Source organism: Camelus bactrianus, chromosome 14 (genome assembly GCF_048773025.1).
Source record: "Camelus bactrianus isolate YW-2024 breed Bactrian camel chromosome 14, ASM4877302v1, whole genome shotgun sequence".
Classification (NCBI taxonomy): Eukaryota; Metazoa; Chordata; class Mammalia; order Artiodactyla; family Camelidae; genus Camelus; species Camelus bactrianus.
Genome location: NC_133552.1, coordinates 17,357,793 through 17,415,583, shown reverse-complemented (window position 1 = coordinate 17,415,583; position 57,791 = coordinate 17,357,793). Strand labels below are relative to the sequence as shown.

Here is a 57,791-nt window from a genome sequence, read left to right as displayed (position 1 = left end):
AAACGAACAAAAAAATCTTCTTAGGTTATATTGTATGGGAAAATGTTAGTAATATAGATATTCTAAAAATTATATAGAACTTGGTTAGTTGCTTTCTGAGTTGTTATCCAGGGAGGTCATGGAACCCGTAACCTTACAAAATAGCCTGAATTACCAAGAAGACCATGCCTTGGGTGCTTATGAGATAAAGAGATCGACAAAGTGACAACCACTAGCCTCTATAGAATTGGTCGCCTGGAGACATCATGACACCACTCTAAGTCTTCTGACAAGAAAATGATTCTGTTGATTGTTATTGATGTTTTACTGTTTGAGCTATGGCTATATAATCACCCTGCCCCATCCCCAAGGTGGGCTCACAGTTTTGAAGGCACCAGCCTGCTGTAAGTCCCCTTTGTCTGGCAAAGTAATAAAGCTGTCTCTTTTCTTCTATGCTCTAAGATCCTGTCTCTGAGTTTCAATTTGGCTCATCAGGGATCGGGGCTGATCTTTCGGCAATAAGATCACCGTGGTCTCCCTAACTGTGAAGCATCCCTGTGGCTTCAGGATGGAATGGAGGTGTAGAAGTAACACTTCATAAAGAGGAACAGAGACTCATTTCATTTACCTGGGAGGAGAGCAGCAGCATTCTGCATCTACTGGTATCTGGTCATCCGAGATCTGAGGAATCTAAAAGAGGAGCAAAATATACTTGTGCTTGGGTTCGACAAGTGTTGGAGTGCCTGTCTGGAGGCATCAGTGATTCAGAAATGAATAAGATGTAATTGCTGCTCTCAAGCAGAATGTAGTCTGTAGAGGAGTAAAAACATGTGAGTAGATAAATGCCGTTGACTAGAAAAGAGGTGAAAAAGGCAGTGGGACGTTAAGGCAGGTGCAGATGTGAGCAGAGCTGATGTTTCAAGAGGGTGAAACACGTGTGGTTATGCCTAACAGCTGGTTCAAGTCAAAAAAAGGACATTGGATTCCAGGCAACACCTAGATTCTGGGACATGAAAGCCGCTGAGTTGTGCTGCTTGCAACCACCCTCTTGCAGGAACCCTCTCCTCCAGCACCAGCTTTGGCTCCACCTCAGCCACCCCACCACCTCACCCACATCCTGAACCAATACTTCAATCTTTATCCTTTTATCTGCCTCATGGTGGCATAAGTCTACCCAGTGGCAGGCAATTGTTTAGGTCTTAGACCAAGGTTTTTTGGGGGAGGAATATTTTATCACTGTTGATGTTTAGAATTGCCTGTGCATCATGATCATAAACAGCAGGCTGATTTTGGTTTTATTATTTTTACGTTCTCTGCAGACCTTGCGCCCAGAGAGGATCTCTCCCACCTCCTACCCCACTATCCACATGCCTCTCCTGCCACCTCTGCCACCTCACCAGCCTGTGCTTTGCCTTCCCTCTCTCTCTGCTGCCCTCCTTGCTCTGTCACTCCCCAGGCTGCCCTGGAGCCCACTGCCTCCGTCCCCAAAACCGCCTCAGCTGCTCCTCTCCGGCCACTACATGCTGCTGAAGACAGTCACAGAAACAGACTTGAAATGCTATCAAGCTGCTGGCCTTCAGAGCACCATTTAGAAATACTTTTGCTCAATTTTATTCATTCCTGAGGGCAGGCCTTCTCAGCCTGGGGTCCATGGGCTCCTAAGATTGTACGCGTAATTGTGTGTGTGTGTGTGTGTGTGTGTGTGTGTATATATATATATGCTTTTTTTCCGGGTCCACCCATCATACTATTCATCACAGTATTCAAGAGATCACAGAACCCAGAAGTTAAGATATTTATTCCAAATTCTCTCCTCTTGCCTCAATCTCCCATTCTCCCCTTCTGCATCTTTCCTGACCTCAGATTCCTCCCCTTTGTTTACTGAGATGATCTGAGTCATCCAGTATGAGCTTCTATCTCTCACCTCCTCAATTCTCACAAGATCCACTTCTCCCTTTCTTTCATTCTTAAAGGAGGAGATGTTTTCCTATCTACCCAAAGTCAATAGTTCCTCATTTTAATCTTTATCTTTTATTTTCTACTTAGATATCTTGCCCCATCAATTATCTCATGTTTTCCCAGTATCTTTAATCTCTTATACTCTCTCCACTTCCCTCTTCCTGCACTGTGGGGTTTGGACAAAGGGAAAGACATCTCTACTTCACTCTGCTGCCCATCCCCTCCCCCTGATATTTGATGGGCAGGGAATAAGAGGGATTAAGATGAGCACAATCTCCGCCTTTGTAGACTCTCCACTGAGGTCAAGGATGCAGACAAGTGATAAGCCAGTGGTCCTCAGAACCATGACAGAAGAAGAGCTGAGTGACTGCAGGAATACACAGCATCCAAACCCCTGGCCACTACTGTATTTTCTGTCCCTAGAGATTTTGCTGTTATGGACAGTTCACATAAATGGAATCATGCAACATGTGGTCTTTACTGACTAGCTTCTTTGACTTAGCAGAATGTGTTTAAGGTGTCTCCATGTTGGGACCTGTATCAGTACCTCATTCCTTCCCATAGGAGAACAGCCACTGAATGAGTGTACCTACCACATTTAATTTATCCAGTCATTAAAGGACAGACATTGAATTGTTTCTACCTTTTGGGTAATGTTGCTATGGACATTTGTGTACATGTCTTTCTGTGGATATATGTTTTAATTTTTAATAAAGTAATACATATATACAATTTTAGAAGTCAAGTGTTACTCAGGGTTTATAAGGAAACACCAGTCTGTGGACACATGGCTTCTTCATCACCAATTCCAATTCTCCAGAAACTACTATTTTCAACAGTTTTAGCTATTTCTTCTGCTGCTCCATATTTCTAGATGCTTATACTATGTCTTGACTGTTCAGATTCAACTTTTTTTTTAACTTCTTACTGGGGGAGGTGAAGATTTGACCCTCTCACTCTCTCAGAGAGATCACACCAGCCCTCCCACCATCCTCTAAAACAGGTTATAACACCTTTAAACCAACGTTCAGTTTTGACAATGATTATGCAAATATTCATAGCTGAGTTATGTAGAGCAAGATGTTTATATTTCCTTTTTGCATTTTTTTTTATTTGTTAGGTTTCTATTTGCATATTACTAATTCTGTACCAAATTCTCCAATAGGGCTAAAATGCAATTCGAAACACCAGGAAATGAATCCATTCCTCCTTTCTTTCCCCTGGAGAGGTCCTTCCTAGAGTCCTCTGTCCTGTGTCTGGTCCTGCCACCTAGCTTCCATCTAGAAGCTTCCCTTCCCCACCACCCTGGGAATCCCCATCTCCCTCGGGGTTGGATTTTCTGTTTCTGGACCACATACCTTCCACTTTCGTGGTCTACTTCCTTGTTTTAATAAGCACATCCTCTAGTAGATTCCTGAGAAAGATTGTGTGGGACATAAACTTCTCAAGACATTTTATAGCTGAAAACACGTAGAGTCTACCCTTATTCTTAGAAGTCCACACATTTTCTTTCAAAATGCTGAAGGAATCGTTCCAGTGTTCTTGAGAGGTCTGCTCACTTGTGGTCCTGACTTATGGTCCCTTGCATGTCATTCTTTTCTTTTTCATTTCTGGAAGTATTTAGGGTTTTAACTGTATGCCTGACATTCTGAAATTTTATGGTCTGTCTTAGAGTGGGCCTGTTTCCATCCACTGTGCAAGGGACTCAGTGGGTCTCCTAATTCAGAAATTAAAATATTTCAGTTCTGGGACTTTCTCTCTCTCTCTTTTTCTCTCTTATTTCCTTTCCTCTGTCTTCTATGTTCTCTTTCCTTAGGATTAGATTTATTTGGATGTGGGACTTCCTGAATTGAGCCTCTAATTTTCTGCCTCTTGGCCTTCTTGTTCTACTGTCAGGGAAGTTTTTAACCCTTTCTTCAAAACTTCTATTGAACATTTTATTTCCTCTATCATTTTTTTAAACAGTCAAAAGCTCTTTTTCTCTGAATCTTCCCTTTTTTAGAGCAAGATAGGGCTCAGGATGGGGTGAAGAATGTCTTGCTGCTTCTTATATAAGCTTTCTACCAACGCTCCTGTCTTTCAGCTCCATCCTGTACCCCTGCCTTCAAAGGTACGTGGTGCCTCAGACTTCTGAGCTTTGCTGAGAGTCTGTGGTGGGATTTCGTTGCTTCTTGTTGTCTCCTTACAGGCTTTGGGTTCAGCTTTGCTGTGTGTGCTCAGGCACTTCCCACACTCCATCGATTCTATAGCCTCCAACATCCTGCTGACATTGTTTGTCCACTGCTGCCCCATTTGACAGTTTCTCCTACTAGACTGAGAATCCCGTGAGGCCAAGGGCTGTGTTTGTTTTCTCAGCTTCTAAACACTATACCTGGCATTTCAAAAATACCTGTTGAATAAATAAATGAAGAGGACTAAGCTGAGACTCAAAGGAGGAGATGGAAAGAAAGGCAGAAATACACTCTCACCACAAGGGCATGGCATGTGCAGAAGATCGCAGGTGATGGAAAGCAAGGAGCATCTAGAACCTGACAAAGCAGAGCACCCCTGCAGGGAAGAGTGCAAGGCAGCAAGGTGGGAGTGGTGGAGAGCGCAAAGCCAGAGGAAAGGCTGGAGAAGGGAGCAGAGACCAGACGGCAGTGGGTCTTTTAGCTGTGTTAAGGTGTTTGGGCTTCACCCAGCAAGCAGTGGGGAGATCTTTTAGGGTCTGTATTCATGTGCTAGGGCTGCTGTGACAAAGGGCCACAAATTGGGTTGTTTAAAATAACAGAAATGCATTGTCTCATGGTCCTGGAGACTAGAAGTCTGAAACCAAGATGGCAGCTGGGTTGGTTCCTTCTGAGGCTGTGAGGGTGAATCTGCCCATGCCCCTTCCCCAGCTTCTGGTGATTGCTGGAAACCTTTGGTGTCCATGGTTTGTAGAGGCATCAGATCTCAGCTGTGTCTAAATTTCCCCTTTTTATAAGGAGACAGTCATATTGGATCAGGGCCCACCCTAATGACCTCATCTTAATGTGATCATCTGCAAATAGCCTGTTTCTAAAGAAGGTCACATTCACAGGCACTGGGGGTTAGGACAGGACTTCATATCTTTTCTGTGTGTGTGTGTGTGTGTGGTGGGAGGCACAACTCATAACAGGATCTTAAGCAGAAAGGGACACAATCAGACCTGTATTTTAGAAAAATCTCCCTACATCCAGTGAGAAGAATGAGATGGTGGGGGCTAGGGTTGGGGAGGGGAGGATAAAGATCAGACCATTCCAGAGGCCCTTGCCTTCAACGTGGTATAAGGTGGTGACGAGTGGTGGCGGGACAGATAGAGGTGGGTAGATTCAAGGGACACTTGGTCAGCAGAAAGGACGAGAAAGGACCAGATTCAGAGGAAGAAAGAGACTGAAAGGGGGAAAGAAGGAGTTAAAGATGACCCCGTTTCTGGATGGGAAGCTGGGTAGAGGGTGAATGGTACCATTCAAAGAGACAGGGAGCCGGGGAGGAGCGGGTTTGCAAAAGAGGATTATGAATTTAGTAAATGCTACCTTATTCCCTCAATTCCCTCACAGTTGTTTTTGTTTTTTTTTTCAATCAGGCTGCTCCTTTAAAACTGTGATCTGAAGGACTTTACTTAGTCTTAAGGTCTTCGACCTAATGCAACATTTAACCGCCCTTTGTCCAGACTGTCTTCTCCATGAACAATTATTTATATTTCATTGCAAAATGAACAATTCTACTCTGAAATCCTGCTATGATCTCAAATACCTAAAACTGACATCATCATTCTTCTGACAAACAAGCCACTCCCTACCCTATTCCGTACTTCCTTAGTCCAGCCAGAAGTGCATCACTGGTCCAGGATAGTCTGGAGTACTCCTTGACTCCTACTTTTTCTCTCATTCCCACATGAGGTCAAAGTTGCATCTGTTTGACCACTCAGAGTCTTTCCCAATTTTGTGCATCTGTGTCTCTTCCATCTTACTCAAGCCCTTGTTACCATACCCTTGGGCTTGTGATCAGCTTCCTGATTCACTGTTTCGTGCCTTGCCGCTCCTTACCCTCTCCTGCATCTCACCACGTTACTCTTTATAAAGCTACACCCTCCTCCCGCCGCTCTCCCTCTCATCCACCATCTGAGAGTACTCATCACTTCCAGGAGTGTCCAAATGTTGCCTTGATCCATCTTTTAAGCCTGATACTAACAACACAAGCTCTCTGGTGCTCGAGTGGGTCTGTTAACCCTGCGACACGTCTGGCACAATTCACTAAGCCTGTGAGATTCCTGTCTCTCTTCCCGCCTGCCCTCCCCATTCCCCATTCCAATCAATCTCAATCATTCTGGAACCAAGAACAAGACTGGCTACATAATTTGTGAACCCTAGTGCTAAAGAAAAACAAGGGGCTCTTTGTTCAAAAATGATTAAGAATTTTCAGACATTGACAACAGAGCATAAAACCAAGTGTGGAGGCCTTCTGAGCACAGGGCCCCATGTAGCATGGTCTGCATGCCCATAGAGTGGCCCCGGATCAAGAATCCTTCCTTGACCACCAATCTATTCTTCTTCTCCTAAATCTGAAGTGCTTGTTTATATGCCATTCTTGACATTGACTGCATGCTACCTTTCTTTGTCAATTAATGTCTGTGACTACATCTCTGTGTTTGCAGCATCTCTGTTCATTCATCAAGCTCTTATTAGGAATATACTGCATGCCCGGCCCTCAGAAAACAAAACCAAAAGACTCAGTCTCCTACACTCAAGGAGTTCGAAATTTAGAAGGTTACCAAATATACTAACAATTATAATACTCTGTGATAAACATTGTAATAGAGAAGCCCAGGGTACCAACGATATGGGGAGGAATGAGAATGCAGGCAGGAAGGCATCTAGAAGACGTATAGCTGAGTCTCCAAAAGTGTGTAGAAGCTGGTCAGGCAAAGAAGGGGAAAGAGAGCAATAAAGACAGAGGGACTAGTTTATGCAACCAGCGTGGGCATGTTCTGTGCAGCTCCCACCCAAAATGTCAGCTTCCAGAGGACAGGAAGTGCACCCTCTCCTGGCACCTAACACGAGTCATTGCTCATAGGACAAATTCAATAAATATTTGGTTAGTTGAGAAGGCAAATTGATTCTATAAATAATATGGCATTTAAAAGTTAAACCAAAGAGCAAATGTAATTAGATATTTTAAGTATACATCTAAAATTCACTCTCTAAGCATGATAGTATGTCTAGAGAATTTATATATACAGATGCCATATAAGGACTGACTTTCACAGCTGTTTAATGCTTTCTGATAACAAGGCAATGAAAGCTGATGATAACTATTATTATCAGGTAGATTATAGAAGGATGAGGGCTGTTTACAGCTGCAAATTTTATGTTCACAAAATGTCAAGTACATAAAAATGTTATCTCTGCAATATTTCTAAGTATTGGAAAGTTGAATGCAGCACACTATTAGGGCTTTGACCATCTCAAGAGTAGAGACTTTGCATACCTTTAATTTATCACAACACCCTAGATATTCACTGATATTTATAACCCATCGGCACTAACAGAGTCATTAAAACAGATGCAGGCTGAACCGAATGTCTGCTACTTACATTCAGCTTCCCACACTGGAAATACAGTATTTTACCAACTTTTGTAAACAGATATGCTGCCGCTGTGGCTGAGACCACGTTTGAGACGTTCCCAACTACCAAGAATGCAAATACAAGGACAAAGGTTTTAAAATAAGCACTGGAAAACAACAAAAGAAAAAGAGTGCGGATCAAGTATTAAAATGGAAAGCCATGAGCCCTTCAACAATGCAAACCTAAAAATAACAAACATTTTAAAAACTAGTGAGAAAAACATTTGAGGGCAGTACACAGGAAAAGCTAAAGACTTGAAATTAGAAATCTTAGGGACAAATCCTGATGTCAGCATATGCTGACAGAGCCTGAGTAAGGCATTGCCCCCTTCCTTGGCTAAACTTACGTGTACACTGGAGAAAATACCACCTATATCACAGGGTTAATCTGAAAAATAAGTGAGATAATATATGCTAACACACCCAACACAGTGGTCCTAAATAGTGCTGGATTTTAGCTGAATCTGAATTTCTCAACTGTGATTTATTTAACATACTTACATATTTCACTATATCGATTCAATTTCATTCATCCAATCCATCTTTTTTTTTTTTTTTTTAAGATTCAACTGGAATTTGTTTTGCATCTGCAAGTGCCCTGTGCCGGGGACCATAGCACATCATATTTAATACCTCCAGCAAACCCACGATATAAGTGGTATTTACTCTATTTTAAAGCAAAGAAACTGAGGCCCAGATGAAGAGGTTTTGTTTTTTTCTATTTATCTGCAGCTGCAATATGAAAATACTTCTACTCAAGTTCTCCATTCTTTAAATAGAGATATGAATCAGCCGCTAATTCTCTGCACACTAGGCCAGAGGATAGTCAGAATACAACAGAGTTCCCGGATTTCAGTCTTACTGACTGAGCAAGTATTTACTGGGTACAATGGAGTTCCCAGGAAGACACAGAACAAACCCAGGTAAAGAGGATCTTAGAGAACTCAGGCAACAGAGTGTAAAACAATGAAACTGATGATGTAGACTAGTCTGGGGGCAGAGAGTGGAAAGTGACTGGAAGCAGGGAGGAGCATTTGGAAGACACGACTATTGACAAGGTAGGAGGCAATAGTGGCCTGGCCTGGATGGGGGCAGTGGGCAACCGAAGCAAGAGACAAACGTGAGAGACGTCTCTGAGGCTGACTGTCTCTAGAGGATTAACTGAGATGATGAGTCAAGGGTGACTTTGAGGTCAGTCTGCTCAGGGAAGAGCGACATCCTGGATGGAAGTGTGGCACTGAGGGAAGACAAGGATGAGATCCACTGGACCACAGTGAGGTTAGGGCCAGGCTGAAAAGGCTCGGGAGAGCTCACCTGTGCAAAATGCAAGCTCTGTAACTGGAGTGTGGGCTAGGTCAAGGCAGAAGATACAGACTTGAGCCTCATCAGCAGGGAGACAGCTAAAATCATGGGCTGGCGTCAGCCCTCTAGGAGGAAGCACTTAGAAACACATGCACGGAAGTTCAAGGGCTGACCTCTAACACTAAGAGAAGGAGAAAGAAGAGCCAATGTGACCCAATTTGGGGGCATGTACTGGAAAGTATTTAGACAATATTATCTTAGCTTTCAGATTATTTTCAACTAAATTAGATAATAAAGGACTATGTTTTATTCTTGTTTTTCTGTGCCCAGCAAAGTTTAAGTATCAATAAAAGAGAAGGCACGTACACTTTAAATTCTGGCCATTTTTAAGAAGACTCATATTCAGAGAAAGGGAATCATGGCTGAAAATGTAGCCCCATGAACCAAACAGGAATATTCTCATCCATTTCCATTTCCACCAACGTGGAAGATCTGCTCCCATCAGCAAGCCCCTGCGAGTGTGCCCAGCAAGTCTGAAAACTGGTTTCTGCCTGCACTGATCCCAGCCTCCAAATTCATTCACTGCTTTCCTCATCCATCCTACTTTCTGCACGGCACTCACAGCCAGACGTTGAGAGTACGGTGGTGGATAAGATGGACACACTCTCTGTTCTTGAGGAGTTCATAATCCAGTCTGTGATGGCTTATATCCTTTCTCCTTGCTTCCAATCTGAAGTAAGCAGGACTGAGCCTCAGTGACATTTCCCATTGTCCTTTGGCCACGTAATTTTTATAGACGGAGGCTGAGTGCTTGTTAACCAGCAGGTGGAAGTCTTCTTTCAGATGAATCATAAAGGAGCCAGAAAATGTGACAAATACCTGCCCCAGTGGTCACACATCTTAACCTGAGTAGTGTGTGGTCCCTGTTACCACTCCAGACGGCTGTGTCGGTTGTCCACACTGTGAGGCTTGTGGCTTTACAGAGGCCTCCTTGTCCTTTATGACTCCAGCCAGAGGAACGAGAACATGGGAGGGAGAAGCCTTCATCACCTCATCTCCTTCCTCACTGCATTGCCCTTTCTTATGTAAATCAAGAGAAATGAAGGGTAAATGAAAGATAAATATATATTTTTAAATTAAGAATAAAAAAAAGGAACAAGCACCAGAATGAATGGGCTTCTCCAAAACGACTCTTGGTGGTAGGTTTACTGAAGCTACTGAATTTCTACATTTTCATTTTGTAAGTGTTCAGAAATAGAAAGCAAAGCTTCAGAGGAAGGGCACCAACTTGGCCAACTCTAGTAGGTGGCATTGGTGGGCATCAGTGAGCACACAGACTTGTTTTAACCTCTAAGCCATTTTCCTACCTAAGGTTTGAGTCAATCTCAAGTACCTACAAGGACCAGGCAGGTAACTAAACTGAGGGAAATGGGCCAAGTGCTAAGTGGCAGGGACTGACACACACTGGAGAATATGTGTCTTGTCTTAAAGGTAGTAACAAAAGGAATGCAAATTTGATTGTTCAAGAGAAACTGGAAATCTGGATTTTTATGTGAAATCATCTAATTTTTTAAAAAATACTGGCAATGAATTAAAACAATTAAATGTCATGTTGGTTTATCTGTAACTGATTCATCCCGAGGTCATTAACTTACAAACTCTGGTCAATGGCAAGTTTGCTGTTTGTACCAACATGGAAGCCACAGCAGGTTTACAAACATGATTAAGCTTAGCATGAGCAGTCAATGCAAAAGACTCAAGAATGTTGAAATAACCTAAAGGAAGAGGCATGCAGTTACAGTGGAAATGAAAAGAGAGACAAACCTAAGAGTGGTGAGAAAATAATGACCACTGCTGGCGCTTATGGGAGGAAGTTTCAACAGTAAAAATGATACTGAAATGTTGATAACAAATCATGCAAAATGTTGAAATGGGCTTGACCTATGTAATCATCATCATTATCAGTCAGAAACTAGGGGAAAATCTTTGGTGTGATAAATATTAGACACCTAATATTAATTCAGAGGGAGAAGGCTAGGAATTTCAGTAATAACATACCATGGAAAACTGCATAGAAACTTGTTGCAAGGCATGAATAAGACTATTGGTTCAAAGCTTGTTTCGTTAAAGTTTATGTTGAGGTTTTGGTGCAGATTCCTGCATCCATCGATTCATTCAACAAATTGAGCACTTACGACGTGCCAGGTACCACCAGAGGCACTGGACATACAATAGTACATGAAACAGACAAAAGTACTTGACTTTTTGGAGTTGACATTTCAGTTAGGAGAGACAGACAAAAGTCAAGGTAATGAAGTATCTAATGTATCAGACAGTGATAAGTCTTAGGAAGAGAAAAATTAAGTCAGGGAAGGGGAAAAGAAGTTTGCATTCTTTTGTGGGGAGAAGGGCTAAACGGAATTGAAATTCTAAAAGAGGTCCACACTGTAGGTTTAAATTTGAAGTCATCAGCATACAGATGGTATTTCAAGCTGTGAGACTGGATGAGATCACCTAGAGGGTGATGATAAAGAAGAGAAGTGGGCCAGGCTCTGCGCTTTGGGGCACTCCAGCATAAAGGCTCAGGAAATGAAGAGGGGCCAGCAAAGTATACCAAGAAGAAACTCTCAGAGAGGTGGGATATAAATCAGGTGATTGTGATGCAGTGGAGGCCTGGGGAAGATAGATCGCAAGTTGGGAGAAGGCTCAACCTCTGAAAAGCTGCCGGTGGTCATATAAGGACAGACAACTACTGAGCACTCTATACAGAAACCTGGAGGCCATTCGGAATCATGTGAGAGCAGTCTGGTGGAGGAGTGGGACGGAAGTCCCACTGAAGAGCTTTCCCAAAGCAATGAGAGGGAAGAAATTGGAGACAGCAACTATGAACAAATTTCAAAAGATTTATTGTAAGGGGAAGAAGAGAACTGTTGCGGAAGCTCGTTCAAGGGGGAAGTGGACTCAAGAGATTTTTTTTTTAAGGCAGGAGAAATAACAGTATGTTTCTATGATTCCAGGAATTATCCAGTGGAGAGAAAGAAAAAAATAATACTGCAAGAGACAGAGGGACGATTTGCGGAAGCAATTTTCTTGACTCGATAAGAGAGGGTGAGCTCTAGGGAAAAGCAGAGGGCTCAACCTTGGCTGGGAGCAGGGGCAGCTTATCCACAAAGACAGGAGAGCAGAGGAAACGGTCACAGGTGCTGGAAGGTGGGCCTGTGGAGATTCTCCTGACTGCCTCTGTTTTCACACTGAAGGATCTGGGGGAAGGAGCTACGCAAGGGTTGCGGAGAAAGAAGAGTGTATGAAATAGCTGCCTAGGAGTTAGGAAGAGTGGATGCTTTGGGGCATATGGATGATGGCTGAGCAACATTCAAGGCTAGTGATCACATTTAAAACATTTTTTTTCTTTTAATTTCTTACCTTTTCATTTTGAAATCATTTCAGAATTGCAAAAAAAAAGGTGCAAAAATAGTTCAGAGAATTCCTATATGTCCTTCACCCAACTTCCCCAAATGTTAACACCTTATACGACCACAGTATAACTGTCAACATCAGAAAGTTATCACTGATCCACCACTCTTTACTGAACTACAGGCCTTTTTCACATTTAGTAGTCTGTCCTATGAATGTTATTTTCCTAGACTAGGATCCAATCCATGGTCCCATATACTATTTACTTGTGATGTCTTCTAGTCTCCTGTCATCTGGGACAGCTCTTCAGCCCATATTTCATCACCTTGACACTTCTGAAAGGGTTAGCCATAGAATGCCCCTCAGTTTGGGCTTATCTGTTTCCTCACAATTTAAATCAGGTATGTATTTTTGGCAAGGATTCCAAAAGTGACGTGCCCTTTTTAGTGCATCGTATCACGGGGCACACGATGCCTGCCAGGGTCCTCCATTGTAAGCTACTATTTCCTTTGTAATTAATAATTAGGTGATCATGGATTTAAACTACGAGCATGTCACATGGTTTTTCTCCCACTATTCATCTCCACTGGTGCAGGTCCTAAGTACCTAGAGGGATGATTTTATATTGTGGTTTATCAAGTGAGGACCTTGGCCAAAGTATAAGCTAAAACAGTTGCTGACATCATCAAAAAGAAGGGTTAACTGCCTCAATAGATTTTCAATGTAGACCAAGACAATCAATTATAGAAAAGGATGCTTCATAGATTGTATATCAAAAGAGATAAACAGGGGGTATAGCTCAGGGGCAGAGCATTTGACTGTAAAAGAGATAAACAGACCCAATTTTAAAGTTTTCCAGGGCTGATTGATTTATACTCATCTTTATTGGAAATACTTCTAGGGACTTCTGGGAAATACTTCTTAAATCCATTTTTGTCATTATAGACTTATGTACAAGTGTACTTGAAAATAGCCTTCAGAAATCAAACCTGTTCCTAAGTAGAAAAGAGTTTCTAGATTTTCATTCATCCATCCAACAAATACTTATTGGACCAATACCTGGTCCAAAACCATCTGAACAGCTCGTTTGTGCCACAGGCGATAGAGAAAATAAAAGATGTGTCAGATATCTAATTAAAACATTCCAGGGGCTCCATGAAAAAGCAAAGGTTTTCCCAAATGAAATTGAAACTATGATTGAATATTCTGAACTTCTAGTATAGTAGATGTGCCTAATTAAACATTTTTCTTGCAATAGGATCTTGAACTCCTCTGTGGCTTCAGCTATCTACTTTCAGAGGTGGACAATATATCAGACCACAAGTCAAGAGATCCTGGATCTAAATTTGGCTGTGTTTCAACCTGTGTGGTTAGATCACATCCGGACAGCAAGGTGGTGAAGAGCACATGCTTTGGGGCTGCAAAGGCTTGGGTTCCTAACCTGGTTCCTAGGTTTATGGTCTCTGTGCCTTCGGACCAGCTTCTTAATCCCTCTAAGCCTGTTTCTTCATCAAAAGAGGAAAAGGAAACAGCAGTCGCATCCTAGCATAGTTACAAGAAGAGATACTTGGAGAGCACTGAGCATAATGACCAGTACACAGCATATGCACCAAAAGTAAGTCATATTTAATCATTTTTATTATAATTACTATTATTCTTAGTCACCTTTCTGTGTTTCATTTTACATAACTGTAAAATGCAGGGAATCATCAAGACCAGAATCTCTCCAACATGAATAAATATCTGGAAAAATTATCCCAGACTTCCAGAGCTGTCTTTTACTATTTCTATCACATGTGCAAATATAAAACTTGGCATAAACTGCTAAAGCCGTTAGATCCTAACCATAAATCCAAAATCAGCTTAAAATTAAGTTCAAAACAACAATACCGACAAAACCAAATTAAACCCTTAAGGAGGGTAGTGGTGATTTTCCGGAGTTAAGTCACCCGGTGAGCATGGCGCCATGCCCCCGGGATGCAGGCTCTGTGTTCACTGCCCACGTGTCTGCTGTGTTCTGCAGTAGCTCATTTCTCCCACTCGGCTTTCTTTGAACTACAGCAACCTTCAGTGACATCACTGCATGAACTCATGATTTATTTGGAGCTGGTTCTTTTCTCATTAGCTCTTGAATTTTGAAGGAGGAATGTGGCCTCAGTTTCAGATGCAACTCTGGAATCCCACAGATTCCAAGTTCCAAATCTTTCAGTAGCTCACTACTGCCTGTCAAAACCCTGACATTTTAAAGTCTCTCCCAGGCTTACATTTGCAGCCTCGTCTACCCAGATTCTTCTCTAGTCAAACTAGGATACCTTCTGCCACAGACTGAATTTCAGTGTCCCCTCCAAACTCAGATGTTAAAGCCTAGTCTTCAGCGTGATTTGGAGGTGGGGCCTTTGGGAGGTGATCAGGAAGTAGGGCCTTTGGGTGGAGCCCTCATGAACGGGATTAGTGCCCTTATAAAAGAAACTGCAGAGAGCTCCCTTGCCCCTTCTGTCACGTGAGGACACAGCAAGAAGAAAGCCATCTGTGGAACAGGAGGTGGGCCTCACCAGGCATCTAACCTGCTGGTGCCTTGGTCTCAGATGCCCCAGCCTCCAGAACTGTGAGAAATAAATGTTTACTAGACACCCAATCTACAGTAGTTTTATTATAGCAGCCAGAATAGACTAAGACACTTGCTAAATATCCTTTTAGAATCTGCTGAGATTTTCCTTATGGCCAAGTTTTGGCATCAATCTTGGTCAGTATTTCTTGTTTACTGAAAAGAATGTGTGTTCTCCGTTTATTGAGAACAGGTATCTACAGATGTCTATCAGATCAAACGTATCAATTGGGTTTATCAGATCAAACGTATCAATTGGGTTATTCAGATCTTCCATACCCTTAGTAATCTTTTTGTTTGCTCAGTCTCCCAGTTACTCAGAGACATGTGTTTTTAAAAATCCTCATTTTAGAAGTGGATTTATCAATAACGTTCTCCTTGTAATTTTGCTAATTTTTGTTTCATGTATTTAGAAGTTATGTTTTTAGGTGCAGACAGTCTCAAGTTGGCATATTACCTTGATGAATCATTTCCTTGCATCCTTGAAATACAAGTCCAAGCCCACTTTGTCCCATACTCATATATTTCTTCCTCAGCCTGATGCTTCACTGGCCAAGGTGTAGATTTTTTAGCTCCAGAGAAAGAGTCTCAGTTTTGAGGCTCTTCACTTCATGCAGGGTGTTCTGATTCAGTTCTCTGCCCGCTGCAGACTACAGAGCTCATCTCTGCTTCCTGTGTAGGTGGTACAATCCCAGTGTCCAGCCCCTAAAAGCCCATGTTCAAGTCAGATACCCCTGTGGAAGACCATGGCTTCATCTCAACCTTACTTCACTGCCATTAATTTCTTTTTGTTTCCAACACCTGGGATTTCCCTCTCTGTTCATCTTAACTACATATTTTATTTGGCATGTCTATGTATTTGGGGTGGGTAGGAAGCTGTCCACATCAGCACTGGTAGCCACAGGGACTGAAAGTCCTAGCATCGATTTCTAACCAATGAAACAAACTACACATTCTCAAGCAAAAAACAAATTTATGACTGTTCCTATATATACGTGTGTGTGTATCTACAAGTTCCATTTTAGTGTAAGTTAGCAACAATAATCAAATATTAATTAAAATAAGATGCTATTTTCTACCTATTGGAGTAGCAAAGATTAAAAAATTAGCTCCCAGGATCCATTGGAATGATGGGAAATAAGCACTCTTACACACAGCTGGTGGGAGCTTAAATCTGGATTTCTAGAATAGGGAATATTTAACCAAAAAGCTTTAAAATACTTATGCCACATGGAAAAAAATTCTCATATTTTTGAGAGAATAATAGGGTTATAAAATAGTAATGGAATAGAATACTTTACAATTATAATATATCTATATGTGTATATGTGTGTATCTGTATGTATATAAAATGCTTTTAATTATATACAGTATATCAAAATGTTGACAATAGTTATCTTTATATGAAAGGATTACAGGAAATTTTTTCCTCTTCTTTAGGGGGTTATCTATATAATTTATTTTTCTACAATAAATATGTACTAATTTCATGACTCCTAGTTCAGTATTTTTTAACAATACCTGGACAGACTGAAAAAGCCAGCTTCTGAGCCTGCAAAATCAAAGGCTGGGATTGGAAAAAGTAAGGTGGATCTGTACTGTCCTGTAGGATGTCCAAGATAAAATGTCAGATGGGAAAAATTAAGTCACTGAATAATATAATGTAACCTCTTTACATCAAAATTGTATATATGATTATATATCATATGTATTATATAGAATTATAAATACACATAAATTCTGGAATGTTACACACCAAGACATTTAGGATTGGGGAGAAGACATAGATGACATTTACTTTCTATCCTTCTGAATTATTTCCCACCGCCCTAATAAGCATTAATTACTTTGTAATTAAAATACTCAGTTAAAAATACAAAAGTCAGAGGAGGAGCTGATCAAAACCTATAAAGCAGACACCTGATTTTGTTCATTAAACCACGGAAATACCAAACTCAAGTGCTTCCATCCACCAAAGCTTAACAGATATTATTTAAGGGCAAAGAAAATTATTCAGTCTAATACTTGAAAATCAAATAGTTTTATAGACATTTTTACTCCAAGAGGGGTATAGGTGAAAAATATCAACATATTCAATAATAATTTAAGCTACACTTATGGCTAATCGATCAATAATAGTTCACGAAGGTAAATTAGTACTAGAACCACTAGCTTGAATATGGAAGAAGGCTTACAGGTGAGGAAACTGAGGCTGGCAGAGGTTAGCTAACTGAGGCTCTAACAGTGCGCTGAGTCCCAGTTTTAGAAGCTTTCTAGATTGATAACAGATGACAACAGTCCCAACAGCTCTCAGGGCTCTTCTCTTGGAGACTCAGGATGGAGCTATCCTGGAGTAAGTGACTTGGTAATGATACTTCTTATGTACATTTCATGATCACACAATTCGACAAATATACCCATTGTTTAAAAACAATGTAAAACCATTATAAAGGGTAGTTTCCTGTTTCAGGAGACAGGGTCTTGATCTTATCTCTGATTAGGGCTGTGTGACCTCCAACTTCCTGTGCTTCACCCAGACCCCATCAAAAGTCTGTCCCTTCTATACTGGAGGGGTACTCTGAGGTACCTGGAAGAAAGGTGCCTGTTAATCTTTGTACAGAGGAAAGGGCAGAGGTCATTTGGGGGAGGTCTAGAGTCAAGCAGGAGATCAAGTCCTCACTTCCATTTCAGCCAAAGCCCTTCTCCTCTGTGGTTCCTTTATCCTCCAGTCAGAACAGGTAAGTAACATATGGAAAAATTCCAACCTCTTACTATCCACACCTCCACTGCTGTAAGAACTTCTTGAAGCATTTGTTGTTCTAATTCTTCCAACACCCTACAGAAAACACTTCCCTTTGAAAATGACTTTTTCCCCTTGAAAATAACAAGTAAGTGAAATGCATGTATTATAAACACTCTGGGCCAAGTCGAGCCCTCAGGTGTGGGTCTGAAAATCACAGCTACTCTAATTCATCACAGCTCGTCTTACAGCTCACGGTACAAGATGAGAAAAACCGGCCCTTCTGGTTCCTAACTAAATAATTCCCACTAAAGAAATGGTGGCGAGCCAGATTTGTTACACCTGTGGTTCCACTTTCACTCACTCTGGTCTGTCAGTTCAGCTCCTCACTGACCCCATTAGTGCCATCTCCCTTTTCCCTTCACTGGGGGCATCAAGTGACTCACAACTATGTACTCAGAAGAAGCAGAGAGTGAGTGTGAAGATGAAATGCTTTTCCTCCTCCCAAGAAGAATCACCAGGGCAAAGTGATGCACGAAGGTACAAATCCTCTGGAAGGAATCCTTTCAATGTTGCGAGTCTGGGTTTGGGAAGTGGGGCTTGAAGAAGAAGGGGACGGTCTGGTTTCCTTAGCTCCTGCTGAAAGAAGTGGTGACTAGAGACACCTCCTTATGGGTCTGGTTTGGGTGGGCTGGGGAGTGATGGGGTGTGCAGGGTTCCAGGTACAATGAAGGGACCCCACCAGCAATGGCATCCAAGATGCAAGGTCCCCAGGACACAGGGCAAGGTACCACCCAACAAGAAGCAGTACAGACTTAATCTCATGTTGTTTGGTGGTTTGCATGCAAATCTCTTGTAGTTAATGAACCTTTTCTTTAAAGCAAGTCTTAAACAGAGCCATGTTAATATGTCAAACAGATTAAAGAATAGTGCTCTGCTTGGAACTGCAGTGGAGGGAAGCGTAAAGCCTGTAATCTGTCCTCCCCATGGCTCCTGAACAGAGCGGGACACCGTATCTTTTCCCCTGGAGGTATTACTCCACCCGGAATAACTGGCAAAGGAAATGAAGGCACAGTCTCCACATCAAGGCCGGGACCAGGTGAGGAAAGAAACAATGTCCTGGGATCTCCAACATCAAAACAAAACGGTAGGAGACTGAGATTGTTGTAAATCTTGAAGAACTGTCAAAAGCATGCTAAACTCACCGTGTGATATTGAAACAAAAGTTACGGCTCTATTAGTCCAGTGGTGGTATGAGAAATGCACCATGACATGTCCAGGCAATGTGTGCTCTTCCCTACCTGCCATCCCCACATACACTTTTAGCCTCACTACACTTAGGACTGTGAGCATAAAGCAGAATGACAGGTTTGAAAAGCAAATCCATTGTATTTACTGTTTAAGATCATGAATTGCTATTTGCCTTAGAATGAAGATGTCATTACAAAGCATTTCTGCTCACCTATGGTGCTAAGTGCTAGAGGTCTCTTTTGAGGACTGAACAGAGGGCATACAGCTCAGACACCTCATGGGCATGACACATGCTCCTTGTAAGTTTAGGACTAAATTCCAGCCGGTCCCAAGGACTCTGTAGATTACACTCCCAAATTCTGGTGTGCACATTAGAAAAAAACCCAAGAAAGATTATATGCTTTCAGAACATCTTTCCCACTGGCCATTCCAAAGAGGGTCACGCTGCAGCCCTTTGGCCTTTTCCACCTTTGTGGCTCACAGCTGGCCTGGAGGACACCGAGAACAAGACAGCTTTCATCCTTGGGTCACGGGTTGACATCACCATGGATTCAGTCTAGCTCAATCAATGCTGACGGCACCTCGTGGACTCAACTCATGTGAGCAAAATGAGTCAAGGCCTTCTTACTTACATCACTGCATTTGGACTCTCAGGCATGAGCTGCCCCACAGTTCCTTTGCCGTCCAGAGGAGGGTAAGGACCAGTGACAGGATGCGGCGACCTGCCTGGAGAATGCACAGCATTCGTTCACAATCTGAGAGCTGCAGACCTGGTTCTCCAACATACCGGAGACCTTAGCAAACCAAGTGTGATATTTTACGGATAAATGCCCAGGATTTAACCCTCCAGACACTTTGGTTAACATCAACTATCATCACCTAATGCAGGAACAATACGGATAGGAAATCAGAGCCGTTTGTCTTTAACAACTAGCATCTCATGAGGACTCATCTGTACCCGGCACAAGCCTAAGTCCTTGACACAAGTTCTCTCTTTAGCCCTAGAAATATCCTGAGTTAGTTACCATTTCACCCCGTTTTACAGGCAAAGAAACCACAGGGGCTTAGAGAGGCTGAGCAGCTGTTCCAAGGGCACAGAGCTAGCAAGTGGCTGCCAGGAATTCGAACCCAGCTGAGCGGAGCTATGCGGCCTCTGACTGACATTTGATGCAGACAGTAGACTTCAATTAACGTGGTAACTGTGGAGTAAGATAAAACATAACATCAACACTTAGACCACTGCTTTCCATTAACATTTTACCGCTCACAGCACCAAAGGCAATGTTGCTCAGTCATTCTAACAGTAAGAAAACAAATACTATTTACCTTTTTCCGGTGAAGGACACAAACACACAATATACACAGATATCTAATATCAGGTGGGCACAGACAGTCTAAGACAATCACGAAGCTAAGGAAATACAGATCTGTTTCTGAGTATTCGGGGTAGTGTGAATAAATAACACTATTCTACTCCAGGAACATAATAAAACAATGTTAAAAAAATTTAAACCTCAAGTAGTTATAATTTCAGATAAATAAAGCCTTTGAAAATGTTTTAAAATTCCATTTTGCTGTCTAAAATTATAAAGCCTCAAATGAATCATTATATGTTGTTTAAAAAAACTTTAAAGTTTAGCACCTAGCAAAGAGCCTTACACATAGGTTCCAATAAATCAGTGGAATGAATGGCTGAATTCATGAATACACTTTTAAAAACAGATAGACATTGTTCTTCCGTTATGCTTGGGAACTTTTTTTTAAATGCGTGACATTTCCTTATTAGGAACTTTTTTTTTTTTGAAAGGAATCCCAGGATCAATCTCTAGTTCAATAAAGGAAACGAAATAACTATCATCCTGAGAGACAAATAGAAAAAAACTAAATAACTGGCCAAAAAATTAAGAAAAGAAATGGCAGATTTTGCCTTTGCAGTGAGATAGGAGAGGTAAAAAGAAAAGCAACATCTTCAAAATATTTTTATTAACATTTAAGAAAATATAAAATTGTTCTCTTTGCAGCAGCATGAAAACACACAAAATAAATGTATGCATTTAAGCCACTGTAACTGGTATAAAGACATTTCCCAGTATATAAATAAGAAAATGGTTGGGTAAGCTCAGATCAAGAAAATATCTCTTTCTCAAAGGCATTTTCATGAGTTGGGTTACCCTCGGGATTCAACAGTTTATCCAATGTGCTCTCAAAAATAACTATTCATTTTAAACAGAACTTCTAAAAACTAATATGAGCAGAAAAATACAAATTACTCCAGTTATTTCCACACAGTCAAATGTTAGGTTAAATCTACACTGACCAAATGATTCAGTAGACCTCTGTCCTGTAAAAGGAAAACAAATAAACAGAGAGGTACACAGAAAATAGTGTTGATTTCTAGCAACAGTTTCTACACCATCCCAACAGAGCTGTGTCTTTTCCCCAACCACAAATCTGAGATTCCCCAAGTATTCTCCACTCATTAGGAAAATCAATAGCATTACCTGTGGGGTGTGCAGGGTTGCTTTTGCAGGAGGCTTTTATCTCAGTTTAGCAACATAAAAAAAAAAAAAGAAAGAAAGAAAAACACAGGATGTATACAACCTTGGCACTCACCACGACGGTGACCTCCTTAATACAATTTGCTAAAGGTGTTGCAGTTCAGTTTGACAAAGCTGATCTCATGGTTCTGCCAAACTGCAAAGCTAATGGGACAAACAAAGTGGCTGATTGGACTGTACATCAGGTAAAGGAGACCCTTCAAATCAAAGAGTTACATTATTTAAAGAGACATGGTTATTTTTAAAAAGGAAACTGAGGTAGCAATATTTTCAAAAATAATTAAAAATAAATTTTAAAAGATGATAATCCAAATTGAATATGATTTGTACTAACTCCAGCCTGCACTTGTACATCATTTCTGTAGATGAAGCATGAATAATTTGTGTTAGAAAAACTAATATATACATATAAAACACACCAAGCCATGGATGGGTAAATGTTTGGTGCTAAATAACAGAAATAGTTCAGCAGCAGAAAGCAAGATATTCACCCTTAAGGAGGTTACATATTAAACAGCCCTGGGTTCTGCCTGGTACTTGCTAGAAGGAATCTGCAGGGAAAGAAGGCTGATGCCTGATTCGATGTGTGACAAAGCATTTAAAAAAATAAAACAAAACAAAAACTATTGGTAGGCTCATTGCCTTGATTTTGACTATGGAATATAAGCATAAATGTTAATGGCCAAGCATTGGTTAGTACAACTGAATCCCAGTAGTTTTCATGGTTCAAACAACTATTAAGAGGATAGGAACCCGACTCAATTTATCTATTGGAACATAAACATATTTTTTAGGGTTAAAAATACAAACATTTTTCACGCTTTCAAAATATGCACAACAACTATTATTTGAGACAAAACCTAGCAATCCGATCTGTCTGTTGTTGTCAACTGTCGTGTTTTTCTGAGGAGCTAATCACTCTATGCGGTAGACACAGGACAGACAAAAGTGGAATAAATTCATGATCTGGGGCAGCAGTATAACTGGGACGCACTAATCTTACAAGGAAAAGAAACTACATGACAATAATCTACAAAGAAGAACAAGATGCATAATATTTCCCAGAGTCTGATGAAATAGTTTTTTACTTTTCCACTTTTTCCATTGACTGTTTTAAAATATATGCTTGTTCCTAAGGACAAAAAGGAAGACTTGCTTAGGGAGTAAATCCTGAAAGATGCCAGAGCTACAAATATTTACACAGAAGTCTCTCATCTTCCAACAACTGTTACTAAAGTTCCTACATTTGTATTTATAAAATAAAGCAAAACAAAACAAAAAACAAGACTGGAACCACGCTCCACCTACTTTATTGAATTGGGATTTACACACCTACCTAATGTGCTCGCACTCTTACCCTCAACTCTCCAGAGAAACATATGTACATACATGCAAACACACACGATGTATCAATCACTGTACGCACAGGTTCATCCAACCATGACACAGGACACAAGCCACAATAGGACAGTCAGAACACATAACTAGGACAGTTTGAAATGGGTATCCTTTAAAGCCCGCCTGGACCCTTAATGCCCTGATTCCTACACATTTCTTCTTCATTCAGGAAATTTAAAGGATCAGAAAGACAAAATACGTTGCATTAAAGGAAGAGAAAGAAAACAGCATGTTCGCCTTTTGGGAGGCACTGCAAAATCAGCCACGCGACCCAGCTGCGCAGAAGTGCAGCATTAAAGAATGCCAGCCGGGACCCTAAAGACCCAAGTTAAGCACCTTGCAAGCGAGAAAAGTAAAGTAAATAAGTAATAGTGGTCATTGTCATTAAGAAGAAAAACAGTAATAACGATTGTCACCACGGGGTTCCGTACAGCAGTTGCACGTGGAGCGGGCTTCTCCTGCAGCCCCACGCGGCGGCTGAGAAAGGCCAGTGGGCTCGGCGCGCGCCGCCCGCTGGGACTGGACCTGCTGCGCGGGCTCCGCGGGCGCGCGCCCCGCCCGGCCCCGCCCTCCCCTCCCGCGCCTGCGCATCCCGCGGGCGGGACGGGTGTGTTGGCTTCGGGTTGCTAGGGCCTGTCTGCGTGGCTTCAGGCCGCACCTGGCCAGAGGGTGAGGGCGGCCTGAGTGTTTCCTTTCCGGATAGCATCCCGCGGGAAGACCCGCGACTTCCCTTCAGCTTCACCTTGCTGCCTATATTCCCAGGAAAAATAAATACAAGAGGAAAAGCCGATTGTTTTGAGAAGCAGCTGATTGCCCTATAGGATATCATAGGAGTCCAAAGTTTCCAAGCACTTTTTCCCATAATACGAAAGGAAAATGACCGGCATCAAGTGCGAAGCACACCTTGAACGCTTGTGCGCAGTTATCTTTGGGGGATTAAACGGCCCATTGGTACAGCTCCAGAACGTAGCCTTCTAGACTGTCAACGGAATAGTGATGTGCCCAGCACTTTGAGAATTAAGCGCATATTTCTGGTTCTATCTTCTGGCATCATTTCTAAACAGCATTAACTGGCACTGCGATCCTGTGAAATCTCATTAGATTGAAGACCATTTTATTTTTGGATTAAATAGTTATGGCCCAACTATAGTGGTTGAAATTTAAAATAAGTAATTATGACAGAAAGAAAACAACTTATTTGTGAATAGTTAGATATTGTGGTCCTTCAGAGGCCATGGAGGGACTTCCTCACCTTTTTGATCAAAAATTCTTTCCAAATTTATAATTTGGAAAATGTCAATTTCCAATTTTTCTTTAGAGAAAAAAATGATTGTCATTTCTATTTTGGGGGGAAATCAGTATTTACTAGCTGAAATTACACTGACAGATTGAACTTTTTGCTAACATGTGAAATTTTAGAATGATCTTGATATATGTATGTATTTTTAAATTGTGTATTAGTTATAAACCTGAATTTTATCCAGATTCTTTCTAGAAGTTTTAAGAAATTTCATTACCCTCTTTTTCTTTTATAGGAATTCTGCTTGGACTCAGTATTAGGGCAGAATGATTTTCATTAGGACATAGTCTGGATTCTAATAAATTATTTTTCAGCAACAATTCAAACATATTCAAAGACTTTCCAATTCTCAACCAACAGCTGTGAAAAACAGTGCTTATTATTAAAATGCAAAGCCACCCACAACTTCTTCGAAGACCTTTACCTCCCAAACTCCCTAAGCTGTCTTTATGTAAGAAGAAACCCCGCACAGGTATGTATATTAATCAGATATATTATTAACTTTATTTTCATAGAAGTTTCTCAACCTGCACAGCTCAGAATCATAATAAAGACACTGACTAATAACCAGCAACTTACAAATGTTTGTTGTAAGATAACATCCAATTCATTTCTACAAGTACAGTTTATCCTCATTGTTTGTGGCATCTGTAGGAGTGAATTTACCCAACTGCTAGAATCTATTTGTAACCCCCAAATCAGTACATTATACTATATTTTGTCTTTTTAAGTCAAAAATACATCACAGAGAACACTTTGAAGCATTATACAGAGCTCGAAAGAAGTGAGAAAATCACTCCTTTTATAATAGTGAAACTGTACAGGAAGAGGATGTCAATGGTAAATCTTGTTCATTCGTGGATGTGTGCAGGGCAGTGAGAACACACGCATTCCCAGCTGAGGTCAAAGAAGGCTACAGCTCTGCCTTCTTGTTTTAGCTCTCATATTGTAAACAACTGCCCCTTCCCCGGTCTAATCAGTGCCATGCTTCCTGAATTATGTACTTTTGTTGGTGATTTCACTGTCTAAAATAGCCCCCAAGCACAGTATTGAAGTGCTGTCTAGTGTTCATTAGCACAAGCAGGCTGTGATGTGTCTTATGGAGAAAAATTCATGTGTTAGATAAATGTATGTGTTAGAAAAATGCACCTTCCTTCAGGCATGCATTACAGTGTTGGCTGAGAGTTCAGTGTTAATGAATCAACAACACATATTAAATAAGGTATCTTTAAATAGAAACATATATAAAGCAAGGTTATGTATTGATTGGTTGCTGATAATGTTCAGACCAGAGGCTTGCAGGAACCTAACCCTGTATTTTTCCCAAGAAGCAATGGTTCACTGTTGGATAACTCAATGCTCACTGGGACTGTGGAACAGAGCTGCCGTGAATAAGCAAATAATGAGAATTGACTGTATTTATGAGCACATTGCTAAAACCTGGGGGTAGAGTAGTGAGCAGAACAGACACTGCCAGTCCTCTTTATTAGTTACCTTTTGGTGGGATCAAATAATCATATAACTGAATGTCAGATTACCCTGTGATAAGTGCTGTGAAGTAAAGATAAGCCACTTTTGTGATTATAACTTGATATAATACTCTTAATCCTCTATCTCTATATATGGTTATCTATTGACTCCTAACTTATAAACAGTGATAAAATTAGCATATTTCCTCTTCTTTCCCCTTTCAGTCTCCTCTACCATCTGATTTTAGTTGATTATATTAATTATTTTAGTGTCAACATTCATACTGTTAAAATATGCCTCATCTATAACTTGATTTACAAGGTTAAATTATTACCTTTTGATCCATTGCTATTCAAGATGTGTGAATCAACCTACTTATGCTACCTCCACTTTCTCTCCCACCTCCCTACCAACTTTTGTTATAGCATTTCTACATTTCTGTAATGTTCCACACTTTCACATTTCCAATGTGTTCTGTAATAGTAATAGTCACAGTTCTATAGATATACTGCTCACTACCAGTTCTTTTGTCATAGTGTTTACATTCATCTTTTGGTTGAAGTTTATCCTCTAGTACAGAGTTTCTCATTATTGCCATTTTGGGCTGGATAATTCTTTGGTGGGGGGAGCTCTCCTGCTTTTGGTACCTTTGAGATTCTATGACTTAACTCTTGTTAATCCTGTGTCTCCAAAGGCTCTTGGCAGAGTGTTCTGCTTATAGCAGATGTTCAAAATATTTATTGAGTAAATGAACTAACACTTAAAATGACTGAAGTACAATTTATAAAAATGAATATTCAAACACTGAAATCACACCTTGAAATAAATATCTATAATTCACATACAATGCTAAATGCTGTAGGGAATTAATGACACGACCGATCTTGTCCCACCCTGTCAGGACCTTTCAAGACCTTTAATGAAGCTCTAAAGATGAGATACACATACAGTAAAAACCTTAAATAACAGTACAAAGCAGCACAGAAATTATGTCCAATTAATAGTACAGACAGGAGTAGTTCATAAATGTGAGGAACTCTGGGGGCAGGAATGGGGTGTAAACTAAGACTTGAGGAAAAGTGAAATGAAAGATGTTTAATTATAGAGGAGACGTGTGTAGTTTTTGATGGTAGAGGAGACTATTGGAAACATAGAATTTTAACACACTAGAAAAAAAAAAAAAGAAAAATCATGGGGAAATGTTCACAACGTAGGGGAAGTATGAATGGAGAAGACAGAAGTCATCTTCATTGGGAAGGTTTCCCTAAGCACCTCTTCTCCCTCCACCCAGTCAGAGGCACTCCTTTATGCTCCCATGGTACCCCACCCTCACCCCCTACTGAGCATGTATCGTTCTCTGGTATAACTGTTTACCTGCCTAGTTTCTGCACTACATTGTGAGATCTTTGATGGTAATAAGGTTTGTGCTGTGTGATTGTACTCTCAGCTAGCAGATGGTAGGTGTTAAATGCTTGTTGAATTAATTAATGAGAACAGTAAGTTGGTTTCTCTGAAGAAAGATAAATATTGTATAAGGTTTAAGATACATAAATTGAGAAAGAGAGGAGCATTTGCCAAGACAGGAAAGATACATTGCCTGAGTGGTGGGAATGGAGAAATGACAGAGTGTTTTCATTGGAGCCAAGGGAAGAGTGAATTTTCATGGAGAACAGAGTGGGTTAAAATATCAAATGCTAAAAAGAGGTCAAATAAAGATAAATAATGATGTATATCCATTGGATTTAGTAATAAGATGTCAATAATAACTTTGTGATGGGTTTTGATAGTAGTAGAAGTGGCAAATTCCAGGTCATAATGTTCTGAAAAGTAAACGAGAGAATTCCAGTTTCAGGTTCAAAACGTAAGGAGATTAAAAGTAATCACTCCCATCCTCACAAGAAAAAAATGAACAAACTGATAATCAGTGAGTTTCTTAGACCCATCAGAGAATCAGGTCACAGAGCAAATCACCATCCTGAAATCTGGAGAGACAGACAAATAGAGAGACTCACAGCGATCAGCTTATTAGGATCAGAAGATGTTCAAGCCAGTAACTGGTAGGAACACGTAAGTGCTAATTTTGACAAATTACTGGAGGTTGAGTGTGGACTAGTTCTGAGAGTTAAAAACTCCTGAGATCCTAGTCTTTGGCTGGGGCCTCTATGCTGCCATGGGTTTTACCTCAAAGAATCCCACAAGGTTCTCATGAGGATCAGAGAAAAAAATTTTCCTGTTTCCTCCAGGAAGGACAAAGTAACCTTTTTTTTTTTTTTTTTTTAACACTCCCAGAGTATTCTCCATTACAAATACCTGCCCTGTAAGGGAAACTAGGTTCCAGAGCCTTGCCTGACCTGAGGGAAGGGCAAATTAGATAACGCTAACCCCCAGGAGCCTGACTTCTGTAAGGGGAGGAAAAGACTAAGAAACACTTCTGAAAGCCACAGCCCAGGGACTTCGGTACACTAAAAAACTCAGATTTAAACATAAGAATATAGAATGATTCCTTTCTCCAGTACCTTTCCACCATATCAGCAGGGCTCCAATATAGTAACAGTGGATTACACCTGAGAGAGCTGTAAGATGCAGAATTTAAGAAGGAATTTGTAGGGAAGCCCAAAGGCAACAAAGGAGGAAAAAAACAAAACAAAACAAGGAAACTCAAGTCTCTGACACCACAGCCACAGTTATCTCAGTTCCTATTACCTGATACATCAGTCCCAGCTTTCAATTAAAAAAAATTTACAAAGCAGGCTTAAAGGCTAGGAGAAACATGGTTGAAGAGAAAAAGCAAGCACCAGAACCATACTGAGATATTGCACAGATTCTGGCATTATCAGACAGCCAATTGAAAATATCTATGATTGTTATATTAAGAGTCTTGATTGAAACAGTGGATAATATGCAATAGCAGGTGAGTAGTGTACACAGAGATATGGGAACTGTAAGGAAAAATCAAAAGGAAATGCCAGAAATTTAAAAAAAACTAATAAAAATGTAAAATGCCTTTGATGGGCTCATCAGTAGCCAGGATATGACTGAGGAAAGGGTCTGTGAGCTTGAAGATAGGTCTACTGAAAATTCTCAAACTAAAGTGCAAAGAATAAAAAGAGTAGTAACAAAAGAACGGGATAACCAAGGCCTGTGGGAAAATTACAGAAGGTGTAACATACATGCAAGGGGGAATACTAGAGGGGATGAAAGGGTGAAGACAGCCGAAGGACTACTCAAAGTAATAATGGCTGAGAATTTTCTAAAATTAACGACAGATCAAAAAAACCACAGATCATCCAGGGAGCTCAGGCAACACCTACTGGAATAAATTAAAAAAAACAAACACACTTTGGTGCATTATATTCAAACTGCAGAAAACTAAAACCTTTGTTTTTAAACAAAGAGAAATTCCTGAAAGAAGCCAAAGGAAAGGGAGAAAAAGTATCTACCTGTAGTGGAAAAAAGATAAGAATTACATTGAATTTCTTATCAGAAACCATGCAAAGCAAGAAAAGAGTAGAGTGAAATATTTAAAGTGTTGAAAGGGGAAAAAAAAAATAAAGCTCACTAAACTAGATTCTGTATGCAGTGAAACGGGCCAGAAACTCAGATCTACTTAGAAGAAGAGTGTCAGAGAAGGAATAAGTGATCCTATTTGGTCTAACGGAGAACTGTTTGTTCTAAGCAATAATAGCAACGATGTAGCAGGTGATTATAGCACAGGGACAAATGGAATGAATGACAGTGATGCTCTATGCAGTGGGAGGGAAGAATGGGGAATACTATGTTAAAAGATGCTTGCCATACCTAGTAAGTGGTGGAGTGTTAACTGAAAGTAGACTTAGATTCGCTGTAAATATAGATTACAAACTCTAGGGCAATCACTTTTAAAACATTTTTACAAGTCTAACTGGTATGCTAAGAGAGGAACGAAACTGAGAAACTGAAGGAGAGAAACTGAATAGTAAAATTCTCAATTAAAACCAGAAAAGACAGAAAAAGAAGGGAAGGTTTTGAAAAAGAAGCAAAACAACTGCAATGAATAGAAAAGTTTCCAAATGTGGCAGATGTTAAGCCAACAATGTCAGTAATTTATTAAAATGTGAATGGTCTAAGTGTACCAGTTAAATGACAGAAACTGTCAGAGTAGATAAAACACAAGCGCTAACCATATATTGTCTGCAAGAAACTTGCTTTAAATATAAAAACACAGAAAGACTGAATGTAAAAGGATAGAGAAGTATACCATACTAACACTAATCAAAAGGAAGCTGGAGGAGCTGTGTTAACTGGGTTGTTTTCTTATTGTTGAGTTTAAGAGCTCTTTATTTTGGATGCAAGTCCTTTATCAGATGTGTGTTTTGCAAATATTTTCTCCCAGTGCATGGCTTGTCTTTTTATCCTTTTAACAATGTCTCTCATAGAGTACAAGTTTTAAATTTTAAGTCCAACTGAACCAATTTTTTCTTTCATGGATTGTTGTTTTGGTGTTAAACCCAGCATCACCTAGATTTTGCTCATGTTATCTTTTTTTTTTTTTTAATATAGGAGAGAAAATAAAATTGAAGATAGTAGTAGTAACCCTTTTATTGAATGAGCTGGCTTTGATTAGTTCCTTATAAGGAAGGAAGCATTAAACTCACGTGGCACACATAGCTCTCCCAAGGCTCTTCCAGTCACGCTCATCCATTAGCCTCATCTCCTTTTTAGATATTAAACAGCTAGTCCAACCTAAATCAGTGCTTTCATCTCGCATGCAATTAAACCTTGCCCTTTCTCCCAGCTCAGGCGAGGTCTGCTCATTTTTAGACAAGCCAAGGGAAACAGGGGCCTGATAAGTTCTCCCTCCTTGTTCTTTTACTTCTCTTCCCTAAGTCAGAGTTTCTGGTATCTTCGTAGGTGGGGCTCGGAGTGGGGAAGAGTTAAGGAGTTCAGAGTGAAGGTGAGAGTCAGTCATCAGCTTCTGCACCCCACTGAAATGCCCGCAGATAGAGGTCCAGTAGTTGTAAGGATGCTCTCGCCTCGCCACAGCTGTGCCACAGCACTGGGGGGGGGGGGCAATCCATTTTTGCTATCACATAGGTTTATGGAGGGGAGGGGAATGCCGGTGGGAACGGTGAGATGTTCTCTTCTCCTTGTGGCTACACTCCTGTTCTCTAGAGATGGGTCTCTAAGAGTGGGACTCTCACTTGGCTTGAGGTGGGGGTCAACCCTCCTCCTGCACCCACTGTGAGGAGGGGAGGGTCAGGGAAACACACAGCACTCCAATGGCTGGATTCTCTCTCAACGCAGATCGTCCTCTAGCCACCTCTCCTATACAGACAATGGGTGAGAGTTGGATTTGCTTTGACCATCTCTTTGCAAATCTTGCCTTAATGAATCTATTATTTCCTCACTAGAATGTTGACGTCCTCACCATTTATTGTACTCAACGGAGACAACACACGAAAATGTCACGGAACATTCTGAGACCCAGGAAAGAGAAGGCAACCCTTGATGTAGTGCCGCTCCCCACGCCCCCCAACTCCCCGCGCTCACAGACTGCTGTTGAACAGAACTGCTGGGGCAATTTTATCTTTTCTAGGCTTCTCTTTTTAGCAGGCCCTTGGCGTTTCCACCCTGTGCGGGCACATTTTTTTTTTAAAGGCACGTTTGTATAAATAGCTAAATGGCAGCCAGCACACTGTGAATATTAGACTGCTGGGTTCAGAGTCGTAGTTGAGCATCCTTCATCCAGAGCAGCTGAGTGAAATGTGCTTCTATAGCCATAACCAGTGTTTCTTTACATAAATGTGACACCTGTTCTCATGAAAAAGACTTCTTTACAACAATAATAAATGTTTAAGAAAAAAAAATAATGCAGGCACAGTGCATTTTCTGGACCTAAGAGAGAAAGGAACACTTACTATTGTAACATGAATGAACCTGTGGTTCCTTGTAGCCTGTATCAGAATGTTATCATGTTCAAAAGACACCTGGGTCTGATATCTAGCATTGAAAAGAAACGTAAATCTTTGCTCAAAGAAGTTTCAAATGAGAAAGAGATAATGGTAAATGATAAATAGGCAAAACTTCATCGAGTCATTTTTGCCCTTCCACATGGCGAGAGTATTAGCAGCAACCACTCAAAAGTCTCCCTTTATGTCCTGCTCTTCTCCGCCAATTCCGTTCTTGCAACCCAATTTAGCCTTTTTAGTTCTCCAGCTGATCGCTCAAACTTTATCCCAGTCGGCTCAACAAACGTCCTGATAGCTGAGAAAGTATACACAGAAACATTTTTAGAACCGGAGAGAGGACAGGTGGATAAAGGAAAGCTATGAATGCTAAGACATTAATAGTTTTGCTTCTGACACCTTGATAAGTATAATCTAATTGTGCTTTATTTTTTCTTTTTCTGGTTTAGTCAAAGCTGCTGAAACAAAGCCACCACGTGCACGGTTTGTTCAAGATAAAACCATTTTAACTGAAAGAGAGAAAACTCGTTTTCCTGATGTTGTTTCAGGAAATCAATCACAACCCCCTGTCAATATCCAAAATCTCCATCTTGATCATCATGTACGAGAAAGAGTGACTACTCTTTCAACACTCAAGAAAACTTCTAAGAACGTCTATTGGCACATTCCAGAGACTGCTACTGGTTCCATATTTTTCCCAATGTGTCCTTCAGCTTCAAGTCGAGTTTTTGGGAAACAAATAAGCAAGATAGAAAGTTCAAGGAAACCAGAAGAGCCATCAAAAATAAAAAATACTTACGCCGATAATATTTTTAAAGACATTATGATTGTCTCCTCAGAGTTCCCCAGACGTCCCTGTGCCCCTTCTTCAACGCCTACTCCCAAACTCAAGGAAGTTCACGCTGAGCATCTACTTTTATGCAAGAGCACTACCTACAGTTTTAAGCAGCCCCTGTTGCGTCTAAGTGCGGCAATCCCTGTCCCAAGGACTACACCTGTTAAAGCAGAAGGACAGTGGTTTCACTGTTTACAACAAAAGCAGGCAGCAACACTAACTATTAGTGATTTTCCAGGTCCCGTTTTCATACCGTTACCAATTTTACCCAGGAAACCTCTAAGACAGTCTGTGATAGGTAAGTCCAGTCTCAACATGGTCGGTAATGATGAGGTCAAGTAGAGCGAAGGGGAGAGAGGGCGTGCAAGCGTATGGTGGCTCCCCCGTTGGGTTTGCAGGATGGGCTGCTGGGATCACTTTTTGCCTGTACATTTACTACATGGGACAGAATGCAGTAACAGAAATCCTGACCCTGCAGGTCTGCCAAGGACAGACTGGGCACCCCACCCAGACTGGGCATCACCAGATGGTGGTGATGGGAACCAGACAAAGTAGTTCAAAGGATCAGAAAAGCTAATACAAAGGAGCAGTATGAATGAACAGTCATTCATAAGGTGGTCCACATGAACTCTAGATGGAGAATGCCAAGGCTGATGGGCGCCTTCATGAGCACATTTCCATGGATAATCTCAATTCACTAAAAGATGAACAATTATAATGAACTCATAGCACCTTCAATATGAATTTTCACATGTATCTAAACATCCCGTTTTTAGACTCACAGACGTAGAAAACAAACTTATGGTTGCCAAAGGGGAAAGGGGGTGGGGAGGGATAAATTAGGAGTTTGGGATTAACATATATAAAATAGATAACCAACAAGGGCCTACTATATAGCACAGGGACTCTATCCCATATCTTGTGATAACCTATAATGGAACAGAATCTGAAAAAGAGTAGATTTACATATATATATATGCACGTATGTGTGACTGAATCACTTTGTTGTACACCTGAAACTAACACAACATTGTAAATCAATCATACTTCAATTAAAAAAAAATCCTATTTTAAATTTTTTTCTAGAAACTCGTGTAGCACAACATGAACGTAAAGAAAGTATCCCGAAGCAAAGCATGCTAAGCCTACCTGAAGGTAAGTGCTAGGTTTATATCATTCTTTTAAAAACTGTATGTATGATTATCTCTCCACAAAAGTATTTGTGATTTTGTATCTTTGTATATGTGTGTGTGAGATTCACATTTACGGCCCTCCTCATTTTCAGTTCCTTAAGCTGTTTACTCAGAAACAATTTTTAAAGTGTTGACTCTAAACCCAACTTTGTACTGATGCTGGGAACATAAAAGCTCAAGTCTTATTCGGGTGGGGAAGATAGACATGCAATAATGAGAGTTAACTGCATGCCATGTGACCTAGCAGAAACAAATGAAAAATCAGCTTTAAAGAAAGATTACATCATCCTAGACCTCACATTATTTCTATGAACAATTTCACAAATACAGTGTGTAGTAAACAATTCACTGTTATCAGACACACAAATAAACAAAATAAATGAAAACCAGCAGAAATGGTAAGCAGTAGAAACATACCCACAGGAGTTCCAGGTATTAGAATGATCAGATACAGATTTTTAAATAACCTACTGACTTTTTTTTTTTTTTTAAATAGAGGTACTGGGGATTGAACCCGGGACCTCCTGCATGCTAAGCACCCACTCTACTACCGAGCCACACCCTCCTCACCCCCACTGACTTTTGATTCTGTCCAAGACTGAGTATCTTGTATTAGACAAACCCTCCTACCGAAATCAAGTATTAAAGCTGCGCCAAATACAGAAAATAGCCATTGAAGGTACTGGAGAGTAACCACTGCAAGCATGACTTGAGTGGCTGCAATCCTTGAAAGAAGCTGAATTAGCTGTACATTGATCTTGGCTTTTGCCTGAGGGCACTTGTGGCGCTGGAGAATAGAGCACAGGTGGAAAGCAACAGTATGACTGGGTTAAGGAGGCAGCGGTCAGACTTCAGTGCTGACAATACTGCTGGGATTTGAGGGGTAGTATCTCCGAGAGGAGAGAACTGAATTCAGATATCCACATAAAGACTCCCTGACGGGTGCTGGCTGATTCCTAAGCTGTGCATGTGTAGGACAGTACTCTAAAAAACACGGCAGGAAACATCTGCTGAGATGCTAAGGAACCGAGCATCGATTTTGACAGTCGCACAGGAGACAGTTACTGGACTTCAAGTTCTGCCAAAGTGAAAGGTCTTGATACAGACACTGGACCTTCAGCTGAAGACCCGGAGGACCCATGCCTTGAGAATAAGGATGATGTTCTAGGAGAAGGGAGAAAACTAAAAGAGATTATCCCTAACAAAGCTCCAAACCAACCCTTGTTAAATCAAAGTGATACTTACAGCCTAGTTGAAGGAAATCTAACACGTTATTAGAGACAGTATTATGGAGATCTTTCAAATTATTGACATTATAAAAGATCTTGTGGCAAGTCGTGCAGCAAGAATGGCTGGGGATGTAAAATATAATTCAAAATATTTTCCTGCCACATCTGGGTGTATACTTGAATAGACCTTTTTTTTTTTTTTTTTTTTTTTTTTTTTTTGGACCAGGCCATTTTTGATGAAAGGTAAAACTGAAAAGGGTCATAATAAAGTAAACGTAGGTGGTCTCTGTTTGGCTACTCTTGAGTCGTTTGGATTTTTTCCCTTTCTTGTGTGAGATCTTTAAACTGAGGGAGGAACTGAATTACATAAGGTATTTAAATCATGCATCAAGGTGATATTAAGGAAGAAAGCAAAGTTGTTCCTTGGGAGGTGATCTATATCTGAGTTAATGCTTATAGGATGTCCTTTATTAGTTCTGTGAAGCAAGAAGTTGTTTCTGTAATTCACAATAAAATTTAAAAAGATATTTTTACATATAGTACAAAAAGACGGAGATTGGTGGAACCCAAGTTATCCAGGTAGAAATCTACCAGCTTATTGTTTTCTTTCTGAAAGACAACTGTGCTAGCTAATATTAAAAAAAAAAAAGGTTGGCAAAGAACCAACTGAGATTGGGTGGGTGAAGTTTATGGGGACTCTCTCTCAAAGGATGTGTTCAGGTAACTTATTTATGAAGACTCACTGTTAACATAAATAACTTTTAACTTTCACTCTAAGTGATGACACATTGAAGTCTCCCGTTTTGTTTATTTAGGTATCAAGTCAAAAAAGATAGAAACAACAGTGACACATACTATACAAGGTGAAGGCTTTAAGACTGTTGTGGCAACACGATATGAAACGATAACAGCCATGGCCAACCTGGCCACAGTAAACTGTCAGATATATGGGAGAAATGCGCTTAATCTTAAGGTAAGCTACATCTTTTTAATGGCAGCTTCCTGTTGTATTATCAGTTGCTTTTGCCTTCAGTTTCCTAATTTGGGTTAGTTTCCACAGGATTGCAGGAGTGACATCAAGAGGTGATGGTGGGGGAGATGGAATTGTATTGTAACAAAAGTTGTGTGTGCTAATGAAGTTAACTTGGTATCAACCCAAACTAGATGGTTTTAAATTTAGGATGCCAATGGGAATCTTCATGGTAACCACTCCTAAGAAACTGTCTTAAAAATATACACAAAAGGGAATGAGAAAGGAATCAATATGACATTACAAAAAATTAAACACCAAGGAGGCAGTAGTGGAGTAAACAAGGAATAACAACAACAAAAAACCACTCTGGAAAAGGCAAAACTATGGTGACAGTAAATATATCAGTGGTTGCAACAGATTTTGGAGGAAAGGAGGGAAGGATGAATAGAAGGAGCACAGGGGATTTTTAGGGCAGTGAAATTATTCTGCATGATACTGTCATAATGGATACATTTCATTATACATTTGTCAAAACCCACAGAATATACAACACAAAGTCTGAACTCAATATAAATTATGGATTTAGGTTGATAATGATGTGCTGATGTTAGTCCATGGATGATAACAAGTATACTGGTGGGTGAGATGATGTTGAGAGATGCTGAGGGAATGTGTGGGGAAGGGACATGTGAAGAAGAAAGATCTCAAATCAATAATCTAGCTTTACAACTTAAGGAACTTGAATAAAAGAACAAACTACACCCAAAATTAGAAGAAAGAAGGAAATAATAAAGATTAGAACAGAGATACATGAAATAGAGGATAGAAAAGCAATAGGGAGGATCAACGAAAACACAATTGACCTTTGTCTAGACTAAGAAAAAAGAGAGAAGGTACAATAAAATCAGAAATGAAAATGGAAACATTACTTTTGGCTTCACAGAATTAAGGGGGATTATAAGAGAATACTATGAACAATTGTATGCCTGCAAATTAAATATCCTAGATGAAATGAAATGTTTTCTAGAAAAAACACAAATTACCAAAACTGACTAAACAACAAATAGAAATTTGAGCAGACTTGTAAAAAGTAAATAATGAAAACCTCCCAACAAAGAAAAGTCCAGGACCAGAGGGCTTCATGGGTAAATTTCACTAAACGTTTAAAGAAAAATGAACACCTATACTCAAAATCTTCCAGAAAATAAAAGAGGAAGGAACACCTCTAATAGTATCCCAAACCCAACTCCACTGTTGGCAGGGTGGGAATCCCACACTACCAAACAATTCTCGGACACCAACTGGGTGTCCTACAACTCAACTCAATTCTGACACTGTCTACCCAGAGATAACATCAGATTCCACAGGTAAAGTGCTCACTCCCATAAGACTGCCCTCCACTCCAGATGCCAATCACAAGCCCAGGTTGTTACCAGTGATTCTGACCAATCAGCTACAGATTGGAGGTTCCAACCATCCACTCCAATTCAGGATGCCAATCGCGGGTCCAGGTTGTTACCTATACTTCTGACCAACTGGCTATAATACAGAAATTCCCATGACCCCTTCCTTGGGTTTGATTAATTTATTAGAGTGACTCACAGAACTCAGGAAACCTACTTACTTACTTGACTACTAGTTTATTACAAAGGATATTAAAGGATATGAACCAACAGCCAGATAGATGAAGAAATACCTAGGGCACAGTATGAGAAAAAGGTGCGGAGATTCCATGCCCTCTCCAGGTGCTACACTCTCCAAATTCCCACATGTTCACCAACCTGGAAGCTCTCCAAACCTTGTCCTTTTGGTTTTTATGGAGGCTTCATTAATAGGTATAACTGATTAAATCATCGGTCATTGGTAATTGAACTCAGTCTTCAACCCCTTCCCTTCTTTAGAGGTGGGAGGATCGAAAGTTCCAGGCTTCTGATCACACAGCTGGTTCTTCTGTCACCCAGCACCCATTCTTAGGAGTTTGTCAAAAGTCACTTCTTAAACATAAATCCAGCTGTGGTGGAGAGGGGCTTATTATGAACAACTATTTCACTTCTGGAACTGAAGACAGGAGCCCAAGTATTACAACAAAAGATGCTCCCACTGCTTTTATTGTTCAGGAAATTCCAAGGGTTTTGGGAGCTGGTAGCCAAGAACTATGGATGAAATCCAAATATATATGAGAAATATACATTGGTCATTCAGATGACCAAATATATTTAGTTATAAATTAAAGTAGCACAACTTATAATACATTTTGTGCCTTAAGTGTAACCCAGATACCCAAAGAAGGTGAAGACACCACAAGAAAACTACAGATCAATATCCCTTAATTAATTAATAAAATAACTAAATTCATGGTATAATTGACTAAGAAAAAAAGAAACTCTGAATGCCAAATTCAAAATTTAAAAGGAGGAAATCACCACATTTCCTATCGACATTAAAACAGCAAATAATGAAATAATAAGAACAATATTTTCCCAATAAATGCAGTGACTTTGGTGAAATGGAAAAATTTTTTTGAAATACACAACTTGCTGAAACAGGCACAAGAACTAGAACATCAGAATAGTCTTGCACCTGTGAAAAACCTAACTTGATATTCTAATTAAATTGTGAGAATTTAATTTCTTCACACAAAGAAAGCTCCTGGCACATAGGAATTCACTGGTGATTCTATCAAACACTGAAGGAAGAAATAATACCAATTTACACTAACTGCTTCAGAAAGTAGAGAGGGAACAACATCTGCTAACTCATTTTATGATGCCTGTATAACTCTCATACTAAAGCCAGACAAGGACATTACAGGAAAGGAAAATAATAGACCAATATTGTTCATAAATGTAAGTGTAAAAAACGTCAATGAAATATTAGGAAATCAAATCCAGCAATATCAAAAATTAAAAATGAAGAACAATGTATCATGACCAAATAAAGCTTTCCCAAGAAATTCAAAGTTGTTTTAGTATTTAAAAATCAATGTTTATCCTCAACAATATCATCTTAATAGATGTAAAACTTAAAAAATTCAATACCCATTTAAGATTTTAAAAACAAACAAATGTCTAAGTAAACTAGGGTTAAAAGAAACCTTTCATAATCAAATAAAGGAAGTATAGGAAAATCTGAAACCAACATCATATATAATCAATAAGGATTGAATACTTTCTCCCTAAGATTGAGAACAAGGTAAGAAATATTTGTCATTCACTTTTATTCTACATTGTAATGAGGGTTCCAGCCACTTAAATAAGGAAAGGAAGAAAAAAGCATAAAGATTAAAAAGAAGTAAAATCATATTTATGAGCAGAAAACATGACTATGTAGGTAGAAAAGCTTAAAAAAATCCCCCCCCCCCCGAAAAAAATCACACTAACAAGTAATTTTAGCATGGTTGCTGGAAACAGTCAGTATTTTAAAAATTGACACAGGAGTGTTACCAGGGGACAAAGTCATAGAAGACATCTAGAATTCTGCCTTTCACATAAATTAACAAACAAATAAACAGACAAGGGAGAAGACTTCAATAGTCCTTCATAAAGGATGGTCTACTAACGGCCAGTAAGAACATGAAAACATTCTCAACATCATTGTTCATCACAGATGACAAAACCACAGCACGCTCACTGGAACGACTAAAATTAAAAACACAGACAACATTCCCTTATTTGTCTTTTCAAAGAACCAATTTTTTGATTTGCCAATTCTTTCCATTCTATGTTTTTATTTTATTCATTTTGTTATTGTTACCTTTCTACTTTTGGAGGCGTTCATAGCTGTTCTTTTACTAACGTTTTTATGTGAACATGGACATCACTGATTTTCAGCCTTTTTCTTGTTTATGTATTTAAGGCTATACGTTTTCCTATGATCACGATTTTAACTCTATCCCCCAAGCTTTTAAATGTCATCTTTATAAAATATTTTAATTTTGAAATGATTTAAATTTACAGAAGAGTTGCAAGAAAAGTACAAAGAAAATCGGCAGATACTCTTCTTCATTACCTCCGAATACTTCAGTGCATACTCCCCGCAAGCAAGGACACTCTCCTGCAAAACCACAGAGCAGCCCTCAAAATCAGGAAACTAATTTTGATTCATTACTCCATCCAATCAACAGACCCCATTCACATTTTGCTAATTTACCCGGTAATGTTCATTGTAACAAAAGGATGCAATCCAGGGTCACGTGTTGTATACAGTTGTTTTAGATTCTTTCAAGCTGGTGTGTTTCCAGCTTTCTTTGACTTTCATGACTTTGAAACTTTTGAAGATTACAGGCCAGTTATTTTGTAAAATGTCCATTCGTGTGGGTTTATCTTATAATTCCTCATGATTAGATATAGGTCATTCACCTTTTGGCATTAATATTTCAAAAAGATTTTTCTCATTTGATCTTACCATGTGCGTGATTTCAGTTTATTACATTACTAATCGTGATCACTCTGATTACTTGTTTAATGTGGTATCTTCAGGGCTTCTCCACTATTATTCTTTTCCCCTTTGTATTTAATAAGTGTATTGTGGTACTTTGAAACTATACAAATAATCTTATTTCTCATCAAATTTTTATCTATTTATTTATTTACATCACTATTTTATTTGATACTTGAGCATAATATTTATAGCATTATTTATTTTTATTCTCAAGCTGCCCTAGATTTTATTAGTAAAAGTCCATTCAAGTTGGTTTCTGTGTCCTTTTGACATACCCCATCATTCTTTCAGACTTATTCTCCACTCTCTCTGCCCCAGCCCTGAAACCTGCCGTTTCTCCAAGGATCCCTGTTATTTTTAGTGGGTAAGCCAAGATCTGGGCTAGGTGTGCTTGCTGATATTGGGGTATCATCGACTCTTTCAGTGGGTAAGCACTGAAAGCACTTTCAGTGCACCAGCGCGCACACACTCACACACACACACACACACACACTGAAACCTGTGAATTCACATCAATATATCCAATTCTAATTTAATGCTACAAGGATTATTCCAATTCTCTCCCTTGTTAAATTTGTAACTCCCTTCTCCAACAGTCGGAAATTTGGTCTCCATTAACCTTAATATGTTTACTTATTCAACCAATAACCATATATAACCAACTTTTTTTTTTTTTTTGCTGTCATCCCCTCACGCATGTGTACTCGGCTCCTCCCCTTGCTTGGGATCTGAGACCCTGTACTAGATTGACGTCCTCCTCATGTTATTTGGTTTCTGTCACCCTACACTGGAGTGTTCTCTTGTGTGGATGTCTTCCTTGCCCACTCAGGCTATGAATGATTATGTTGAGCTGACCCTGCCCTGCCCACATAGATGTCTTTAGTTTTGGCTTATTTTAAGATTTCCTCTTTTCCTCTGAATTTAAGCAGTCTTACTATGATGTGCTTAGGAGTAGTTTTTAAATTACTTATCTTCCTAAGGTTTATAGCACTTCTCGAATCTATGGCTTTATATCTCTCATTAGTTCTGGCAAGATGTTTGTCAGTATCTCTTCAGACATTGCCCTCCCCCTTCCTGCATGTTCTCTTCTTATCAGAATCCGTCTACATGTATCTTAGACCTTTTCATGCTGTCCCATGTATCTCTTACTCTCTTTCCCATATTTTCTATCCCTTTTACTCTCTCTGCTTTATTCTGAGTATTTTCTTCTCACCTATATTCTAGTTTAATCATTCTCTTTTCAACTTTGTGAAATCTGCTGTTAAACCCTTTATCAAACCCTTAATTTAGGTTATTTTATAATCTAATTTTTTATTTAAATATTTTTATTCCTTAAACTTTTACTTTAAATTCTTTATCTTATAATTCAATTTATTGAGCCTATTAATCACAGTTAACTTTTTTTTTAAACACATCTGATGTATCCAAAATCTGGATTCTCCAAGGGCCTATTTCCATAGTCCATCATTTCTCTTGATTTTTGTCCAATTATTGTCTTTTTGCATGTCCTTTTATTTTTGATTGTATGATAGGTGTTTGTAGATATAATTTGAGACCCTAGATGATGTTATCACCTTCCAGAAAAACTTATTGTTGCTTCTGGCAGGCAAAGAGGACTTAATCCAATCAGAATGAGCAGGTTTAGTGCTGGGCTTCAATTTTTGTAGAGCTTTTCTTTTAACCTTTTCTCCTAAGGCTGCATCTCATACCAAGTCTGAAGCCCCTCCTCTTTGGTAAGCCCTGAATCCCAATTTTTGTCTCCCTAACACTATGAGACTGGCTGTGGTCCTACACAGCCTCTCTGCCACAGCTGTGAATTAGGCAAGTGACGTCAGGAGAAAAATAGTGTTGAGTGTTGTGTTTATCACCCTGAGAGTCCCATCTTTCTGGAATTTTTGCTTGTTAAGTCCTAGCTACCTGGGTAATTCCCCAAGCCTTTGTTGTGTTTGTTTCCTCTTTTGGTTTTAGTGGGAGGGTTGGTTTGAAACAAGGCTGTTGATAATTAGGAGAAGTGAGAAAATCAGATTATTTGGTTTTGAAGTGAATTACTTTAAATCAAATGTTGGCAAGGTTTTCTGTAAAGGGCTAGATAGTAAAATTTTAGGCTTTGAGGGCTACATGGTCTCTGTCACAACTACTCAACTCTGATGTGTAGGGCAAAGGCAGCCACAGACAATACGTAAACTTATGGGCATGGCTGTGTCCCAATAAAACTTTATTTAGAGAAACACGTGGTAGATTATAGTTCACTGATCTCTGCTTTAAATGGAGGAATATAGCTTTTAAAGAGTTGACTGGAGCTAATCAAGAGAAAAACTTATTTCCACAGCCATCAATATTATTTAAAAAACTGTTTGACTCTAGAGTAGATTCCTGAGCACTGTGGGTGTGATGTAAAAGAATTAAACGTCATCATTCTTAATCTATCTCATAGGCTTTTTAAAGAAACAGATTTTATATGAATAAGAATTTACACAAAACAAACACACCGAGTAATATAATACAGACTCAGTGCATAAATGCTTAAAGGTTGCTAGAGCAATTCAAGGGATTGAGAAAACCTCTGCACTCTTAGTGTTGTTTAGTTCTTCACATCCCTTTCACGATAACCACAGCAAACAGATTTTATAATGGGATGGTGAAAGAGAGACCCAGGGTACCCATGCTGGGAAGCCTCATGCGCTTCCTGGGAGCCAGGAAGGTCCCTGGGATTCCATGACAATGTGAAGGTCCCAGATAATCACTCACTCAGCCAATATTCATTAATAACCTGCTGTGTACCAGTGGTAAACTATGTATCTCATAATGTACCAGAGCACAAAACAGAAAAAATACCTATTTCATGGAGCTTATACTTTAGTGGGATGTGATCACATATACACACAGACATTTCTACACAGTCTGTTCTGTGGTGATAGGGCTATGAAGATAAATAAAGCAAGTGGAGGGGACAGAGGGCTATTGATGGGGCACTGGTTTGAGAGGTTACTCTTTATGACAGGTTGTTCAGGGGAGTTTTCTCTATTTGGATGACTTAGGAGCAGACAGCTGCCTATTAGCAGGATGTGAATGAAGTGAGAAGATAATTCATGAAACAGATGGGGGAAGGCAGAAGAAAACGTAAAAGCACTAGTTATCTAGTTATCCGAACACTCTAAGTGGACTGATTAGCAACTGTGACAGACACTTTTCTGCCACATAATTTACCACTAGTTATGCAGAGAAGAGAAAAATGTTTAATGACAGGAAGAAAGAATAGCTACGCTTGTCTACTACCAACATACAGACATTTACAAATATTAATACTTTTACAAGAGGTCAGTCTTGAAACCAGCACTGTCCAGTGTAAGATTCATCAGCCATGAACCTTCTCATTCGTATCCAGCACATGCCATAACCTAATGCACTGGTAGCATGCCTCCCTTCATGACAAGTGGTGGTTTGATCCCCCAGCATTAAAGAGCCTTGGTTCATTCAGTTGAACACAACTGATTCCATGAGCCTTAAGAAACAAATGTGCCAACCTCCCAGAAGCATTAAAGATACTGGGGGTACCAGATATGTCTTAGTCAAATTTGGCTGCTAGGACAAAATACCACAGAGTGGCTTAAACAACAAACATTTATTTCTCACAGTTCTGGTGGCTGGGAAGTTTGAGACTAAGGCATCAGTTTGGTTCCTTTTGAGAGCTCTTTTTCACAGCTGCCTTTTTGCTGTATCTTCACATGCAGAGAGAAAGAGATCTCTGGTCCACTCCTCTTTTTATAAGGGCACTAATTCCATCATGAGGGCTCCATCCTTAAGACCTCATCTAACTCTACTACCTCCCAAAGACCTCACTTCTAAGTGCCATCACACTGGGGATTAGGGCTTCAACACATGAATTTTGGAAGAACAAACATTTAGTCCATAACAACACACACACTTTCCTCAATCAGAAATTGGCAGATTTAAGCAAGGAATTTTGGACAGATGTGAGATTACTAGAAAGATAACAGAGAAGTAGAAGTAGAGACATGAAAAAAAAACAGCATAAAGAGAATTAAATATAATATATTTTCAATTACTTATTTCAGCATGTAGTGGACACTTAATAAATGTTTGCCTGTTACTAATTGAAATAATACCTGTCACACATATAATACTATATTTCTTACATATATAAATATTTTGTAGTTTTTCTATTTTGTTTCTTTATGTATTTAAGAAATTATCATGAAAGACTAAAATAAATGAATAGAAGATTATTGAAGGCTTGTTAGAGTAATATCAAACATTGTCATTCAGATTATGTGCTCCTTTTTTTTCAATCTTATATGAAATATTTTGTGCATTGTTAATAATTAATTTCTTATTGCTTGTCATTTTCTTTTAGGGCTTTTTTCTACTGTATTGTCCAGATTTAACACCTTTGGCTTCCCAGTTGGTATATCTTAATTTATCATATAATAACATCTTTTACTTTCCCACAGAAGTGAGTCCATTTTTACAATTATATATTATAATAATTTCTTATTATTAATAATTATCATAATTTTTAAATAGACACAATACCCTGGAGTTACTTGAAAGTAAATATATTTTGTATTGCATCCCTAAAGGCAGAAGTACCAAAAGTACAGTACATTTTTCTTAGCTGTCCCACGATACAATCTTCAAAGACTATATTATAGTCAGGCTCTCAAATATGTTCTCCTAATTGTACAATGTATATAAGGTTATTTAGTTATTTTTCTAATTCTGAATAAAACCTAAAATGTACTATATCCAAGTGTTAATCAGAAGCTTTAAAGGCAATGTTTAGTGACCAGGTAATATGACGTCATAACAAGTTTTCATTATCATAGGCTGAAATAGGATATTCTGCTTAATAAAACATATGAAGGATAATCAGATATGGGATGAGAAAATTCAATGTCATTTACATAAACAAGTCATTATAAGTCATTAGGACAGATTATGTTTTCAGTTTCTTTAGTCACTGTCTCATTGGTCACAGGGTATCTGGTTGTTTTGTGAACTGACTTCCAGAATATTGACTTTTAAAGAACTGACTTCTAGCAAGTTGATTTGCTTTCTATTTCAAATATAAAGTATTGAAAACATATATTTTCCATAGTTTCTCATAATATTGTGTTTTTATTTTCACTAGATGGTAGACTTTGGCAGAGGACAGAGTCTACTGAAAAAATTTAGGACAGGAAAACGTAGAAGCAGAAATGTAAACATAACAAAGTATATATTTATGTAGTTTTTTCTTATATCTGAAGAGTTTCTTCTCTCAGATTCTTTAAAAGACATGAAATCATGTACAATAATAATTAATTATAATAATGTATTGTTAGCTCTGTAACATATGCATGTACTGTGTGTAACAATTATAGTACAAAAAAAGAAGAAGGAATAGACCTATTTAGGAACAACATTTCCATATGTCTGGAATTAAGTTAGTGTAAATCTGGAGCAGATTCTGATAAGTTAAGGTGTATTTTAAACCCTTTAAAGCAATCGCTAAGAAAATAACTCAAGAGAATATAGTGGAAAAAAAACCACTAAAGTAATTAAAACATTAAACTAGAAAATATCCAGCTGGTGCAAAAGAAGGTAGTAAAGGAGGAACAAAAATGGCATGACATTTAGAGACTATAAGTAAAATGGCAATGTAAATCCAGCCATGTTAATAATAACATTATATATGAATACATAAAAAAATACAGTTTGTCAGATTGGGTTAAAAAACAAGCTCTAATGATATGCTGTCTAAAGGAGACATACTTAAGATTAAGAGATACAAAGAAGTTAAAAGTAAAGAATAAGAAAGGATCTATCATGCAAATAGCAACCATAAGAAACCTGGAGTGACTACAATAGTATCAGGTAAAATTTTAAAACTAGTATCAGACAAAAACAAATTTTAAATTAAAAAATGTTACTAGAGATAAAGAAGGACATTTTGTCAATCTATCGGGAATCTGTAACAAGTATAAACATTTATGTGCTTACCAATAGAGCCCAGAATACATGAAGCAAAAACTGAAAGAACTGAAGGGAGGAATAGAAAATTTAACAATAATAATTGGATAGTTCAGTACCAACTTTCAATAATGCACAGACCAACTAGGCAGAAGATCAAGAGTGAAACAGAAGACTTGAACAACACTACAAACCAGTAAGAACTAACAGACATTTATGGGACACTGCAACCAATAGTTAGCAGAATACACAATTCCCAAATTCACATGGAACATTTTCCAGGATAGACCATATGTCAGTCTACAAAAATAATCTTAATAAATTTAAAAGACTTGAAAATCACAGAAAGTATATTTTTGGGCTACAATAAAATGTAATTAGAAATTGATAACTGAAAAAATTTGTAAATACATGGAAATTAAGCAACATACTCTTAAATAACAAAGTCAATGAAGAAATCGAAAGGGAAATTAGAAAATATTTTGAAATAAAAATGAAAATACAACATACCAAAATTTATGAGATGCATCTACATTAGTGCTCAGAGAGAAATTTATAGCTTTAAATTCCTATATTAAACAGGAAGAAATAAAAACCTAACTTCCCATCTTAAGTCACTAGGAAAAAAAAGAGCAAACTAAATCCAAAGAAAGAATAAGAGGATAATAAAAATGAATGAAATAGGGAATAGAAAAACAATAGAGAAAAATCAAAATGTAAAGCTGTTAGTTTGAAAAGATCAACAAAATTGACTAATCTTATATATAACCAAGTAAAAAGGAAGACTCAAGTTACTAAAATTAGGAGTGAAGGATGGGACATCACTACCAACCTTATAGAAATACAAAAAATATTTTAAGATAATACTACCAATACCAACCAACCAGATAGCTTAGATGAAACAGATATATACCTGGGAAGACTCAAGAATAGACTCAGAAAAGAAATAGAAAATCTGAATGGTTCTATAATAAAGAAAGTGGTTTATATGTGGAATCTAAAAAACAAAAACAAAAACAAACAAACAAACAAAAACAAAGCGTAAATACAGGACAGAAATAGACTCACAGACAGAGAATACAGACTTGTGGTTACCAGGGGGGTGGAGGGTGGGAAGGGATAGACTGGGATTTCAAAATTGTAGAATAGATAAACAAGATTACACTGTATAGCACAGGGAAATATACACAAAATGTTATGATAACTCACAGAGAAAAAAATGTGCCAATGAGTGTGTATATGTCCATGAATGACTGAAAAATTGTGCTGAACACTGAAATTTGACACAACATTGTAAAATGATTATAAATCAATAAAAAATGTTAAAAAAAAAAAAAAAGAAAGTGTTTTAATAGTAATTTGAAAACTTTCCACAAAGTAAAGTCCAGGATCAGATAGCTCCATTAGTGAATTCTACCAAACATCTTAAAAAGAATTAACATCAATCCTTTACAAACTCTAACAAAAAATAGGGGAGAAGAGGAAACATTCTCATTCAAACTATTAAGCCAGTGATACCCTAATACCAAAACTAGACAAAGATATGGAAAGAAAAGCAAACTACAGAACAATATCTCTTGTGAATACACAGTGCAAAAATCCTTAACAAAATGCTAATAAACCAAATTTAGCAACATATATATATAAGAGGATTTTACACCATGACCAAGTGAGATTTATTCCAGGAATGCAAGGTTGGTTAAACGTACAAAAATCAATCGATGTAATTCACCATATTAATATAGAGATGGAGAAAAAAAAACTATACACTTATCTCAAAAGAGCCAGAAAAAGCACTTTACAAAAGCCACCATACTTTCATGACCAAAACACTCAACATCTATGAATATAAGGGAGCATCCTCAACTTGATAAAAGATGTCTACAAGAAACCCACAGCTAATATCACACTTACTGATGAAAAACTAAAGGTTGTCTTCCTAAGATCAAGAATAAGATGAAGATGTACGTCTACTATTGCCACTACGTATTCAACACTGTACTGGGGTTTCTAGCAAAGAAAAGTAGGCAACAAAAAGAAACAAAAGGCATTCAGATTAAAAACAAAGGAGTTGAACTCTCTCTAGTTGTACAGGATATGGTTTTGTATACAGAAATCCTAAGGAATTCGCTAAAAACTATTAGAACTAATGAGTGAGTTCATCAAGGTTGCAGGGTAATACAAGATCAATATACAAAAGTCAGTTGTATTTGTACATATTAGCAACAAAACATTCTGACAATAAAATTAATAAAGGAATTCTATATATATGAAAAAGAATAAAACATTTAGAAGTAAGTTTTACAAAAGCACCAAACTTATACTGTGAAAACTAGAGTATTTTTAAAAGAAATTAAAGGGGACATACTTCAATGGCAAGAGATCCCATGTTCATAGATCTGAAGACTTAATATTAAGATGGCAATACTCACAACTGATCGATAGATTCATTGATGTCTCTATGAAAATTACAACCTGCCTTTTAAAATGAATTTGGCAGGCTGACCCTGAAGTTCTTATGGAACGGCAAGGGATTCCAAATAGGCAAAACAATCTTCTTGAAAAGGAAAGACAAACTTGGAGTACTTAAATTTTCTGATCGCAAGAATGAGCATGCTCTTCTCCACCAATTTAAAATCTTTTAATGGTACAAAAACATTTAATGTTAAAGAGAGCTAGCATAAGACCTTATTAAGATTCAGTAGAGAGTAAAATATGCTAATCAAGCAACAATCATAGATTTAAAAGGTATGTTCTGTTTTTAAAATTTCATATGAAAAATCAGTATATACAAAATTACTGTGATATCAGAGTAAAACATGCTTGTTATGATACCGGACACTCCACTGATCGCTAAGGTTAATTCCACTTATTTTCCTGATTCTGCAGATATCTCCTGCCTCCCTCATTCTTTGCATAATTACTTCTTATGAAACCATGTGCTCAATCGATCAGGATGATTTTCCCATTTAGAAAAGGAACGTTCTTGAGTCAGGGGTATGGAATGCAGTAATTGCACTGTCTTACCATAGCTTACATATTAACCCTGGTCAGTTATTTTGAAGGCTTACCGAGGTATTTTTTGAGATAGATGATACAGCCAGTAGTGTTACCATGCTGATTTGACTGCATTAGTTCAAAGGGTTAATAAAATGTAACAAATAGGGATTTGCATACTTCACTATTCTATTCATATGTTTCTCTTTTCTGTTCCTCAGATATTTTGTCTTAGAAATTTACAAATACTGATTCTGAGAAATAATCCTATCAAAGAAATCCCTTCTAACGTTCAACAACTTAAGTTCCTTAGAACTTTCAACATTGCCTTTAATTTGATTACCACTCTTCCACTTGGGTAAGGTTGATAGTCTAATTTCCTAATCTATAAAATAAGCAATTACCTGTATGATATCTAAGATCCTTTAAACTCCAACAGGAATGTTGATACTCAGGTATAAAAGACATGGATTTTTTTTCCCACATATGGATGGTAATTAACTCCTAATGAAAGTTTTGAACCAAAACCTTAACCAAATGCCAAAACAAGATACCTCTTCCAGTTAGATTTTTAACAAATTGAATGCAGCTTAAGGGCAAAAGGTTATAAGCAAAGGGACTCTTAAATAGCTGAGTAACATTTGGCAAAAGATTTTTATAGTAATTAAGGAAGTGCATCAAATTCACTGACAAAGCATTGTTTGTAAGCAACAATCCAACAAGATCTACATTCATATACTGTAGAACTATTCAGTCATTTTTTATAAAGTATGTGAAAGTTGTATCATTTCTGTGTAAAAATACATATATATACATCACACATTACACATAAAATGTATAAAAAGAAAGAATAAACACTAAGGAGTAAGGATATTATATTATGGGTTTTATTTTTGTTTGACTTATCTATATTTTCCCACAGTAGCATAAATTGTACTGCTTTGATTCCCTCCCTTGATACTAGAATCAGACTTATCTCTAAGGAAAATCTGTTTCCTTTTTACTGGAGGATGGTATTTAAAAACCAAGATCTGGGTGCTGGATGTTCCCATTGCTATTGGGATGATATTGCTTCTAAACACTCTCAGTGGACAGAGAAAGCAATTTATATATGTATACTAATCTGTGTGTACACACATCTATAATTATTTGTGTATACACACACACAATTCTAAGTGTGTGTATATATTAATAATACAATGTGTGTATATATACATGAAATATATACATCTAAACAGGAGTTCATACTGGATAATCTATAATCATAATTACATAATTAGAGTAACCACACTGTCATTTAAACAAAATGTAAAAATTTCTAAAGCAACTAAAACTTGATCATAACTAAAGAGTCAACACTGTTCATTGTTTAGAGAGTAGGCAAATTAGTTTGACCTATTGATTATCATCAAAATTTTAAGGAACTATTTCTCAAAAATACTAGTGTTTCTAAAATACAGCAATATATTTTTAAGTAAATAACATAGGCTATGTATGTATATCCATGGAAGACTGATAGCATATTAAAGCCAAGAATGAAAAACATAATGGGAATTTTAGGAATAATAATACAATTACATAATAATTATTATGAGAATTAATTTATTACCTCAGGGGAGACTTAAAACAAGCTCTGACATATGTGAAAATGTTCATTTGCAGAGTTTACTCAATGGAAACTCACACAGAGGGCACATGCAGTGAGGAATGAGGGTGCTGAATTCTTTGTATTTAAAGACTGTTGTCAGAACTCTAATTTCCTGAGCAAAGAGACCTGACCTAATGATAGCAACGAAGAAAAAATTTATCTAAATGCTGTTAGGAATTTCTCAGGTGGCTTTTTCTAGATGGGGCTTTATCCACTCCAGATATTTCAAATCAGTCTTAAGGGATAGATGAATAATTTTTAGGAAATTTCACTGTAATTATATCATCTATAATGAAAAGTCTATATGTATAAATTTCAAGATCTCAAAAAAATAGTTTATTTACCTATTTACTCAAGAATTAAACTCTTTATTTATGCCCACCCAGTATGATGATAAGCATATAATCATTTCTACAATTCATTTTCTCTTTCCATTTTAGGTTATTTTACTTGTTTAATCTTGAGAAACTTGATATTTCCTACAATAGCATTGCTTTTATTCCAAATGAAATCCAGAAACTCAGGTATCTTGGAAGTAGTAAGTACCCACAAGACATTATGCCCTTTAAGGGCATATTTGGTGATGATTGTTATGGAGAAAATTGAGTCCTTTCATTTATTTAATAGCCGTAAAACATAATGTGTGAAGCATAAAGTTAACCAACATGTAATTTGAATGGTGTACAGTATTTTTAATACATAACATTTTCTTTAATTATTAAAGGATGACCACCTAATAGGTTGACAAGTTGATTTTACCCATTTATCTGTGTGTGCACCAGGTAGTTCTTATCAGTTTTATTTATTTATTGTGAGGAAATACATAAATATATACAAAATGCTAGTAACACACAGTGCTTTAATGCTTAGCCTCAATTCTTTCTCACGCTAGTTTTTTAAAAGTCTCTGAAGTTGATCTCTGTCCTTCTAGGTCAGTACCATATTATTTTAATTATGACTTCAGAGAAATTTATTTCTAATAACTAGTAGGGAGATTATTTTTCAATATTAGTGTATTAACTATTCTCTTTAGATTATGATCTTTAAGATCATTTAATATAATTCTAAGCCCCTTCTCCCCCCAAAACATAAAGTTATGTTACTACTATGGATGTAGTATTTCCTCTAATTTTCATTTCTAGCTGCCTATTGCCAGTCAGCATAGAGAAACAGAGGACAGAACAGAATAGAGAAAAGCTATTTACTTCTTCACATTAATTTAAATCAAGCTATGTAATCAAATTATTTTAGTTCTGAGTTTTACTATATTTTCTTTGATATTCTAGGAGCATTATTTCATCTTCAGTAAAATAAGATCATCTTATTTCTGCTTTTCTAATATTTGTACCATTACTTAATTTCTCATGTAACAGTCTTTATATTTCAATAGGAGAATTCAGCCTGTTCACATTTGTTATGACTGATATACTTAAGTGACTTCTGTTTTACTTTGTATTTAGTATTTATTTACTTTCTCCTTTTTGTATGGGGGTTTTTGGGGGTTTTTTTTCGGTGATTTTTTTTCAAGATGCTATTTGTTCTCTTTTTTCCTCTCTTGTTAATTTTGGAACTTCACTGAACTTTCCCAGTCTATTTCAGGCTATCTTTCCTTCCCCCCAAAACTTACAAACAAACACATTTTTCTATACTATTTTATAAAAGCAAGATGAAAGCTACTTTCCCCAGCATGATGGTCTGTCTCCCCTCACTGCTGCCTTCCGCCAATAGTTGAGAACTTTAGAATACTTGAATTGAAAAAAAAAAAGTGCTGATGTTTAATTTGTCTAGGAAAATAAATTCTTTCTTTGTATCATTAAACTGTACTATATTTTAGGTAGCATAACATTCATTGTTCTTTCTACATTTGTGCTTACTTTTTTCCATAATAATGGCATGTTGCAAAGATCCAAAATATGTGCTTTAACTCTACTATTTACACAAATCCATTTATTTGCATAATATATTGGTTCGGTTGCTTTTTTCAGTTAATTCTCTTGATTCTAAGGAAATACTTAACACGTATTTTATTATTACTAAGTTTTATACCAGTTTTCAGGAACATTGGGACAGATTTTTACTTGGATATTATAAATTGCATGAATACCTTGTAAGCTATGGTTTCCTTTATTTGCAGATCACTTAAAAAACTGATTGTTGACGGGAATGAACTGACTACTTTTCCACCTGGAATTTTGAAGCTGACCCTGAGAAAAATCCTATTTGAGAATAATTTCACTCATCCTACTCTTTGGAAAGAGAATTCTGTGAATAGTCCACAGCGCCTTACTCAACTTACTTCTTTGTTCTTTTTAAAGAATAATCTACATATGTATTATACTGAGATTCCAGAGAAAATTCAAAAGTTACTAAAATGGTGAGCAAATTCTTAAGCCCTTTTAACCAAAACATACTGTTTTAAAGCATTTAAAATATTCTTTATTACAGGGCCAGATGATAGATTTACTGTACACACATACCCCACACCACACACAACACTCCTGCAGTTTTTCAGATTGCTCCTTCTGGCTCTTTAGGCATAATAAAAAGTCTATGAAGAGTAGCACAAAGTAAGTTTGAGGAGGAAGATTGGGAACAGCTGCTGGAGACCACTGAATGCACTGGGGTTTCTTCTTTAGGCCATGGGAGCCATTTTATGTAACATAGAGCCAATCAGTACCCACCCCCCCTTTTTTTTAAATCTATCATCCTGGAGCCCTGTGTCTTTGTGCCCTAATCTGGAAAAGTTGATGTCTAGATCTGGCCCACAACTGTTAGTCCAGGACTTCCCTTCACTATTATCTTGGAATTTCCTTTACTGTAGTCACACTGGATACCTTGTTCTTCATTTACCTCCTTATTTTGGTGAAGCCTTCCCTCCAGTGTCTCCCTGCAAAATTTAAAGACTATCCATGTTTGAATATGTCTTTATTCTGCACACAGACTCAACTGATAATTTGACTGGGTATAAAAACTCTGGGTTCAATAATTTTCTTCAGGATCTTGGAGATATTGCTTCATTATCTTCTACTTTTCTATTTTGTATTTGAGGTCTACAGCTTTCTTATGCCTTATCCTCCATATATAACCTATGTGTTTTGGGGGGAAGCTTTTCAAATCTTTTTTTCTAGTTGTTTTAAGTTTTCACAATGATGTGCCTTTGTGAGATTTTTTTTTTTAATTCAATGTTGGGCACATGGTGTATCCTTTCAATCTGGAAACGCATGCATTTCAATTCTGAGAAATTTTCTTTTACTATTACTTTGAAAATTCTGTCTTTGATTTGTTTGTGTTTTCTCTTCTGAGACTATAATAGCAAATACTGGACCTTCTGAATTTTCCCTTTTTCTTCTGAAGGGTACCAGAATATGCCTCCCAAAATATGCCTCTTTGACATGGGGATTATTTTCAGTTTAAGGCAACTGACATCTAGCAGATGCAGGAAAAGCTCTTTACCTCCCCTTAACTACCTAAAAATAGAATATAAATTTCTCCTTTTGTAAAGGAAATTTCCATTTGTAAAAGTATCTCTACATGAGGAAGAGAACTACTTCAGGAGACAACTCTTATCACCTGAGAGACTCCTATCTGCAAAACAAGACAACCCTTATTTACCATATATTTCCACCCTTTGCCTTCTCATAACTGGGCTTCTCAGCCCAGAAGCCCAAATTCTCTTTTCCTTTGTTTAGCCTAAGATGGTATATAAGCCTCAACCATTTGGCTCCCTCCTTGAGTCTCATTTCCTTGTGAGGGTCCTATGTGTGTGTACATAATTAAGCTGTTTTTCCTCTTGTTAATCTGTTTGACAAGTTTAAACTGACAAGTTTAATATCCAGGGCCCGCCCCAGTCAATGAACCTAAGATAGGTAGAGGAAAAAGATATTTTTTCTTCCTTACAGTTCTCAGCCAGAGGGGGCTTGTTTCAAAAGCCTCAATTAGTTTTTTGTATTTTTCTTTAACAAAAATGTATGTATTTAAATTGTACAATATGATTTGATATACATATGCATTGTGAAATGATTACAAAGATAAAATGAACACATCCATCGCCTCACATAATTAACTCTTGTTTTGTGTGGTGAGAACACTTTCAGATTTACTTTCAGCAAATTTCAAGTATATAATACCAAGTTATTAACTACAGTCACCACATTGTACACTAGATCCTCAAAACCTATTCATCTTATAACTGAAAGTTTGTACCCTTTGACCTACATATCCCCATTTCCTTCTCCCCTCAGCCCCTGGCAACCATCGTTCTACTGTTTCTGAGATTGACTTCTGAAGCTTAGATTTGACTTGTAGCTCAGCCTGCTTCAGTTATGGCACGTACTGTAACCAGACGATTTCCTTTACAGAGTATTCATTTACTAATTCAGCATACTCTGCTTTTCTATTATGAAATATATATGTAATCATACTAATATACAAAAAATATAGTTAAAATTGAACATCTCATAGCTTTGTCAAATCTTATCATTTTGTTATATTTCCTTCAAATCTTTATTTTTTGAAGTAAAACATTATGAATACAGTTAAAGCCTCCTTTGACCTTTTTCTAGGCTAATTTGCTTCCTCCCCAGAGGTAACCACTCTCCTTAACTGGTATTAACCCCCCATGTTTTACTTTCACTGCATCTGTATGTTATAAACAAGCTTGTGGTAGAAGAAAAAAATATTTGGTCTTTGCCCCTAGTTCCTGGCACAGAGCTCCTAAGACCCTTGTAATTTCCTGAGTAACAGGAGTGTTGTTTCAATAGTAGATGAGTTTATGCAAATAAAGTGACTTTGTTGGGTGGGAAGGCAGTTATGTAGCCTCTGGATCTGGGCTAGCAGCCAGAAAGACCAATTTTGATTGGAAGGTTGGAACTCTCAGTTCCACCCTCTTCAACTCCTAGGAGAGAAGTGCTGGAGATTAATGGCCAGTCATTTAACTTCTCATGCCTATGTACTAAAACCCCCTAAATAATGGGGTTCAGGGAGCTTCCAAGTTGGTGAACACACTCCAGGCCTGCAGGGTGGTGCATTCTAACTCCACAGGGACAGAAGCTCCTGTTCCAGATCCTTTCAGACCTCGCTTCTCCTGACTGTCCACTTGCATCCTTTATTATAAACTGTAATAGTAACTACAGCATTTTTCTGAGTTCGGTGAGTTGTTCCAGCAAATTATCAAACCTGGGGGTGGGGAGTGGATACCCCCAATTTGAAACCAAGTCAGACAGAAGTGTGGGTAACTGGGAACCCAATATTTGAAACTACATCTTAAGTGAGAGCAATCTTGAGGGACTGAGCACTTATGTCTGTGGAGTCTGATCCTTAACTCCAGGTAGTTAATGTCAGAACTGAACTAAATATTAGTAACACCCAGCTGGTGTCTGTAGAGAGTTGGAGAACTGGCTGGTGTCAGAAAAAAACCTCCAACAAATATGTAGTATTATTTTTCGTGTTTTAAGCTTTACATAAATATCACAAAGTATGTCCTTCTGCAACTTGTTTTACACTTTCAGCCTTTTGCTTTTTCTCTTCTGATATCTCCACATTGACTTATATTGCTCTAGTCCATTTTCTCTAGTATGATTTTCTTTGGAATGAATATCTCATAATCTATTTATCCTTTCTCTTGCTGGTGGACATTTGAATTGTTTCCAATTTCACTACTACCAAGAAGTCTGCCATACCATTTTAAAGTCTATGTCTTTATACAAATATGCCAGTGTTTCTAAGTCATTGAGTATGTGCATCTTCAACAAGAAATTGCCAAATTGCTCTCTAAAGTCATTACACCAATTTATACCTCACCAAGAAAGTATGAGGGTCCCTGATGATTCTCATCCTCACCAAACTTTGTACAGTCAGATTTTCACACTTTGCCCATGTGATGATTTATGAAATGGTATTTCTTTGCTATTTTGTTTTGTATTCCCTTATTACTAGTGAAATTGAGAAGCTTTTCTTCTCAGTATTCTCTGGACATTTAAGTTTCCTCTCCTCTGTATAGTCTGTTCATGTGCTAATGTTAATGTACTAATGGGCTGATGTCTTTTTTTAAAACTGATTTGTTAGCATTTAATATATATATATGGACACTAGTCCTACACTAGGTTACAATAGTCCTTTTATTTCTAAAATGATATATTTGTTTTGAGTTATAAAAATACATATTTATTATAGAAAATTTGGAAAATATAGAAAAACATTTTATGAAGAAGTTTAAAATTCTCTGTGATCACACAGGATAATAGGTCCAAGGATAATTACTGTTTCCTGTTTGGGATTTGTCCTTAGAGTGTTTTCTTACTATGGATCTATCTATTTGTTTGTTTGTTTTAGAAACTAAGATTTTTTTAATACACACATATTTATTTTTTAGCATTTAATTTTTCACTTGTGGATGTCTTCGCTCCTCAGATGGTAAGAGCAATGATTATAAAGGCCATATTTTGTGCTACTTTGAGTCTTTTGCTTAGCATCAAGCAAAATGTCTTTCCTTTAGTAGCTCTGATGTTCCTTCATTGCAGCACGACCAGATGTGAATGGTGCCGTGGTCCAAAGTTTGGTGAAGGTTTTTGCATCATCCGATCCTGTAATATTTTTGGAGCAACACAGCTTCCTGTTCTATATCATGTCTGTTCCTCCTCCTGCTATAGAAAAGTAAAGGAAAGTAGTGTTGCTTCAGCTAGTGTTTCTGGTAAAGAACATCTCTAAATCCCAAGTCGATGAATTATACAATGATTTATGAGTCCCACTTTAAAAGCCATTAAAGTTTCCGTACATAATCTTTCATTTCTTTGAGAATACAGGTTCTGTGAAGACATGTCTTCTTGTGTGAATCCTCTTTGTAATCCTTATGAAAGTTTGTGATAGCAAATTTTTGCAGAATACTTACCTAAGAAGGATTAGCAAAACTCTTTGGATTTAAAAGAAGGGCTAGAAAATTTCTTTCAGAGAATGTTT

At 38.0% G+C, this 57,791-nt stretch overlaps 1 protein-coding gene and 1 long non-coding RNA gene across 2 annotated transcripts; one reads left to right on the top strand and one right to left on the bottom strand.

Annotated features, from left to right (window-relative positions):
• Positions 1 to 11,757: 11,757 nt before the first annotated feature.
• LOC141579761 (uncharacterized) lies at positions 11,758 to 21,481 on the bottom strand. The gene is made up of 2 exons (XR_012511711.1): positions 19,904 to 21,481; positions 11,758 to 19,604 (listed from the first exon to the last, which is right to left on the bottom strand). It is a non-coding gene; the product is annotated as an uncharacterized LOC141579761 (long non-coding RNA).
• A 3,040-nt stretch (positions 21,482 to 24,521) lies between these two features.
• Positions 24,522 to 57,542, top strand: LRRC63 (leucine rich repeat containing 63). Its single transcript, XM_010951606.2, has 9 exons — positions 24,522 to 24,606; positions 31,999 to 32,682; positions 33,471 to 33,539; positions 35,622 to 35,779; positions 44,595 to 44,693; positions 49,411 to 49,547; positions 51,278 to 51,361; positions 52,972 to 53,211; positions 57,356 to 57,542. Exons 1-9 carry the CDS (start codon positions 24,522 to 24,524, stop codon positions 57,540 to 57,542), a joined length of 1,743 nt encoding a protein of 580 aa, XP_010949908.2.
• The last annotated feature ends 249 nt before the right edge of the window (positions 57,543 to 57,791 follow it).

What these genes read in the sequence shown, in the direction of transcription:
- LRRC63 (XM_010951606.2), top strand. Translation starts at nt 24,522, where the DNA reads ATGCAAAGCCACCCACAACTTCTTCGAAGACCTTTACCTCCCAAACTC. An exon ending in TAAGAAGAAACCCCGCACAG is followed by an intron (nt 24,607 to 31,998) that starts GTATGTATATTA and finishes TTTCTGGTTTAG; the next exon opens with TCAAAGCTGCTGAAACAAAG. An exon ending in ATTACCACTCTTCCACTTGG is followed by an intron (nt 49,548 to 51,277) that starts GTAAGGTTGATA and finishes TTTCCATTTTAG; the next exon opens with GTTATTTTACTTGTTTAATC.